The 72,089-nt window shown below is 40.2% G+C and overlaps 1 protein-coding gene across 12 annotated transcripts; it reads left to right on the plus strand.

Annotated features, from left to right (window-relative positions):
* The first annotated feature begins 3,656 nt into the window (after positions 1–3,656).
* On the plus strand, positions 3,657–38,598 carry LOC117139879 (cholesterol 7-desaturase). Of its 12 annotated transcripts, XR_004459382.1 has the most exons (9): positions 3,779–3,993; positions 17,370–17,763; positions 29,675–29,978; positions 35,302–35,413; positions 35,463–35,636; positions 35,697–35,847; positions 35,921–36,014; positions 36,185–36,606; positions 36,662–38,598. XR_004459382.1 is itself a non-coding variant. In XM_033302544.1 (8 exons), the coding sequence occupies exons 1-8, from the start codon at positions 3,672–3,674 to the stop codon at positions 36,025–36,027; spliced, it is 1,305 nt and encodes a 434-aa protein (XP_033158435.1). In that variant the 5' UTR covers positions 3,657–3,671; the 3' UTR covers positions 36,028–36,148. The 12 variants fall into 12 exon arrangements, 11 of the variants coding, with proteins under 11 accessions (XP_033158435.1, XP_033158434.1, XP_033158436.1 ...); XM_033302544.1 differs by lacking the exons at positions 36,185–36,606; positions 36,662–38,598 and adding an exon at positions 3,657–3,678 and having other exon boundaries at positions 3,938–3,993; positions 35,921–36,148; XM_033302543.1 differs by lacking the exons at positions 36,185–36,606; positions 36,662–38,598 and adding an exon at positions 3,679–3,732 and having other exon boundaries at positions 3,938–3,993; positions 35,921–36,148.
* Positions 38,599–72,089: the final 33,491 nt, after the last annotated feature.

Below are 72,089 nucleotides of genomic sequence, written 5' to 3' on the forward strand. Positions count from 1 at the left end.
TGGGATATTCCTTTGCTGATGCAACCAAGGGATGAGATGCCAGCTGAGCACAGGTTCGCTCAGAACTTCAGCACTCATCTGATTAATAAAAACAGTTGGACAACCCTGGGGAAAGTACACCCTATGAAACCACAAACAATAAAGTGGTATATAGACGGATCCCTCACCGACGAGGGAAGTGGGCTGGAGCAAAGACACTAGAATAACAAGATGCGTAACGGCCATACATTGGTTTTTCACTATGCAGCCACTTTTTTGGTGAAGGCCAAATTTGCTCTCTTTCCGCTCGCTTACGCTGAGAGCGTAAGAAATCTAAAAATAGAATTTGCTTGCTTGTGTGAGTAAAAACAAGAGACGAGAACGCGAATATGTGTGCGTGTTGTGCTAGAAGGTAGTTCATTTACATACATCATATTAAATCAAATGAGTATACTAAATAATTAAAGCAAATACAAAGGAAATTATTATAACTATTGTAATTTGAAACATAAATTTTCCAAAAAGAAGACATTACATTGAGAAATAAATATTTTATAAAAATAATAAGTAGTAGAAAATAAAAATTAATAAAATAAATAAAAATATGAAAACTGTTTATTGCAAAAGTCATATCTGGAGGCACGAAGTGCTGACACAAGCACTCAACAATCACTGCCTTATTATTTTTTCTCACGTCGCAAGCTGAATACCCTAATGACAAGTATTCTAATATAAAGTAATTTTCGAAATTTATTTTGTGATGTACATACCCTCGGCTATTACTATTTCTAAGCTTTATTTAAATAATAATAACATTAAGGCAATGCAAAACAAGAATTTTTCGTATGGTGCCAATTGATAAAAAATAATATAGATTTTAAGTCAACGAACTCCTAAGGTGAAGGGCATTTTTAAATTTACAATGCATGAGCATACGTGTGCACACATACAGTTGTCTGCTATCACTGTATGCGTAGAAAAGAGCTGTTTGGTTTAGCGCTCTCCGCTCTTTCTTTACCATGAATCAATGGGCAGATACACCAGCCTTTTTTAAGGTGAAGTCTATGCTATTGGACGCTGTGCGGAGTTTAATCTGCAAGGGAACTATCGTGGCAAGGACATTGCTATACTGTCTGATAGTCAAGCAGCCATAAAGGCGCTCAGCATAGCTAAGATGACATCTAAGCTAGTAAATGAAGTGAGGACCGCCCTAGACAAACTAGGAGCTGTCAACAAACTCACAATAAGGTGGGTCCCGGGACACAACCACAAAGGGGCAGAGAACCCACTAATAGGGCCCGAATCCTTCTGTGGTGTTGTTGGTGTTACTGAAGTCACTAGAGGAAGAAAAAAAGTCTGTCCTTCTGGGAACACCTACCAGGACTTAGGCAGTCTAAGATTCTCCTCTGTGAATATAGCCATAAGAAGTTCAAGACCTTAATGACACACGGGAAAAACACCGTGCGCATTTTGAGTGGCCTTCTTACGGGGCATTGCCGGCTTCACAGCCATTTGCACAAAATTGGTATTGCAGACAGTGAACTCTGTCGATTCTGCTGCATGGGAAGGAGAACTCTGCACATATTATATGTGATTGCATGGCGCTTGCCATCAAGAGGAACAGAGTCCTGGGCAAATATGTAGTCACACGAGAAACAATATCAGCCCTGAACCCCAATAAAATTATGGCATTTATACAGTGCATTGGACTTCAGGGGGATCTTTGAGTAATGAAGGGGTAGTATAATAGATCAGACTGGGTCGCAGTACACCTACAAACCCACTTAATAATAATAGTGGCTTTTATTATTGCGCCAGGATGTGAGATTTCATACGCTGGCTTCCACCCAAAACAGCGAACACTCTTCTTCGTCACTGGCGGCAGAGTGGCTAGCAGAGGGTAAAAGTTGTTGGTTGGTGTTTTAGGCTCGTCGTCGTTTTAGGCTGATCAGATTTTCTTGATAGCAGAGGGACGTGGAGTGCGAAAGGTGGACAGAGCTTTATGAACAAGGCCACTCGAAAGAAATCGGTCCTTTAAAGCACCATTAAAGAGAATTTGGCGTAGGAAACCGTTCCGGCATCCAATCTTGTTATTGAAACACGCGGCAGGTCACTTTTGGGCGTTTAAATCTTTCTTTTAACAGCCGCAGCACGTTGGAAGCGTTTACATCGATGGATGCCGCAGCTTCAAAGTGAGTAAAAAAACTGCTAAAACAAAAAAAAAAAACATCTAAACATTCGGTGCAGAAAGGCAACGAACCGCCTTGCATAGGAAATTTAGAACCGACCGAACCGAATGTTTCGCGCAAACTAGAGGAAAGAGAGATCCGCAGCTAATCAGTATATGTCTTTTCTCCCTGCTTTCGTTTCGACCGAAGCAGATGAGCAGCCCTCAGCTGCAGCTTTAATCGCGCCTGATAGCGCATCCGAATTCGATCAGCAGTGGCGATTGTTTACAATTCGTAGGCGCATTCATATTGTTTTCAAGCAGAAATGCAGTTATATTTTGATTTGCAAAAGCAATAGGGAACACCGCCGATTACTAAGTGCACAAAGCAAGTGTTTGATTTTATTTTCCAAAATTAATATTTATTTTATGTCAGTTTTAAGAGAATAAATTATAATGCATTCTGAATAGATTTCTTTTAGTTGAACTCCGGCTGAAGCAGTTTCGGTGAAATGGATAAAGGGGTCGTTGGAAAGCAGGGAAGGAACGACCGTGGTCACATTTATTTGTGTGTGTGTCCAATATGGGAGTTTTGTGTTTGATTCGTTTTTTGTCCGTTTGTCACTAAGTCGCAATTCATGTCCTTGTGTATCCGTGATGTTTGTTTGTCGCAGCACGCTAAATTAAAATAGGGTAATAATGTTTAGGACAATCTAGTCGCAACTATAACCCACACCTAGCGACGAGCGCAACCGAGAAGTTAAAGCGTGCGATGCACCAAGATACACTAACGTTGTTCGTTACAAGTTCCTAAATTACCACCAGTTCCTAAGCTAGTGCGATTGTCAGAATATATTATACATGTATTTACATATAAAAAATAAGTAATTCAGATCACTTATAGGTTACACTCTACCATAGGAACAATCGAAACTACTAAGATTAACATAAGATAAATCGTATATGATAAGTATAATATGTCGCTCTAGCCTTATCGCCGAGATTTCGAAAACTATAAATCAGGAAAGCTGAAATTAAGCATGCAGATTTCAGAGACATAAGCGCAGCGCAAAAAAAATTATAATATATTTTATTTTTTTTATTAGACTTGTAAATGTCAATGGAAAGACTTTTTGCAACCCATAACGTCAAAACTGTCTATTATTTATACAAAAGGTGCTATATTATGGATTATAAAGAAATATGAATATATGCAAGTAATATACACATTTTATATTTTATCGTCAAATACATATTTTTCTCCTTGTTTTTAGTTTAATATATACACAAATAATACACACCTCGCTAGACAATGCTTTTAATACACTGTAGATAAAGATTAACATAGTACATCTTTAAGAAGTAACCCTAATGACCAATTAAAACACTCCCTTCGCTTATGCCGGTAAAATATTAAATAGCTTTATTGCTCAGCTAAGGTCCACCCTAACGAAATCGATGAATTTTAATTGTTGTTTTACTGAAATTGTAATTCCTACAACAATTTTAACACAGTCCTCAGTCAATGAAATGTACGTTGTAGATGAATTCTCAGACAATGAGGAATTCAACAACTTTTTTATTGGGTACATACATATGTACATATGTATCGGCTGGACTCCGAATATTGTTCTTCTTCTTCTGCTTGTACTTCTGCTGAAAAGTTACTTTTATTGTTGATACTTATACTTATTAATAATATGGCGAGCTACAGTTTATTTTGGATGTTATTGCTAAAGAATAATTGGAAATTGATCAGTAATGATTTTGTTATTTATCTGTGGACTTTAGCTGTGACTCTCATACGTATTTACTGGATATTTTTTGTTCCACTCGTATGGAAAAAGGTGCGTATTACAGTTTGTAAAATAGAGAAGTAGAGAAGTATATCAGAAGTATATAATAATGATTTTCAGGATCTCTGTCAGAAGAATTTAGCGAAACTCTCTAGATATTGAAATGCAGATCAATATCCCGAATGTTTTTAATAAACATTTGACAAGCTTAAAAGCTATTTGTTTATCAGGTATAAACCTAGTTCATTATTGTTTTCCATGTACATATATGGTAAGTTTTTGTCACTCGGGTGGACACATCAAAAAGATGCTATTATCGTCTGAGAAGGCAAATAAGAAAACCGACTGCCCCCCTGTCCGTCTGTCCGTATGAACGTCGAGATCTCAGGAACTATAAAAGCTAGGTTAAGATTAAGCATGCAGATTCTAGGCACAAAAACGCAGCGCAAGTTGGTTGGCACAAAGCTGCCACGCTCGCACATTTGGAATATATTGTGATATTTTTTTACTATCGATCTGCCAAAAAACTTTTTGCCACGCCCACTCTAACGCCTACAAACCGACCAAAATTGGTGTGCATACAGGAGTACATTGAACTTAGAAATTGAATAATATTGAGGCGAGATTCCAGGTGTTTCTTAAGATTATTGCAATGGTATTTAAATTTTACCTTTATAACCAGAATTTTTAAGTGGTCTACGCTTTTAATACAATTATTCTTATATAGCAATTATACAAAATGTGAGTAAATGTACATTGTTGCTTACGGCAACATTTATCTGAAGAAAGGGAAGCAACTGAAAAGGCTCCCCACGAATCCAAGTCTTCCAAAATGTTTGCAAATTTTCCTCTAACAGTTACGCCTTCTTTATTCCCGTTCGTCGTGAAGTAAAAGGGTATACTAGATTCGGTGAAAAGTATGTAACCGGCAGAAAGAAGCGTTTCCGACTATACTACTAAAAAGTATATACATTCTTGATCAGGATCAATAGCCGAGTCGATCTAGCCGTGTAAGTCTGTCCGTATGAACGTCGCAATCGCAGGAACTATAAAAGCTAGAAGGTGGGGATTCATTCCACAAACCGCACAAAATGGCCACGACCACATTTGTGAAAAATTTGTTGATGTTTTTTAACATTTTTATTAGTCTTGTAATTTTATATCGATTTGCCAAAAAACTTTTAGCCATGCCCACTTGAACGTCCTTAAAACGCCAAAAACTGCCACGTCCACACTTTTGATCAATTCTTAAATTTTGCATAATTTTATTCCCCAGTATCTATCGATATCCCAGAAAAATTATGAAATTTCGCGCTTGCATTCAGACTAGGGAACTCGACTATACCATTCTTTCTTGCTTTTTTTAGGTTTCAAATCGGACGGAGACTATTTATTTCATCAAGCTCTTAATTTGGCTTGGTTATGGGAATAACAATGGAGGAGACAGAGTTGAGCATTTTTTATAAATGATTAGAAGTTTTTGTTTGAAGGACCTTGGCATTTGTCTAAACATTGGGTAGGATATTCTATTCCCTCCTGAGCTTTTTTCTTAAGCATTAGCCAATGCAGATTTAGGTTGTTTTTGTGAAGTTCTGGTTCCACAGTTTTGCTGAAGCAGATAGAGAAACCGTTTGATAGTTTCTAGCCTGATAAAGGAGTTTTTGCTGTATATACTCGGCTGGCAAATTGCAGTCCTTGGAATAGTTTGACCATGCATGGCCAACCTCTCTGACAATACCGTGGCAACGGCAACAGGAGGCCTGAGTCCGAGTTAAGAAATTTTATAGGCGTGGTGGGCACGCCTGCTAAACGTTTGATATCCGTCCCATATGCCAGGCAAATGCGTGATCTTTAGAAATTTCTCACCGATTTTCATGATTTAAGCCAACAATAATAACTGGCGTTCGCGAAGAGTCGAAATAGAGATTATCATATTAGTAACGATCTTCAGAACACGGTGCAGTGCGAAGCATGAAAAATCAGTGATAGATTTTACTGAGTTTTTGGAGGAAATAATTAAGAATTTCGGGTGTTGTTGGGAGGTTTCGGGGAGTTCAGAACACTGCAGCGGGAACTTGACGTATGGACGTTTTTTCTTGGTTTTGGGGCTGACGCTAAGGCTTGAATAGCGGTTGTCCTCAAACATGGGAGGCCAGGGGCCATAGTAACGACTTCGTTTAGATTCACTGAGGAGTATGACACTGGAGTGCGATCTCAAGAACTGTAAAAGCTAGAATGTCGAGACTAAGTATGCAGCTTCCAGAGACATCGACGCAGTGCAATTTTTTTCAAATGTCGCCACTCTAACGACAACAACCCGCCCAAAACTGCCACGCCCCCTCTTCTTAAGAATGTTTTCATATTTTTTGATTTTTGTATTAGTGTGGTTGTGATTACCCTTTAAATAAGTTCACACAACCACTGAGTTATTATTATTATATTTATTTATGTTATATGTTTAATTAGCTATTGTCTAAGAGTTTTTGCCGCGAGCGTCGTTTGACGGCACGTCTATACTTTCTCGTCGTATGAACTTCTTCCTCGCACGCCTACTTCCACTCCCGAAATCATTCTCCCTCGACTTCTCCAGGCTTGCCACGTCGTTAGCATCTCTTCGTCGTCGTTAGAATAGATGGGTTATCCAGTCATTCTGGGTTGCCAGATCTTTCCCACAAATGGGACGTCCCACACAGCATTCGCGTCGAATGCGTCGATTTTATGAGGCATCCATGATTTTAAAAATTCAGCGGAAGTGCTCGTCTGCCTCACTAAATACGGAATCTTTTGAAACGTCATAACTTAAATCTTTTGATTTAACCTTTTCAATGTGGTATGGTCCACAATACTTCGGCTTAATTTTAAAGCCTGAACCAAGCTGAGTTCTTTTAATAGCAACTATGTCGTCGACTTGGTTTGAGGCTGGTCTTCGTAGTAGATTGTATCACTTTTTGTTATCGTTTTAAATCTCGAGAACATGCTTCTTTGCTTGGATTCTAAGTTGTTCGCGCTCGTCGTTGAAATCTTGAATTATTTTATCCTCTAGCATATCCTCAATCATTTCATCGGATTTAAGGCGCATCTTCGTGACCGTTAATAGCTCGAATGGTGTCGTCTTAGTGCTTCTAACGAACGTTGAGTTGATGCCTTGCTGTACGTTACTGACGAACTTATACCATTGTCGTAGGGCGTCAATTGAACGTTTTGAAGGACTGAAGTTCATCCTCTCAACCTGGCCATTAGTTCGCGGAGCCCGTCGTAATGAGGTGATGTTTGATTCCTTCGTCACTACAATGTAGCATATATATATTATATATTATTAGGTGCTGCCGCACCCTGTATTATGTTACTCGGATTGCTTTGCTCTTGAAGTCTTGCCACTGCATCTTTTGCTGATGTTTATTTGGCCGGATAGAGCCAGCAGAATTTGGTGAAACTGTCGATTACTGCTAATATGTGCGTATACTGCTTGTGCGTTAGCTTTAAAGGTAAAAAAATCTATATGGTACGTTTTTCCTGCTTACGGTTGCTTACATTAAATGGTATACAGCAGTTTATACATTTATATATCTTCTCTTTCAAGTTCAAGTTATTGTTCTTGACTGAAAAGTGGTCGTAGGTACAACTATATATTCGCTGTCTTTGAGAAGTTTGCGCAAAGACCTTGCTGATGAAAAAAATCGTTGTGTTGTCTTTTCCAATAGAATATCGATTATTTCTTTCAGCTGGTCGCCTTGAGCCTGGGTATACTACATTTTACTGTGAAGGGTGTTCTCCGTGATCATCATTAGCTCATTATCAGCGTGACGACACAAGTCCTTCTTCTGGATAGTTTTAGCTAAAGCATTACAGTCTTTAATGAGTTTAAAGCGTAAGCTTTTTAATGCTTCTTTAATGCTTCCACCACAGCAAATAACTTATAAACTTTCCTTCGGCTTCGGAAGTCTTTTTGTTGTTGTTTGTTTTAAGAGAGGTTTTCGTGGATTCACCATTTTAAGATGGTTGAAAGCAGTCGTCTCCGAATCACCTATATTCGGTGATTCGCATCTTTTTTGTTATGTCTATTTTTGAAATTTTTGGAATACATTTTCGGAAACATCCTACTAAGGCAAGGAAATGGAGTCCCAGCTTGCGTTTTCGCTGGAGCCGGTCTTATTCGTTGATTCTCTTATGTAGCCTAAATACTCGATTTTAGTATTCAAGAAATGACACTGCTTTATGTTACTTATGAGCCCATTCTCATACTCGCAGAAACTGAAATTGTCCGTTGTTACTGAAGAACGATGTATTTTTACGGCTTTCTTCCTCAATTTTTACGTTGATGAATCCGTTCTTTAAGTCTATGGAACCGAAAATCTTTGCATTATGTAGTCTTTTGAGTTGGTCCTCGATTAAAGGTAGAGAAAAGTTATCTGTGATTATGACTTTATTTATTCGCCTTTAGTCGATACACAAGCGATGAGATCCGTCACGTTGTGTGACCAAAACAATTGGACTGCTGTATTCTAATCGAATGTTTCGATGATGCCATCTATAAGCCATTGAACGGATTGATTGTCTATAGTTCAACGTTTGGTAGAAGAACATCTGCGGGTCGTGAGTGTATCGGTATGTCGTCGTTAATGTTGGTTGACTTAGTGCTTGCCGGATTGTAGGATCTGACAATATTGTGGACTGTTTCTTTAGCTTTGTTGCTCGCTGTTGGTTTAATTTATCCAGTATCCTGATCTTCAATAAAAATTTTGACAATAATTGCTTGCTTGCTAGTGCCATGTGTAAAAAAATTAAAGGCTAGTATATATAAGCTCTAAGAAGTTCACAGCAATGGTTTTAGCGGAGAGTATCGAATTCACCACCGGGTATCGGTGCACTTGTCAACAAAAGTTGATGGCTATTCACGACTACAAACGTCGCTCTGAGATCACTTGTCCTTGTGCATCAAAAACAAGGCTGCTACTCGCCGCTGAAAAGTTATCTTTTTTATATAAAAATGTATTTATCAATGACATTTAATTGCTATCAATAAAATGCACAGCCTGGAAGAGGCTAACACTAAGAAGTGAGAATTCTATAGTCGACTTCCCCAACTAGCAGATGCCCGGTACTCAGCTATTGGAAATGCGAACGCGAAATTTCATCATTATTCCTGGGATTTGAGAATAAAATGAAAAAATTTTAAGAATTGTTCACAAGTGTGAGCGTGGCCGGCTTGGCGACTATTAGGCGCTAGAGTGGACTTTTTTTTATGAAAAAGTATCCAACAATTTTTTAAAAATGTGGGTGTGGTAGTTTTTGGCGGTTTTAGTGCGTTCGCGTGGGCATGGCATTAAGTTTTTTCACAAACCGATAGAAATTTACAAGACTAAAAAAATTATGAAAAAATATCCAACAATTTTTCGAAAATGTGGGCGTGGTAAATGTGGTGGTTTGGCTATGAAGCCCGCAGCCAGCAGCATAAATTTGAGTTATTTTATTTTATCACTCTTAAACATTACTCTGTGCAGCAATAGATTTTGCATTTCCCTTTGTGCTATGTTCCTCTCTCTCAATGAGAATGAGCACAACTGTTTCAATCTTTATTTTGTGAAACTTGCTCATTTGCCTTCTGCATAGCAAAGTCAGTTACAAATTAAGTGTTGATCACACCGGTACTGCTGTGATGCTCTTTAACTCTTAATCGGTTCGGTACGGGCGCTGTCGTCGTTCTTTTTATACATTTCGGCCCTGTGTGGCAAAATATATTGAAATAAAACTGAAATATTAATTGAAACATTAACTTCCCCTTGTTTATAAATTGTCACACCACTTCTCTAAGTCAATGAAAAGGCTCATTGGTTCAACAGTAGCTTTGGGAGTTTTTAGAGTGTTGAGAACTATGTAACAGGCAGAGGGAAACGTTTTATTCTATATAAAGTATATGTATTCTCTAGCGAGATCAATAGCCAGGTCGAACAGGCCCTGACCGTCCGTATGGACGCCTTGAGCTCAGAGGCTATAAAAGCTAGAATGTCGAGACTAAGCATGCAGCTTCCAGAGGCATCGACGCAGTGCCAGTATGTACCATAAAAGGTAGACAGAAGCGTTTCCTACTATATAAAGTATATATTCTTATATCTTGTAATTATTGCGGATATGGTACTCATTTCGAGAAGAACTAGTCCAAGGAACACGAAAATCATAACCAACCACCATTAAGAAGAAGGTGTTCCAGGTAACTGGCTGGGCCACGCTGTTGTCGCTGTAGAAGAACCCAGAAAGTTTAATGACCAGGTGCAATGCTACCGATGACATACCAAGAGGTATTACAAACTGCAGTACACTTTTGTCAAGTGCTGTCAAAAGCATGCCTCCACTAAGGTTAAAAAATCCAAAGACGCTCCTGCTACCTGTGGAAACTGTGGAGAGACGCACACAGCGTCATATCAAGTGTGTCGAGTTTACATTAAAGTCAAAAAGGGGAAGGGTTTCAAAATGACATGATTCATTTGTTAACGGAGTCAGGCAAAATTTTTATTGCTGCAGCATACTTGCCGCCACGGTAAGTATATAGGCGGGGTCAGTACCACTTCAACCTCCGAAGAGATAAGTCGTGCCACTCAGTTTAAAGCCTCGCTTTGCGTAAGCCCAAAACCCTTATCAGCAAAATCTTGATAAACAAATATCAACCACAAAGAGAAAATAAAAAACTCAACAACAAATAAAACAATACCGCTAACCCGAGCTCAAGCCCTTAACCAACAATCATGACAGACCCACCAAACATTTACAAAATTACTTCAAAAACATACCAATCCCAATTAGGCGAATCTAAATCTGACACCAACAAAATCACCTTAGTTGAAACTGGACTAATAATTATAATATTATAACGAAGCCTCCGCTTCCGTCATCCAACACCCATATGCAAAAGTGTAGAAACTTGCATCAATTGCTCAGAAACAAAACACACAAACGACGGAGAAAAATGCACAAAAAAACCAGGAATTTACAGCCATTAAAACCACACAAAAAGTTTTTTTGGTCAACTGCCCAACACATATATTTCGAACGTCACGGCTTCCAAACGAAAAACACCTATGCCAAAACACTTACAAACGGCACAACCCAGAGGACAACAAACACTCTGTCACCTAATATTCACACAAATACAACCCAATCACAACACCAAAATCCACTTTATCTAAGACACCAACAACTGAAACAGCCAAAACAACCTTACTATCCAACCAACCACACCAACACCATCACCACCACAGCTACGACAAACTAAAAGACATGGATACCGACTAGACACCTACCAGAAAACCATCTACGCCATACTCATCACAACTCACAGAAGACCTAAAAATAAAAATCTTCCCGAAAGATAAGTCCAATAACCTATCCATAAACCTTAAAGCATCGAAACTAAAGACCAAAGCTCTAAACAAAAACAAGCACACTAACAACAGCGACAGCAAATCCATATATAACCTTAAACTCTACACAAAACCTAAACCGTTAACACTACCTTTAAGTTAAGTTATAAGCTTTAATTTTCTCACAAATTTCACTAACTATAGTACAATGGAATTTAAAAGGATATGTAAACAACTACAGCCAACACCTTATTCTAATCAAAAAATACACACATAATTGCATAATAATAGCGAAAAGAGTCTGGTAGCTAGTGACATATAACAATCTAATTAACGACAACCAATTCGGATTTAAAAAGGAAAATCGACTTCGGATATGTAGACTATCTCATAACGGATTCAAAAATGCACACCACCCTCGTCACTCTTGATTTTTTAAGAGCCTTCGATACAGTAGGTGTGCACTCCATAATCCCCCAAAACAATAAAGTACATTAAAAACTTCATGAGTAACAGGAAAATAACTGTTCGCGTCGGTCCGCATACATCAAACCCATTACCCCTGTTCAACGGAATCCCCCAAGGTTCACCCATATCCGTAATACTATTCCTCATAGCATTCAATAAATTATCCACCATCATATCCCTACACAAAGAAATTAAATTTAATGCATACGCCGACGACTTCTTTCTTATAATAAATTTCAACAAAAACACAAATACAACTTCAGCTTAGACAACAAATTTAACGATATAGAAAATTGGTGCTCCTACTCAGGGGCATCGCTATCCCTATCCAAATACCAACACCTCCACATATGCAGAAAACACATGCAAGATAAGCTGCAATAACATACAAATTCCTACCGTTACTTCCTTAAAAATTCTGGGTATGACCTTAAACAAACAAACAAACAAAACAACAAAACTTACTTCTACCCAAACTACACAATAAGCTCAATATAATAAAAGGCCTATCGAGCCAATCCGTCTAGCTCTCGGCGCCTATCGCTCTACCCCAATAAATAACTTACTTTACGAATCAAATACTCCCTCTTTAGAAATGAAACGAGACCTTAAAATAACCAAACTATATCAAAACCTAATCTTCTCCAAAAACACACCAACACATAAGTTCGTTAAGCATAAAAAAACTAAAAGGAAATAACGCCAATAATAGACCTAACAATCAAGCTTAGCCTAGAACTTAATCTACCCTACAAACCAGTAAAACTCCATAAACACAGGCCATCATGGACCCTCCTCAATCTAATAGACACGTCACTTAGAATCCATAAGAAAGAACAAACATCTCCAGACCAATACAGAAAATTATACGAACACACAAAGAATAACCTCAAAACACATAATTTCATATTCACTGACGGTTCAAAAATTAATTACACAATAACATTCGCCATTACAACGGAAACATAAATCTTGAAATACGGCATCACCTCCGAAACAATCGCCATCCTAAAAGCAATAGAACTTATTAAAAACCAAAGAGGCAAATTTATTATCTGCTCCGACTCCCTATCAGCAATAGATTCAATCCAAAATACAAATAATAACCACTTTTACCCCAGCAGAATACGATCGCTAATAACGCAACATGCAACCAAAATTAAAATAATATGGATTCCTGGCCATGCAGGAATAAAAGGAAATGAACTAGCCGATCAAGCTGCAAAATCAGCAAGCAATATGCCTCTTATCCCCACCCCAAACATAAATACCACAGATATAAAAAAACAGCTTAAAGCCGACAAAAAAGAAAGAAAACATAATAAACTGCAGTCAATGGTACCAATCTATTAACACGAACACCTCACACACATGCGATTACCTCAAAAAATCTCACCCAAATTGGACCAGACTCGACCAAATAAAAATAATACGACTTCGACTAGGACACACAAACATATTCCACCAACACTACCTAAATCCCAATTCAATACCAACTTGTCCGTTTTGCCAAGGTGATATTTCAATAAGCCACATATTAAACTCATGCCCATCCCTCCTCCTACAAGCCAAACAAGATATATTTAACAACACCAACCCTCTAGACCTTCTTAGCAAGCCCAATCCAGATAACATATAAAAACTCATACTTTTCCTCAAAAAAACCAAATTATACCACAAAATCTAAAAACAAAATAGGCAATTGTACATAACAAGACAGCAATCATATAGCCTGCAAAGATAACTACTTCTGGTCGATAGATTAAGCACCGTTTTGTTGTGGAGAACGTGGAGCACCAACTTTATAGAAAGTGGGTTCCCTCGTAGGCCACAATGTTCTCCTAGGCGTTGACTGATGGAGGTTATTCCACCCCTTCTCGACCACCAGAGGCTCTGCTTAGGATGGTTAGAGGATGATTTTTGGTCTGTGATAGGGAGTCCGCTAATCGATCCACTCGATTATAAATTACATTCGCCTCAAAAATGCCACCCGTTTCCAGAATTTTCAGAAGACATTGCTGTCACTATGTATATGGAATCTGGCGTAACCAACGGAGTTACTTTCAATGTTCACTGCCTTTAATTTGTATGAATATTGCAGACACAAATTGTTGTCCAACAACGCACTTAGCAACAACAGTGAATAAATTAAAGTTAAAGCTTAAACAGCTTTGTATACTTTGCACTGTATATTGTTCATGTCACCAAATGTTAAACTAATAAGCTCGGAAAGCTAAGCCAAAGGTGTAGGTGCAAGAGTACTAGAAAGAGAAACAGCACGTGAGGGTAGAGCACTGATGCTCACGCAGTTGATCTGCATTGATAACGATGAAAGCAATAAAAGATTTAAAGCATTGTCCTCGAAGTGACATAAAACGTCGAAGACATCCTAAGACATCTGTGCTGGGATCGGTGGCCAATTCCAGATGTATGGCTAATGTGACAAGGCAAACAAACAGCCATATTCCTTTGATTTACAGGGGTTGCGTCCTACCTGCATTTTGGTTTCTGTATACTTTGCTGTCACATACAGCGTCAAAACAAGGGAGAATACTATAGCCGACTTCCCCGACTATCAGATACCCGTTACCAATCTAGTGGAAATGCGAACGCGAAATTTCATAATTTTTTTGGGGTATCGATAGATATTGGTAAATAAAATAGGACAACATTTTAAAATTGTTCAAAAGTGTGGGCATGACAGTTTTGGGCGGTTTCTAGGCGTTAGAGTTAGTGTGGCAACGTGGATCAACTTCCGCTGCGTCTATGTCTCTGGAATCTGTATACTTAATCTGAACTCGCTAGCTTTTATAGGTCCTGAGATCTCGACGTTCATACGGACAAACGGACGTGGCCAGATCGACTCAGATATTGATCCTGACCAAGAATATATATACTTTATATGGTCGGAAACACTTCACCTTCTGCCTGTTACATACTTTTCAAAGAGTCTAGTTACCCTCACGAGTAACGGGTAGATGGAACGCACTTGGGAGCTTCGTTCGTGGTAATAGAAGCATAGAACTATATGCGATAGAAAAACAGTTAGTGTTAAGAATCTGAGATTTATGCTGTGTTTAAACTGAAACTGGGGTTATCCACTAGTCTGGATTCCAGTACACGTTCCGTCCCCGATTACGTGGATACCTGAATCATGCAGCAGGCTTAAGGAATCCTCGGTGTCTTTATTCGATAATAACATCATCCAAATATACAAGGAAATCTTTGTTTATAAGGTCCTTTCGCACGAAGTTCATGCAACGTTGGAGAGTGGCCGGGACATTTTTTAAACCAAATGGCAGCGTTCTCGTAGTGACCGCGTTTAGTCGAAAATTCAGTTTTTGGTATGGACTTAGGATCCATTTCGATTTGATGCACGCCTTACGCTAATCCAATTGTTGTAAAGTATTGGCCATCCCTAACTTGCCTAAAATTTCATTCATGTTCGGTATCGGGAATTTAACGCTTAAAGTTATTTCATTTAGGTTTCAATAGTCTACGTCCAACCTGCATTTTCGTTTGCCAAAAACAATACATAGTGGGAGTCTCTTTAGCATATAATGCCATGTTGTAGCATTTACTAAATGTTCTTATTAATTTCTGTTTAATAGGCAAAAGGATAAACAGTTTTTATTTCGTGACGTTTGATGCTTGTAAAAGTTCGGTCTTCTTCATCAGAATAATGGATATCTTTAAAAAATTTTGTAATAATTTTATGTTTTTATGTTTAAATGGTCTAATCGAAATGTGGGGTCTGAGTTAATGTTATTCTTGAATGCGTAGTTTATTTCAGCTGTAGTATCTTGTATAATTGCTCCAAAATTTTATCATGAATCTTACATCACGTGCTTCAAGTTCTTTGTGAAGAAATATTCTTCCACTGATAACTATTAATTTTCTAAAATAATTAATACAACAGCTATTTTCAATGAATACTGTTTTCCTAATAGAATATCGTTAAATGCTGAAACGAATGAAATTTATGTGTTTGCTCAAATATCCTTTTGCCTGGAAAATATATTTAATTTTGAGCCGCCTGTCATACTTCGGACCATTATTTGTTTATCGTGAACTTGAAGATTGAAAAACATTGAGTTCATCATGTTTATTGACGATCCAGTGTCGACTATACATCACTATCTGTGATTGTAATTGAATAGTACTTTGAATTGTGGTTGTGCATCAGTTTTGACAACTTAAGGGCTTTTAAGTCTAAAACGAGCTTCCACTACTCTGACTCATCTGTCTAGCTTTTAGATTTTATCTAAGAACTATATTTTAAATATTTTATAATAATATAACAACTTTTGATCATAATTTATTTCGGCTTCAATTTGATCGAAATCAGATAAATAATATATAGCTCCTAGTTCGCAAACTGACTAGCTTACTAAAAAATTAATTGTACATCGGATTTTTGACATCATACAATTTTATTTTGAATTTTAAAAAAAATCGGGCTATAGGAAAGGTCAGAAAATTATTTGAATATAGTATAAAAGAAATTATAGTTTTCATTTTTTTATCTTAAATTATTCGCTATAAGCCAGCTTACTTTTTATACCCGTTACTCGTTGAGAAAAAGGGCTTACTAGATTTGTTGACAAGTATTTAACAGGCTCAAGGAAGCGTTTCCGACTATATAAAGTATATGTATTCTTGATCAGGATCACTAGCCGAGGCGATCTAGCCATGTGTGTCTGTCCGTATGAACGTCGAGAGCTGGGGAACTATAAAGGCTTAGATTCAGCATACAGATTCTAGAGATAAAGACGCAGCGCATGTTTGTTGACCCATGTTGCCGCACCCCCGCTCACGCCCTAAAACCGCCCAAAACTACCACGCCCACGATTTTGAAAAATGGTTGGATATTTTTTCATAATTTTATTAGTCTTGTAAATTTCTATCGATTTGCCAAAAAACGTTTTGCCACGCCCGCTCTAACGCCTTAAAGCCGTCGAACCGTCCACACCCACACTTTGGAACAATTTCCAATATCTATCGATATCTCAGAAAAATGATGAAATTTCTCGTTCGCATTCACACTAGCTGCGTGACGGATATCTGATAGTCGCGAAACTCGACTATAGCATTCATTCTTGTTTAAGATTTACTTGCTGTAAAGATATTTATGCTGTTGCTTGCCGATACTTCCTTTTTTTTTTTGAATTTTGTTGAACATATTAGCTTCTTTTATGTTAAGAATAAAAAGTTTATACCATTCTTCGTTCAGTTAGAGGGCAAATTAAACTAATAACAAATTTTAAGAGGTAGATGAAAGTCCTCGCGACCCTCAAAAGTATAATATTGGTCAGGATCACTCGCTTATCTATCCGCCTGTTTAGCGATAATATATATTTATAGTTGTCTGATCCGATCCGTTCTCGTTTACAAGAATAGCCTTTTCCGTTCAGCTTACAATACCTTTTCCAAGCCTCAATGGCTGTAAGCTGATGAAATTGACGTAGACGCGGAGAGGATTGGATATTTTATATGGATCCAAACTTTTAAAAAGTCACTTTTCGTAATAATTATTGTATATCAGTGTATTGGCCAAACAAATATTTAGAATTGATAAATGACTAGTCTTTTCAAAACTTTTAGGATCTGGACAACGAAAAATGTTCATTTTTAAGGAAAACAGAAAATGCCGTTGGCTACAATCCTAAACGAGATACAATAAATCGACTAAGAAAATTCAAAATTCAAAAAATCATCGAACTACCTCCCCCTTATCCGAATGGTTGGTATGGTATCCTCAAATCGTCTCAGCTTAAAGCTGGAGAAGCAACTTGTGTATCATGCTTGGGGGAAGATCTAGTCATCTTTCGTACAAAGAAAAATATCGTTTTTATTCTGGATGCTTATTGCCCTCACTTAGGAGCTAACTTGGGTATTGGTGGAAGCGTTGCTGACGACTGTGTAATATGCCCTTTTCATCAATGGAAATTTCGGGGTACAGACGGACTATGCATAAATATTCCATATAGCACATCAGGTATGTAATCAATGTTCTGAATTGTAACATAAGTATTTTTTATTATTATTAGGCCACAGCTTGTTCTTGCGCGGTTTTGCGCGTATTGTGGGCATTAGAGGTGAAGCGGATTTATGAATCGGGTGAAGCTGGGGTCCAGAGTCGAGAATACCGCGGCTGGAAACAAAAGTTCCTGAACCGTTCTTCCCTAATTGGGTGGCAGTGGCTAGACGCACAATATCTTTACTTGTGGTAAAGGTGAGACTAAGTCTCGCATGTGACGCATGTTACGCTTCGATCCGCATGCAGGGCAATTGCCAGTCTTGAAGCAATGTGATCAAAGTGCAAACCTTTTTGCTTCTTTAAATTAGCTGCGGTCAGGTTTAAAAAGCTCAATAAAATATTGAGTGCCCAAAATCATGTAGAAGGCAGAAGGTCGAAAGTCTGAGACTTGTAGCAAGAAGCGCTGACCTTCGCAAATTAGATGTTCTGTTACTCCATGTTCTCCAGCGTCCTGCATAGCTGTTCCAGAAACAAGTATTTGGGCGATAATACATCGATTTGTTCCGTTGAGCCCATTCCATTCAGCGCACGTTGAATTTATCAGACAGTTCACGAAGCATTGAAACGGAACCACTCTGCACTGCCCTTAGCCCCAGAATCTCAGTGATGTGTGCCTGGAATACGAAACGACAAATAGCAAATCTGTTCTGTAACAAATCAACTGCTGTAGCATAGTTGCCATCTTATATTTCCAGCGAGAGAATATAATTATAAATATAATTATATTCTTAATATAATTAATATTCTTATTCTTATTCTTAATTTTATAATATAATTATAAATTTATAATAAATATAAATCTAGCGAGTTTTGGAAGCTCAAAGTGGCGCAGTGACTGTGCCCTATGCCGGAGTAGACGTTGCTAACGGCATTTGCAGGGCACTCTTTGAAATCTCCCCCTGAACCGAAGATTTAAATTTAATAATTTATTTATTTAATTTTATTAGATTTCTTATTAAAATTAAAGTAAAAAATTCGAAAAAAGAAGCACATAAGTAACGTAAATACACAAGTCATAAAGAAATATAATACAACAGAGTCATCAGAAGAGTAGAATAGAATAGAATAGAAATGGATCCTAAGTCCATACCAAAAACTGAATTTTCGACTAAACGCGGTCACTACGAGAACGCTGCCATTTGGTTTAAAAAATGTCCCAGCCACTCTCCAACGTTGCATGAACTTCGTGCGAAAGGACCTTATAAACAAAGATTTCCTTGTATATTTGGATGATGTTATTATCGAATAAAGACACCGAGGATTCCTTAAGCCTGCTGCATGATTCAGGTATCCACGTAATCGGGGACGGAACGTGTACTGGAATCCAGACTAGTGGATAACCCCAGTTTCAGTTTAAACACAGCATAAATCTCAGATTCTTAACACTAACTGTTTTTCTATCGCATATAGTTCTATGCTTCTATTACCACGAACGAAGCTCCCAAGTGCGTTCCATCTACCCGTTACTCGTGGAGTAAAAGGGTAACTAGACTCTTTGAAAAGTATGTAACAGGCAGAAGGTGAAGTGTTTCCGACCATATAAAGTATATATATTCTTGGTCAGGATCAATATCTGAGTTGATCTGGCCACGTCCGTTTGTCCGTATGAACGTCGAGATCTCAGGACCTATAAAAGCTAGCGAGTTGAGATTAAGTATACAGATTCCAGAGACATAGACGCAGCGGAAGTTGGTTGATCCACGTTATGAAATTTCGCGTTCGCATTTCCACTAGATTAGTAACGGGTAGATACCCGTCTCTTTTCTGTAACAGCTTCAGTATAGTTGGGATGGGTAAGCGACAATTAATTGAATATTATTGACTTTACCAGTCTGAATGGTCGCTACCCGAGCAATGCCATCTAAACCCGGGAGCAACTCAGTGATGCGCCCTAGTCTCTACTCTGTAGGAATCTTCTCGTCATTTCTGACAATCACAATGTCACCGACCATAAAATTTGTTTCTTCCGGTCTCCGTTTGAGACGTGATTTTAAGCTGGAGCGCCAGTCTGACCTTCATACTATCCAGACCTGACGTAAGATACGTTATCCTGAGTGCCGGCTGCTGAGTGTGTGCAAGTGTTATCGCCTGCAGATCATCCTTGTCTGCATTTAAACGTCAGAATGGTCTGTAATTGAGGCATGCTTCTATCTGGACGAGGACAGTAGATAAATGCTCGTATGTCATTAGGTTTCCTTCAAAGGAACGATGAAGATAAAACCCTTTAACAAATTGCCTCCAAAGTCATACAAAATTCGGATGGCCTGGAGGGTTTATGTTCTACTGAATCTGCCCCTTTGTGAGTTCTGGAATCACCACGTCATTGTCTTCCTGACGGAATACCTTGGTCCATAGTTGTAGAGTTTTATTCGCAGCGGCGAAATTAGTACCGCGGTAGTACATGTGTTAAACCGCTCCTATTCGGTTGATAAAACAGCTCTAAATGGATAGCTTTACTCGCTAGACAAATGAATGCCTCTAAGTATGTATGTTGAAAAAAGCTGCTTCACGCACAAAAAAGTTTGTGTGCAACGATAAGTTTTTTCCTCCGCGTGTTACAAAATCCGCAGGATTCTCCTGGGTAGGAACAAGACGTCACCTGCAAAGATCTCCATGTATTCTGTATAACAACATCACGGTGTTCGACCAGTAGTATACAGAGACGGGTATCATTTGGAACGTGCAGCTGCTTCTGGATCCATGTAGCGAGTTTGGTCGGCTGCCGATAATTGTCCAGAACTCGTACGTACAGAACCAAGCCAGCGTGCGACATGGATTTGTTGGATATCAGGGAGCTGTTCGATGTGCTTGGTAACCGTCTTCGTTCTGCTGATCGCGGAAGGTCCATAAGTCTTTTAGGGGGATCTTTGACATGACGATCACGGGCGTTAAGAACCCCAATGGGTCAAAAGTACGCACCACTTTGGATAAGAGTGATCGTTTAGAATGGGTAGGATTGATCTTGAAATTGATTTGTAAACCATAGACGTCGTTACTGGGCTGTAGTACAAGCCAAGTGAGTGTCTGTTGTGCCTTTCGAAGATCGACGTTTTGCAATAAAATCAGCTGCAGGAATGTGACTTATCATAAGTATGGTATAAGCGTTGGGTGGCTTGTTGCCCATTTCCGGAGCTACGTGTCAGCTGTTCAGATAATATTCTGATATTGTTCAGATAATATTCTTGGTTTATTGAACTTTATTTGACAGCGAAAACGTTTGTATGCAGGCGGAGTATGTAGAAGACTGAGCTCAAAGCTAAGAGAGTTTGTCTCTCCAAACGCTCAGTACAAAGATGTTTGCTTATATAAATAAGCAAATAAATGAGCAAGTAGGAAACTATGATAGATTTACTTTAATCTTAACTATTACACTTGGTCTCGTTTAATGCTGCCGGCTGCGTGGCCCGACATGCTTCGCCCAGGTCAGGTCAGAGGTCAGGCTTTCAGCAGAGTCCTTAAGGTGCAGCAGACGCAACTTGTTCACCGACAGTCCAGGCCTTCGAGTTCACCGCATGAAAGGCTTCTGAAGTAACGTTAGATACTCTTTCTTCCACTTAGACCAGATGATTTGCTAAAATTAGGATACGCGTTGGCATGCATCCACGCGGTTGTAGTTGTTACTTGTCACGTCAGGCTCATGGAAGGTATCAGGAAGACCGCCGTTCAAGAAATGTGCTGGGGTAAGAACATCCAGATCAGCGGGGCTCTCTGAAAGTAATACTAAGAGTCTAGTATTAAAAACGGATGTGGAGAGGTCCTTGAATAACTATAGATGCCCAGTCTAGGTTGCAAAGCTGATAAATTCGCGGACGCAGCACTTTATCGGGGCCTTGTTTCGAGCCTCCGGCTCACAGAAATCGACTCCAGTGAACTGAAAGGTATGCGATCCGTCAAGACGGTCCCTCTGAAGATCCGCCATAATGGGTTCCGAGGTGTGACGAGGTTTATTCCGAAAACATCATATGCGTCTATTCGGGGAACAGTCACAGTCTTTTTTCACCAATAGGCCAATATTTGGAAAGAATTATACCAAGAAGAGCCCTAGGGCCGGTATGACGCTTTAACGAAGCTCAAGCGGCCTCTCAGTGAGACTAGCAGATACCCAATCTCTCTCCGACCCGATTAGAAAGGACGGTAACAGACCGGCAACTCGTAGAGCTCAGATGGAAGAACACCTCTGCAGAGAATGTCGGCTGGAAGCTGTCAACTCCTGAAAAGACACAATCCTATTAGCCACAAACGTTAAACGTTGAATATCGAAGGTTCAAACTCGAATAGCGATCATTGAATATTTTCGGGTTAGTTACCTCATGCATAACTCTAGCTAAGAGATCTGTACCACAATGCTCCAGCTTAGGAACAGTAATTGTCTTTAATGGAGCAACACGAGACTTCATGCAAAGTACACGCACCGTAGGCCTCGAGGATCGCAAAACCCATGATTTGCAAGATCTGCATCTGAGTCCAGCACAAAACGTGGGAATTCGACGGGACATATGCTTCCAAAGCAGCTGAAAATATCGAGCCACTTCTTGTTTTGTGCCTCAGGGAGGCTGGAATGAAGGACATCTTTTTCTTACAGTGCTGTGGCAGAAAGATTTTAAACTGTGCGAATAAGGGACCAAACAGGTCTAACGGATCGTAAAACCTCGCAATTGTGGATAATACAGATCGTCTACATGAGGACGATGATGACAGTAGAACAGCAAATTAAAACAACAGATGATTATGGATAGGATCATCATCAAATTTCAAGTGTCCTCCTTGGATACATCCTCTAGAACTATCGGAGTATTGGAGGAAGATTTCCTCAGCTTGAAGTGGCCTCTACCACGAATTGTATTGGTCTGGTGCATAATGTTTTTTTTTTTTTTGCATGGGTCCTACGGCCACACCTCCCGCCCAACCGACCGAGGGACGCTGCCGTGTAGCGTACAGCTCGATTCGCGAGAAGATAGACACGATATTGAAAAGAGAACAAAAACGAGGAAATTAATCTAATGTAAAAAAACTCTAATAAATATTAGTGTTATTAGGATCTAATTATTATTACAAAAGGTAATTTTTAGAGCGGGAGAGAGTGAAGATTACAAATAATAGGATAAAGTCTAATTTGATAAACCTAACTAACCAAGTCGGGACTCTCAACTTCACCTCGGATAAGCTTATATATAAGAACTTATCCAAGCATCGTTCTACGGTTAGCTAGGGAAGGTGAATTACTTAAAAGTAGTCTACTGGAATAAGGAGGTAATATACGGTTTGCATCCCAATTTACTCGCCGCAAGGCAAAAACTAAGAAGTTTTTTTATAGAAGATCAACAGGGAAACCTAATAGATTAAGTTTCCTTACTAGAAGGTAATGATTAACGGAGTCAAATGCTTTACTAAAGTCAGTGTAGTGATGTCATCTGTTTGAAGATTATTTTTGAAACCCTGTATTACGAAATAAGTTAGCTCCAAGAGGTTAGTGGTTGTTGATCTGCGTTTCATAAAACCGTGCTGACACGGTGATATGATTGATCTAAAAAGGTGCTGCAAATGAGGAGTGATAACATTTTGAAAAAGGTTTGGGGATAGCCGACAATTTAGAGATTCCTTTGTAATTGCTTGCATCCAGTTTGCTATCTTTTTTATGAAGACGAATCACAAAGAACAAAGGACACAGATAAGGTAAACAGTTTCAGTAAAGGCTTGCACAAGACTTCCGCACAGAATCTGAGCACACAGCCAGGGATTCCGTCGGGACCTGCCGAATAGACCGGTTTAACACGCTGAAGATCGTTAGGCAGTGAGCTTTCGTTTATAGTGGGGCAAAATATTAGATTCGACTTAGATACCGCATAAGAGTATGGCTGTTCGGAAAAATAGCGAGGAAGGGTAAGAACTTGTTTTTCGCTTAGTGTTAACGAAATTATAAAACTGGTTCGGATCCTGTGGGAAATGGAACTTACAAAGGTTTAAATAATTCCTGTAGCACTTAGCATTAGGCACGGTAAAGTTTAAACGAGTGCTTAAATATTTAGAGAGGATGGGCTGAGAACCGGTATTTTTAAATGTTGTATAGAGTCTGGACTTTACATTTCTTAGGTGTGTCAACTCTTTATTAAACCAAGGAGGTACACAAGATTCAAAAATTGATTTAATTGCGGTATAAAACATATTAATGGCATCAGTCATTATGCTGCAGGCTTTACTCCCGACAAATTAAAGCCAGCTATAAAATTGTTTATCCGCCGAAAATTTGCCTTGCGAAAACAGTGAATTCGCTTGGTTGACTTCTCTGATTTTACTTTTTATACAGTACCTACTACCAATGTCGATTGTCACCTCGAAATTAGGATGATATGGATCTTTAGGATAAGTAAAAGGTGCTACCCTGGACAGAAACACACTTTCAGGACTTGTTACAAGACATAGATCCAACAATCGACCAAGAGAGTTTCGAATTTTTCGAATTGATAATCACCTTATTGTGAGTTTGTTGACAGCTCCTAATTTGTCTCGGGCTGTCCTCACATCATTTACTAGCTTAGATGTTATCTTGGCTTTGCTGACTATTAGAATGGCAAAATCTTCGCAAATGCAATAAAAATCCACGGAACGCAAAGGGCTTAAAAATTAATTCCCGAGCTAGAAAATTGTGGTCGGTGAGAAAGAGTGATCACCACCAGCACCGGCTGAAGAAGAGCGGAGAAGTGGCCCTGAAATCATGACGATCCCTATCGACCCGTCTGCGGAAAACTCACCCACTTACGAGTCGCGGCAACAAATCGATGGCACTTTATATATGGGTTTATGCATTTACAATGCCAGCGATTATTGTTTGCTTTAGTTTACGGTCGGACTTTAAAACCAATCGATCACAATTGGCCAGTGACCAAGCTAGTTATGTGTGTCATGTGAACGGAAGCTTGGCTCACAGCTCTATCCCAACTAACTAACTTTCCGGGGAATCTTCCGCCCAGCATATGCTATCCGCTATCCAAGTCCCGGGGTAATTATGCGAACTCTCCGCGTTCCCCGACTCATTTCCGGATGTCACTTAACCGGATTGCGCCTGCGTCATCAAAACAAATTGCACTCCCTCGTGGATAGCACACAAATCTGATTAGAAAAACATTTACAAACGTAAATCGCATGTTAGCAACGACGTTATCCTGTCCGCAGGAAGGGGCCGTTCACATCCGAACCCACCCTGACATAATTTGATGTGTGAACTTTGGCCGACCCACGATGCTCCGCCTCCGGGGTGGGACTAATTTGATTGACGTCAACGCGGCCGGAAACTGTGGGAAAGGGAGGCGGACGCACTGAAAAAAAATATATAGAACATGAAGTGTTCCACTTAAGTGAATCGGCTGCTTGACTATCAGACAGTATAGCAATGTCCTTGCCACGATAGTTCCTTTGCAGATTAAACTCCGCACAGCGTCCAATAGCACAGACTTCAGCTTGAAAAATACTGGTGTATCTGCCCATTGATTCGTGGTATTTTAGCCTGGGGCCTACAATCCGTCTGTATACCACTTTATTGTTTGTTCTTAGACTTTAAATCTATATTATTTTTGATCAATTGGCACCATGCGAAAAATTCTTGTTTTGCATTGCCTTAACGTTATTATTATTTAAATATAGCTTAGAAATAGTAATATCCGAATCATAATATCACAAAATAAATTTCAAAAATTATTTTATAGTAGAATATTTGTTATTATCAGCTTGCGACGTGTGAAAAATTAATAAGGCAATGATTGTTGAGTGCTTGTGTCCGCACTTCGTGCCTCCCTCCAGATATATCTTTTGCAATTAACAGTTTTCGTATTTTTATTTATTTTATAAATTTTTATTTTCTACTACGTACTATTTTTATGAAATATTTATTTCTCAATGTAATGTCTTCTTTTTGCAAAATTTATTTTAATTTTTTAAATTACAGTAATTATAATAATTTCCTTTGTATTTGCTTTAATTATTTAGTATATTTATTAAGTCATTTGACTTAATATGATGTATGTAAATGAACAATTTTTATTATTTAAAATGCACATTAGATTCAGTTGTTTTTCAGTTTCAGTTTTTTTATATTCCAATTTGATATTTTTAAAAAGCGCGCAATTTTATCATATTGCTACGAAATTGGCCAGAACTCTAAATATGTTATGTGTGTAAATTCATTTATTCGATCAGGATTGATTTCGTCCCGAAAATTGCCTTCTAGCACAAGTAGTACAATTTTGGCCGTCACCAAAAAAGTGGCTGCATAGTGCCAAACCAATTTATGGCCGTTACGCATCTTGTTATTCTAGTGCCTTTGGTCATACCTATATATGGTGTACATACCTGGAAAGACTTTGGAGGTAAGTATCTCCGGCTTTAACCAAGTCTCTGTAAGCACTATTATATGGAATGCAAAGAGAAGGCTATCACAATACAATTTGGTTAGTTTGCTACGCAACCCTCTAGCATTTTGATAGGAAATAGTAATATTGGATGTTAGTTTTTTGAAGAAGATGAAGAGGAGGATAGTGCAGTGGACTGGCCACGTGAGGGAAGTTTAATTCCCACGGGCCCCTTTTTCCTATTTTTAATCTTAGCTTCGAACTCTTTTACCACCATACTATCCGGCCAAAAATCACCAGAACATATGGTCGAAAAAAGCTCATTAGGGACAGTTATCTTGAAAGATGATATGTCCCTAGCGTAAGAGAAGTTAAATTTTCCAATTTTATATTATCCGCTTTTGTTTTGTCTTGTATATATACAATACATCAGATGATCTTTGATCAGGGGAAAGCCGAGAAACGAGAATTTGTTTCTTTAGTGGATCCACCGCGAGGGTTTTCGGCCCTGCAGATTGTATTTCTGAAGTTCCAACTTGTGCCGGTAGTCCGGACTCAATGTTCCCTTGTGGTGGTAAACTAATCCGGACAGGTGGAATCACTGGTTGATTAGCCAGTGCAGTCAATTCGGAATCTTTAGCAATCCTATGGTGGGCTCCCTCAACAGCGGATTGATCCGATTGCTCGGATTGCTTTAAATCTTTTTTAGCTGCCGACCTAAGCAACATTTTCGTTTTTGCTGCGATTGACAGCTGATCAGTTGTGGAGTCCTGTTGATCATTTGCCCGTGGTTGCGGGGCGTTCGCCTTAGGCAGCCTACCACCAAGAGGCCTTTTTGCGTTTTGGAGATTCTTCATATAGATTAAGGCCATTAAACTGTGAATTTAGCGCGGAAAGCGGATCATCGGCTCGACGAAAGCTATCTCTAGCTACGCCAAAACTGTTGATCAGTTCTTTCAAGCCACCTTTAATTTGGCTCATTAACGATTTCATTTCGTTCGCAACCACAAGGCAAGCATCACAACAGTAATTCAGGTCCTTACCCTTTGCTAGGTCATCGCTTGTTCGGCCATTAAAGTCAGCGCACTTAGTATGCACCATTCTATCACATAGCCAACAAATCATTTTTGGCTGCTCAGGTATTATAACCTGGCAACAATTTTTATAAAAGCAGATAACATTTCTTATTTCCATGTTTGTTTAACATCAGACAACTGTGTAAACAACACAAGATCAAAACTTTCAAGAGAGCGCTGTTAAAAGAACCGCAAGAGAGCAGTCTGCACGCTCGGACATTTTAGATTTTGTGTGGGAGAGCGAAAGGGTGAGAACGAGAGAATGAATAGGTGCACAGTGCAGTTTATGTGCATACAAAAACAACACCAAACAGCACTGCGAACAACGCACGAAAGGGAGAGTTAACAAAACACAAAGACAACAAATGCAAAAGAGTTAGTTTATTTGTTTAAACTACTGCACAAATCACAAAGAATCACCCGCGAAGCGAACTAATCTTTAAAATTTAGGTTTAAAATATATAATAATAGAAGAAAATTTTTTAAAAACCTCGGCTGTTTTTACAAACAAAAAATAAAATTCGGAGCGCAAAAAAAAACACTATCGAATCGAGCCGTACGATACACGGCAGCGCCCCTCGGTCGGTTGGGAGGTGTGGCAGAGGGACTCGTGCGTAAAAAAAAAAAAAAAAAAAAATATGAGATCATTCACGTAGGGAATGATGTCTGCCCATCCATCGCCATATGCATATCCCTCACAGACAAGTAGGAATTATCAAATCGGCGATTATCAAATCGTTGTGGAATAAAGGTTTCCAAGGATCGGATAGTATCCAACGTAGAAGTTTTCAAACAAAACTTTGGGTGCTGCAACTTTCCAATGTTGGTAAGGTCCGGATGGCGGTCTATAATACTCATAGACATCGAGTTAAAGTCTGTTCAGTTCGCATAGCCTCCGCTGAAAGTTGGAAGCGGCAAGGCAGGAATGCAGGCGATCTATTTCGCGGCTGATGTGGATAACCGCAATTATTGGCGTGACACCATCGGAAAACGTGAAATTCGGAGAAAAATTGGCATTACGCTTGGCAATTTCCGCTCGTAGTTCTCACTTAAAATGCTGATAATTTCGTCAAGCTCCAGTTCCTCAAGCTCGGTGTAAAGCGTCTTGAAAGTTTTCCGAAGCTCGTCGATTTGTTCCAGCCTCAGAAGCAGCGTTGGATCATCGCAGCCGCTCAGCGTATCATTTGACAACGTTGTTTGCAACCTTTAAACCCTTTAAAAATAAGCAATCGTGAAAGCTTATAATCGTGATGGCTTACTTTATAAGTACAAGTTCCTAATCCCGACTGGCCAATTTCGTATACTAAAATCTTATAGTCTTGATCGAAGCATTATGGGTGAGGTTAGCATTCTGAGAAGAAGAAGCTTTCAGGATGATATTTTCAATTACCATTTTTGTTTTGGGTTAAATGTTTTTAAAAATAGTCAATACAGCTCTCCTATTTTTCTTGACGTTAAGAAAGCTTATTACCGTGTATGGCATGATGGCTTACTTCATTAGGGGAAATCTCTACTGCCGACTGTCCCATTTCATTTACCAAAATCTTGTCTTCTTGATAGAAGCATTATGGACGAGGTGAGCATTCTGGGACTAGGAAGCATACACAGGACGCCGTTCCCAACCACACGTATATGCTTTTGAGAATATGCAATACAGCAATACAGCTCCCCACAAATCCCTGTGCGGGAGAGCTGCATAGCAATAGCGAAGAAGGCTGGAGTGCGGGAGGAGTCAACAAAGTCTGTGAAGTCTTTGGTTGGTGTCCTGCGACAGGACCGTTCCTAACAGAGGTGCACTTCCTGGTATATTCAAAGGTGGTTCTGGGAAGATCTTTGGTTCGACCTAACGGACGATACACCAGCGATCACCTGTTTCTATGTGTAGCAATTAGACCGTGAGCGTCGACAGCTGTTGCCCACACCGGGGTGGCGTACAGCATTGTCGCCCGGTGATTATAGCGGATAGCGACCGGCATACTCCCGCTGCTTTCGCATAGGATAGGTGATCTCGGAACGATAGCGTTGTGTCAATCATAAGAACCAGGTACTTTATTGCCCGAGAGGAGATCACAGAGGTACTGCCGATTTCGATTGCCGTCTCCACAGTCATTGAGCTGAGCCACTGTTCGATAGCCCTGATGTTGCCTTTACACGTTTCATATGCCTGGCCGACTTGCTTGTCGACAACCAGTAACGCCACGTCGTCTCGCTCCTAGCACTCCTCTATTAGGCATTGAGCAATAACAATACATGTACGATATATAAGAAATAAATAGCACACAATGCCGGTAAACATTTTAAGTAAATGGATGTAATGCGGCACATTCGCGTTACTCATAAAACTCATAAAAAGTGTTTTTATATAAGCTAGGTATTTAACGCGCGCAAATAACAGGTATACAGGTATACATATTGTAATTTCATGGTACTTTTAATATTTTATAATTATAGTTCCTAAAGGATCGAAAGTAAAAAAGTGGATTTCGCAAGAAGTGGACGGCTTTATATTTATTTGGTATCATGCTGAACAAACAGAATTACCTTGGGATCTTCGTGTACCTATGGGAGAGATTGACGATGCATTTGTCTATCATGGACACAATGAGTTTTACATTAATTGCCATATACAAGAAATTCCGGAAAATGGCGCTGATATTGCGCACTTTAATGCTATTCACAAGAAAAATTTTATTAATGGCAGTTGGGTTCAAAAGAAAAGATTATTTGGACTTGGATCTCATCATTGGAAAGCGAGGTAATAAAAGAATTAATTCTTTAATCTCTACACTTCATTTATTTTGTGCATATGGTACTAATTTGTTTACTTAGTATAACATAAAATTTTGTAGGTAACAAAATTATTTTACTGCCTTACAATATAAGAATATTATTTAATAACTTGACGGGGACCAACTAAACAGATAGTTTTTAACTTGATATAAATAACTTGAAGAAGCGTCGACGAAGAAGCGGCGGTTTTGCGAACGTAGCAATTTTATTTCATTTATTGTTTATGGCTGGCACAGTTTTTCTAATGCAATAGTTATGCGTTGTTTTGTTTCAATTCATTGTTATAATGTTAACTTTTTTTGTTTTTTGTTTTTTTAATTTATTTATTAAGGCATACGGGAAGTCTTGGAGCCCCTTTGTGTCTAATAATTATCTAATAATTCAGCCCATTTGGTCTCGCTGGCTAACTATAGTTAGCTTTTTCAAATTTACAGTAATTTTATACAATTTTACAAACAATCACATATAACAAGTATGATTTAAGATAAGCGTCAGCTTCTGCTGACCCTTGTCAAAGGAGATCGGGAAATGAGATCCCTCGGTTGCCTTCTGTTGAGCCTCCTTGGTGGGCGAGGTCTGATTAGAGCGCTAGCCAGCCGATTTCTGTGGCGCTTCAACCTGACATGGTATCTACTCGAGTGCTGGTTTGTATCGTCAAATATCGTTGCGAGTTTCAGGTCTCTGTGCAGGGTGGTGTTTTGCACAAACCACTCGCAGCCGGTGATGAGTCTAGCTACCTTATTTTAAATAGCCTTGATCCTTTTGATTGGGCTGTCGCATGCCAAGCCCCAGATTTGGCACCCATACTTCCAGTTTGGTGCTAAGATCTGTTTTTAAATTGTCAGCTTGTTGGATAGCGACAATTTACTGCGCGAACAAAGTAGCCAGTAGTGCTTCGCCACCTTAGCACGTAGGCGCGTTCTGATGTCAGTCACATGCTTGGCAAATGTGAGTCTGCGATCCAGAAGCACTCCAAGATACTTTGCTGCGTTCGGTTGTGGTACGGGGGTTTCCACGATGTAGACGGGCGGTGGCAGTATAGCAGACGTTGTTGGATTTACTGCTATTGATGCCAATGTTCCAACGTCTTGCCCATTCCGAGAACCGGTCTGCAAAGTCCTGGATACCATCGGCTGCGTCGTGCTCGCATCGGGACCTGTAGGTGACGCACACGTCATCGGCAAATGTGGCCAACATTGATTTCCCGTAAAGGCTTACATCCGGCTGCGGCATGTCGTGGCTATACAGGCAGTAGAGCAGGGGGCCGAGGACACTACCTTGTGGAACACCAGCTGCCACGTTGTGTTCGGTGGAAATTGCTGAATGAAAGCGCACAGCGAACCTCCTTCCTTCCAGGTACGATTTTAGCAACCCAAAATATGGAGCAAGCAACGTCTGCTTGATTTTTAGTTGAAGTCCAATGTTCCACACTCGATCAAACGCTTCTCGAATGTCCAAGAAGAGGCTGTTACAATATTCTTTACTGTCGTAGGCAGTCAGAACGACAAGATAGAGCTGCTCGACAGTACAGTGGCCAGTACGAAAACCGAACTGGTGCTCAGGGGTAATGCCCTGGGCTTCCATAATCCTTACAGTCCGGACAGCAATCAGTCTCTCAAACACCTTCGAAATTGAAGGGAGGAGATTGATCGGCCGGTAGGAGGCGGGCTCCCTTTCCGGCTTGCCAGGTTTGTGGATCATGGAGATTATCCCGAGCTTCCACTGATAAGGGAAGTATTGCAACCTCACAATAGCGTTGAAAACCAACGTTATGTAGAGGATCGCTTGCCTGGGCAGGGTCTTCAATGTGGCGTTGCAGATGACGTCATGTCCTGGTGCTTTGTTGCTACTCTGGCGCACAATGACTTCGGCTACCTCGCAGGGTTCAAACGGCGTGATTGGCAGATCCATTTGAAGCGCTTGGTTCATCTGGTCCTGAGTTTCTTCAACCTGTTGCAGGCTGGCAAGCTTGAATGGTTGAAATCGCTCGGCGAGGTGCGCAGCGAATACGTCCGCTTGTCCCAAGTCAATCCGACACCATGCCCCGTTGCTATCGACTAGAGGCGCCTTCCTTGTGCAACGCCTTTAGTTTTGTGCATTTGTGAAACTGAACTGTTTAGTTTTGAATTATTATTTTCTTTGAGTGTGTTTTTTAACGTTTTTTGTTATTTTTTCCACAAAAATTATACCCGTAAGCAAAAGGTTTTACTAGATTATTTGAAAAGTAGGTAACAGGCAGAAGGGTGCGCTTCCGACAATATAAAGCATTTATATTCTTGATCATGATCAATAGCCGAGTCGATCTGGCTATGTCCGTCCATCTATCCGTTTGTCTGTCCGTCCGTAAGAACGACGAGATCTCAGGATCTATAGAAGCTAGAGAGTTCAAAATGATTATACAGTTTCCATGGACATAGGCGTAACGCAAGTTTGTTGCCAACAAATTTTAAATTTTTTCTCATTTTATTCCCCAATATCTATCGATATCCCATGAAAATTATGAAATTTCGAGTTCGCATTCAAAGTAGCTGAGTAACGGGTATCTGATAGTCGGGAAACTCGACTATAGCATTCTCTCTTCTTTATGTTTGATCGGCCATGGCAAAGCACAAAAAATACAAAAGTGGGGTTATGGCCGATATTGCTCACAGGTCAAGGGTAGTTTCTCACGACAACAAAAAAACCGAAGAATGCTAAATCTGGCCCTGAGGTGCTCCTTGATGAGACGCGCTCTATCCTCTGATGATGCGCTGCGGAATCATGAGAGTTTCCTATTGGTATGTTACTTTTCACACGCTTTTTATGCACAACTATGCCATTTTTTAACTGAGAGAAAATAAGTTGAATTTTTAAATGATGTATTTAAAGTTTTGACAATAAACTAAAAAAAAAGGAAAATGTGTACCCGAGTTGCAGAGTTAGTAATATCTCTTTTGTATTTTTAGTTGCATTTTGTATATTATGTAAGCTAACCTAAGCTAATTTTTTTTTCTAAGATGAGTTCATTTTCAGAGAGTGCGCGTGTAAATTTTCGAGTAAGAATTTATAAAAGTTTGCTTGCAGTCGTTTAATTCGAATTTCGAGTGAGAGAATCCGTGAGTGTATACCTTCCCTAAGTATTTGTGGAACATGCCACGCTTTCATTTCATCTCATCTGCGCCGGGAGATCGATCTTTCGCCGAGGAGTGAAAAGTTGAGTGAGTTTTATTTACGAAAAATTTTTATTGAAAATATTCCATAAAATACCCTGAGAAAATTTTACGGGATGGTTAATTTTTGATGGTGTACAAAATTAAAAAAAAAAAATTTCATGGAAGCCAATTAGTAAAAGTAAATAAATTTGGAATTTTTTTTAAAAGTATTTTTGAATTTTTCTCTCCATGTATTTACAAGAAAATAAAGAATTCGAATGAACACACTGCGAATAAATTATTTGTTCCTAATGGAGAGGCAGGAGTAGCCGATTGAATATAAATAGAGAATCCAACCGAATTTACTCGCGACCCTCTCTCACATTTTTTTTTATTTTTTCCTTCTCTCTTTAATAATTCATTACCATAGTAAAAATTCTCTTAAATTTCTATTTAGCAACCAGTACAATTTGACCCTTAATTATAATTTTCTTGAATAACGGCATAAATCTTTTTTTCTGAATTCGCAACAATCACAAAAAAAAACCCTTTGCCTTAGATTCCTTCGACTTACTTTAGTTCGTATTTATTTATCTACTTATTTTATTATGTACTTATTTTTAGTTATAAATATTGTTATTAATTATTAATCAACGATGAATACTGAAAATATGAATTACTAAAAACTTGAACACTGACTCTGCTGATGTTTCTCCAGACGTAGGGTACCAAAGGGGCCACTAGAGCCATGCTCTTAAGGAATAGGTAGGGTAGGGCAATCCGCGAACACGATTCCACCGGTGTTTCGCAGGCGAAAAAATTCTCAAGCTTTTCCTCCCTGTTCCAGAATTGTCCCCTTCCGAAGGTATTAATTCGCTTTTGTATACTAGCTCCTCCATTTTGTTGTTGCTGTAAGCACGCTCCATTTCTTAATCTTATTCATTAATGTATGTAACGAAAAGATATCTGCACAAGCAAGACCACCACACACAACGCCATGAGCTAGAGCCGGCCTCTAAAGCGTGCACCCGCAAGAACAGTTACTCTCGTCTGCCATCCCTTTATTTCGTTACACGTTACAGTTTGTAGGCAAAAGAGTCGGCATGCCAAAAAGTTTTTTGGCAAGTCGATAGAAATTTACAAGACTAATATTTTATAAGAAAAAACAATAGAGAATTATATAGACAAGTTCCCTGCTGTCAGATACCCGTTACTCAGCTAATGGGAATGCGATCGCGAAATTTCAACATTTTTAAATGTTTTTTTTTTTGTTTTTAAATAAAATGAGAAGAAAAAATTGGTTAAAAGTGTGGGCGTGATGAAAGAAGGGCCGTGGCCACAGAGTTTTTGGTAAACCCGATAGAAATTGGCAATTTGCGATTGGCAAAAAATCTAAGAAAAATCTAAACATATTTCAAAAGCGCGGGCATAGCAGTTTAGGGTGTTATAGTGAGCGTTCCGCGTCTGCGAATTCTTTAAGTCATTAGAAAGGAAGACCAGGCCAAAGCCCGAACCTGCAACTCGCTCGCTCTCCAGGTCTTTGCCTCAGGATGTTCCAGCACTTCCTCGTCCCATAACTGGGTTAACATTCGCATAAATGACTAGTGGACGCCTCGCTAATAAGGTCACCTGACCCAGTGATCATAATGCTGTCCGAAATCACGTCCCCCCATCTCCGACTGAACGGATTCAAAGTCTACACTGCTAATCACCGAGAAGGTCTGGCCAGAGGCGGCTCTGCGATTCTTATTAAAGAGACAACCAAACACTCTCCCTTGGAGCCCTTGTGCTGCGCCCACATTTTTGAAAAATTGTTGGATATTTTTTTATAATTTTATTAGTTTTGTAAATTTCTATCGATTTGCCAAAAAACTTTTTTCCACGCTCTGAAGCCGCCCAAAACTGCCAGGCCCAAACTTTTGAAAAATGTTTAGATTTTTCTTCGTTTTATTGTTTGTCACACACCCACACTTCTAAACAATATTTATTTATTTTTTCATTCTATTTCATTAAAAATGTTGCAATTTCGCGTTCGCATTTCCAGTAGCTGAGTAACGGGTATCTGATAGTCTGGAAACTCGACTATAGTATTCCCACTTGTTTTGAAATGCTTCCATAAAAAACATAACCATTGAACAGAATAATTTTTTTTTCAAGGTGGTCCCCATTGGTTGGAAAATTAAAATACTTAGCGGAAGTTAACCTAAATCATTATTTTAAACTATTTGGAAAGTTCGACTGTTTTCGTATGGAAGTTTCTGGCAAACAGGTAAGCCAGATGTATGTATGTTTTTTATGTTTTCAATCGATTTTTTCAGATTGGACCATCAATTGTGTGCCTCGAAGTTAATTCATATACATTTGGAAAAATTAAAGTTGTTCAATATATTACACCAATCGAACCTTTGTTGCAAAAAGTTGTTCATGAGTTTTACGGTCCTCGTTGGATTGCGCCACTTATGAAAATATTTATTTATGGAGAAAGTCTCATGGTAAGGAAACTGTATAAATAATATACTACATCAATTAAATCAATATTTGTATTCCATTAGTTCGAACGCGATATTAGCATATGGAATCATAAAGTATTTCATCGGAATCCTATCTTAGCTAAGGAAGATGCCTCGATAAAGAAGTTTAGGCTGTGGTTCTCCCAATTTTATTCATCGAACAGCAAATTATATTCTGAAGCAACCAATATTGGTTGGTAGCTAAATATGTTCTGAAATTTCAAAATCTTGTAAACGAATTTATAATATTTAAAAATTAAAAAAAGTTTTTTTCGGCATTTTATACTGGAAATTTCTCCGGACACAGATTGTCAGCAGGACAAGCGTGGCTTTGAGACTGACGGCTAAGTGGATATGGTGGTTAGACTTTTAAGCTAAAAAGTATATTACAAGTTTTGAAAAAAGTAGAGGACTGTAAAAAACACGAAAAAATTTATTAAACTAATTAATCAGTTTATTAAAACACCGATAATCTTGGTGGCAAGACCGTTTTAATATTCGTCATAACTTATATATTTATATGATCATAGTTAGAGGCTAACGAAGGCTGGTGAAGTCGTGGCGAGTTGTCCCCTCTCGCCGTTGCCTTCCTGATGGTGCCACTTGCCCCGAACTTTAAGGACCAGGACATATTTTCGGTACCATCGCTGCAAGGCTGACAAAACAAGCCGCCATCGCCGCAAGCAACTGAGACCAGCCTGGTCCGGGGTCCGGAAGGTGAGAGCAGGTGTCCGGTAGTGAGAGCCTCTCCGATACTTGGGTCCTGGCTGAGAGCTCCAAGAGGCCGTGAGTTCATCCCGGCATCGGTTTCGGTGAGGACACTCCCCAGTTCTTATGCGTTGGTGCAGATGCCGGACGTAGCTCTGTACAAATTGGGAGCATTTCATCATCAGCAAGGAATATAGGAACGAAAAGTTGTCCTCATGAATGAATTGGTTCAATCGTTGAACACGTGGGTCGAATTTAGAGATTTCACGAACTTTTTCAATTATTTTTTTCATACTCAGTCGGTGACAAAGACTCTTCGAAAATAATGGTCTGTCGAGGACAATGATTCAACCTGTCTCTTAACTTGCAATTCTGGATTTAAGTTAAGCGGTTCTTCACGGGGTCGCGGATCGAAAATTGTAATCGATAGTCAGTATTATTTATAAGTGAACTTATGTTGTGAGCCAGTTTAAATGCGATCGGATTTGTTAGCTAAATGTGTGCAGACACATTGTTTTTCGCCATCGCAATGTTGGAAATTAGCCGGAAAAACTTGGCATTTTCATTGTCGTGTGAAAGTCTGGAGGACACACTGCGGTGAGCTAGAGTTAAGTTAGTTCTAAATGTTAAAATCATGAATTCTTTCAACATAAAATAGAATCAAATCGTGAACTTGATGATCTTGATAAGGCAGCCATGAAAAATAAATTTTAAATGGTATTCAGATTGGTTAATTGATGTAATACCAAAGACTAGGGTTTAAAGTTTGAAGATCGCGACATCTGTGTTTCAGCGGGCTATAATGAAGGCCTTAGGAGCTTTAGCTTACACTTATGCAATTGTGTATATTGATGATGTTCACATAATAGCAAAAAGCAAAGAAGAAGCGCTAGGTAGATTGCAGACAGTATTGGAGACATTAAGTAAGGCTGGATTTTTATTTAATGTCACTAAGTGATCCTTTCTCCCCATAAAAATAAAGTATTACAGTAAGAGTACGTCTCCCGCCGAATCTAATTATTATTCATACGAACTGGAGACGTTAGCAATGGTAAATGCCATTAAACACTGATGTTTAATGACTTCCGTCATTATTTACAGGGACGTAAATGTATGGTTTATACTGACTGTAATTCATTAAAGGCCAGTCGCACAAAACTAGATTTAACACAGAGGGTGCATGATGGTGGGCGTTTTTACAGGCATTTGATTTCGAAATAGAGTATAGAAAAGGTGAGCGAATGGCGCATGTGGATTTTCTCTCTCGGAATCCAATGCTCGAACAACACAAAAGTTTGAATAAGGTACCATAATTACGAATCAATTTGACCGAGGTAAAATTTTAAATAATTTTAAAGTTAAAGAATAATGAGTTACCAGGAAATTTGGACAAAACATATGAATTGCGAAAGGAAATACTACATAGAAAAATACCAAGAGATTTTCAATGGACCGTCATAAATCACGACCACGAAGCTATTATGCATCTGGGATGGGAAAAGACGATGGACAAGGTCTATTGTTATTACTGGTTTGAAAATATGTCTAAATATGTGCGTAGATTCTTAAAAAATTGCATCACGTGTAAAGTATCTAAGCAACTTGTACGAAAAGTGCAGGCTGAGCTGCATGATATTCCTAAAATAGAAATACCGTGGCATACGATTCATATAGACATTTAAGAATTTAAGAAAGAAAGAAAGAATTTAAGAAAGGAGGATAAAAAGAATATGGAAACTCAAACAAAATACGACAAAAATAGGTTTGATAAAAATAAAGCTTAAATAGTAAATTTCAAAGTGGGTGATCAAGTTTTGCTCAAAAACGAAGAACGTCATCAAATTAAACTTGATCCTAAATTTAAAGGGCCATTTGATATAATTGAAGTACTGGATGGAGATAGATATACACTAAAATCTTTAACATATAATCGAAAGTATTCTCATGAATGATTAAAAGCATACCAAATAATCAGATAGTCGATGAGTTATGGAAAGATAGAGACAGCACAATAGAAGCTGTGTGTGTTGCTTAATAGAGAAACAGAAGACCGCTCCATAGCAGAAGAGACTTGTTATGTATAAAAGGAACTGCACAAAAGATAAGTTAAATTTAAATTATGTGTTAAATGAACTACACAAATAATAAGTTAAAGTATGTGTTAAAGGAACTACACAAAAGATAAGTTAATTTTGTGTTAAAGGAACAAATGGTATGATTTTGAACCTGATTTGAATCGGTAATAAATTGAATGAAAAAAATTCTTTGAAATATTCAGAGTCTTTTAATACTAAAGTATTTCCACTTATGTGGTAGAGCTAAGACAACACACGCGGACGTGTATTTTGTCAGGCCGTTTCGCATTATCAATGTATTTTGACCACTGTATGTGTCTGTCACATTATTAACGTAATATTGTGAAATCATTCTTAGAATTTAACTACAACGTAGAATATGACTGGCGCCAAAATACCGTTACGAGTGATGCGGCAGCGTTGTCGAGCTGTCGTCGAGTGTATTCCAAATAACGTGTGTGAAGCACAGATCGATGCGCAAGTAGAAACTGCCAGCAGTGGCATTCAGACGATTGAACAGGCCGGTTGGAATTCGCTTCACTCGAAAAGTTTGTGTGTCAACATGGCAGACCAGCCACGAGAAAATAACAACCCTGCGACATACGCTAGGCAGCCGTTCTGTGCGTTACAGTGCCCGCCCAATACATGTGAATATTAAAATATTATCCTTGTAATCAACTGAACTCCTCCCCACCTGTTTGTACGACGCCCCGCCTACTACATACGAACGAGCCTAAATTGTTCAATTTTTATAAAGCACCCCAGGTGCTTTTTGTTTTTAGTCCGCCCCTGTATGCAATGTTTGTTGCCATCGAGCCGTTCTGTTTGACCTTATCCCCTTTCATATGATCCTGTTGGCAACTTCCCAAAACTTTGCACCAAACTTCCAACTATAATATACCGACTCGTCCGGTCGTACCTCTTCGTCACATCGTAGTTTTGAGCGGTTTATGGGCTTTAGGGTGGGCGTGGCAAAAGCTTTTTCAAATCGATAAAATCTTAGAAGACGTCTATGAAGCTGCATGCTTACTCTACACACTTTCTCATTTATAGTTCTTGAGACCAAGGCGCTTATACGGACATGTCCAGTTCGACTCGGCTATTGATCTTAATCAAGAATATATGTGGGAAACGGAAACAAGCTAGCCGAGCAAGCAGGCAGAGGCCCGGAGTGGTCGTCGGTTTTAATAACTCCACAAGAGTTATGACGTCGGTGCCGAGATCTCAAGAGTAACAAATTTAGACACACACTTTTGTACACTCCCATTTATTAAAAATTCAAAATAGAATTTTCATTAAAATCATCAAAATTATAATAAGGCAACTTCAACGCAGGAGTTTTTGATCATTAAACGGAATCCTGGGGCAACAAATTTGGGGGCTCGTTCGGAAGATATTTGCAAAATCAGTCATCAATCTAGGTTGTGTGTAAGAAATGTATAAACCTTTGAGCAATGCGATTGTTAGAATTAATTAAAGATTTTAAACAAATCTGCTGAGCAAATCAAGAAGACAAAAGAATTTTCAAAGAAAACGATTTGTGTGAGATCGTGAAGGAAAAGTTGCGAATTGCATGATATTGTGAAATTGTCTTACTGCAACGTGAAGAAATGGAAGCAAAATCGACTCAAAGAGAAATGTGAGCATTCCAAATCGGAGAGCAGCGAGTTACCGGTTCCTCTCGGCACACAATCCCTCCAACTAAGCCACCCCGGCTTACCCTGGAAGTTGTACAAAATAACCAAAATATAAAAAACGGAGTTTATTAGGCCACACAACGACCGCTCAACGAACGGCCGTTTCCACCAGCGGAGAAATGGTTACATGACACTTGGACAGGAAACCCCTATTCCTCCCTGGACTGGGTAATAGGAGCACAACTCAGCAAAGAACTGACCCACTGAAGAGTAGGCAACACAGCACTTCGGAATTTCGACCCATAAATTCGCCCACTGAGGAGTCTGCGTCGCAGCACTTATGGATTAACACTTACACTTGTAGTATTTAAGACACTGTGTATTTCTAATTTACTTATCGCAGCATAGGTCTAATTGTGACCCGAGCTAGAATATAAATCAGATCAGTTTTTGTGACCGAACAAACCACACGTCTTCTTATTCAATCGGGATGTAAAACTTCGGGCTCTTAACAGAAAAACTAGAACTCTAACCACGGTTTAAGGAAATCAGGATTCCTTAACCATAACTGGCGCAACGACTTTGTGGTGGATGTCTAAAATCAAGAGACAGGATTGTGGATGGTGGTTATCTGGACAAAGTGCAAGGCTTGAATCAGTTTTAGTGGAAGGCGGATTGCCAATGTGTATCAGGAGAGACGAGGAATCGAGCTTCAAGTGGCTTCTCAAAGGAATCAAGGGAAGCAGAGCGACAATAAGGCGGTAGTGATCTACAATAAGGTCACAGGTGTCACCAGTCTACAAGAGGATCTAAAGATGAAGCGCTTGGATCAGGAGAAGTGGCAGTGATGGACGAGAAAGCCAAGCTGGATCAGTAGTGGTGAAGCGTCGTGTATGAATAAAGAAGGAGAAGGCCAAGCTGGAGCAATATTGGTGACGCGCCGTGGGTGGAAAGAGAAGCAGAAGAACAAGTTGTATATCTGAAGAAATATTGGTGACGCAGATTAGCTGGACAAAAAGAAAGATTTGGAGAAGAACGATTTTGCCATATTGGGAGCAATATTGGTGAGTCAGTGAGATCGAATTTGAATTTGTTAGTTGGCGAGACACTCAGACAGTTGCCACTTTGGTGAGGGCAGAACATTTTCGGATTTGGCAGGAGGCGATTGGCAGCGCAAGACTGCGCGAAAAGAAGACGTAACTGTATTACCAGAAGTTCAATTTTTCATCTGCTTCTACCCGCTTCTAGGCAAAATCTAAAAATTATCGCCTAAATTATATCCGCGCTTTGGGGGAATTGTTTTCAATGTTCTCCTTTTATAAAATTTAAATTACAGTTAAATGCTGGTGCTTGCTGCTTCTATAGCGCTTCCAATATAAATATAATTGCTAGTGGTAATTGTGTTCTTAGCCAATCGTGGCCTGTACCAACTCTGGAATGCCACCACGAGAATGTAAGCCGGACCAGTTTCCGGCGTGAAATTCTCTTTGATGGTGCTTAAAATGACCTATCTCTTTCGAGGTGCGACGAAGATAGTGGCGGCCCTCAGTGACTTTGCTAATAAAACGCTTTCCACCTATCCCACTTCAAGTCCCTCTGCTATTAAGAAAATCTGATTAACCTAACCGAGCCTAAAAGTCAACCACAAACTTACCCTCTGCTTGCCACACTGCCGCCAGTGACAAAGAAGAGTGATCGCTGTTTTCGGTAGAAGCCAGCCTTTGAAATCCCACAGCCTATCGCGGTATTCAAAACCATTAACTTGACACACAATTTTCACGACATTGCACTTTAAATTTCTTTATATTCTTGTGGATGCCTGTAGCCAGGGTACCGACCTATATACCATCGCTGGACGCCCCCAAGCCGGATATTCTACCATTCCGCCATTCTGATCAAGAGAGGCGCAAACTATTGCCACTCAATCCTATCTCTCTATCCACACCGCCACCGATTTTTCCGGAGCAGCAATCCACCGATCCAGACAGTAATTTCTTATGGCTTAGTTATTCTTCAATTACTTTGCGGCGGCAGTATTTTTCCACCTCAAGCGAACCCCGGGCAAAGATTTCGTTCGAAAAACATGCAAGCCGATAACACAACGACCCAGACGCCAGACAGTAATATGAATTGAAAAGCTATTTGCACCTATCTATCGACAAGTCTGATCGCCCGAGCATAAGTTGCGTCAATTACAATAAGCATCACAGAAGCGGTCGTCGGACAACCTGCCGTTGAACAGTACCGCCTTATAAGATATGCTATAGCAGGTTATGAAAGACTAAGCCGCTCGGCCGATTGTGCGACCAGTGCTGACATTCCCGAATACAATCAGACAATCAAGCGATTGTATTCCCTGCGCACCATGTAAACTCTTCCAGCCGTTAGAGCTCGCCAATCTACGACAAGTTGCAGAGACTTTGTATCAGCTGACCCAAGCGATTCATATGGATCTGCCAATCGTTCTGTTCGAGCCCAGATACCTGAGCACGCCAGAATAACAACAGAGCCACAACTGTTAAACAGCTGCATAGGATTGTAGAGAAAATAATGAGTGCCTACGACAATAAGAAATATTGCAACGCCCTATTTCTGGACATTCGAGAAGAGTTTTATCGAGATTCTACCTCCGCCGTTCATAATACCAGCATGAGCAAGAGTAAAGCTTTTTGGTAAATAACGCCAATTAAGAAAACATTACCAATCAAGACTTAAAATACATTTCAGGTCGTGAAAAATGGCGAAGATCAGTTAGAAATCTTGTGCAAGTAGGGAAAAACAAATATAATTGGATATCTTACCAATAGCTGAATTTTTAATGTAAAATAAATTATTTAAATGATTTCTTCATTACATTGATCAGTAATGATTCAATAAATTTATATCCTGACAATGTAAAGTGTGCATTTACAAACATTATAAATATTCCCGATGACATGTGCATGACTGGGAAGTAGAATCTCGGAAATGTATATAAATAATTACGTTAACAAAACAATTGCTAAAGAAATAAATTTATCCAAAGAAACAGAGCTCGGTAGTTTATTTTTTTTATTTGTATCTATTTGCGTCGGAATCGTTCAGTGCCTTTTGAACATAACCGGACGAAGAAGATGGAAAGTTAAAGTATGGTACAAAGAGCGTTAGAGGCTTTGGGTATCATGAGAATCCGAACACGTTTCCATTTCTTAGTAAAGAGCCATAAAGGGTCTTCAGCTGCATCCTGACAACTTGCGGCGTGGTATGTCTCATGGGTAGGAGTCGTCCATCAGTTGGAAGGGAGTGAAGAACAAATGGTAAGCAAAGTGCCTTTGGCCCTCCCGTTAACTTCCAAACTGAGCAGACAGGGCCAGCTCCTTCGAGCATAGTGTCGATGTTTTCCTGGCGATTTTTGGGAGAGAGACTGCTTAGTTGCAGGATCCACTGATGCTATGAACTGCCTCCTGAGGAGCCTTTTGGGACTAAGAAGAGATCTTGCCTTCTAAAAGTATTTGAGCCTACTCTTACAGCTTAAAAAGCAGGGGAAGATGGTCAGGCGAAAGCTGAACTCTTACTTGGATCTGTTGTTGTCGAATGCCGTTTGAGATGCCAAAGTAAATGGCCCTGAGAGAGACGCTTACACGAAAGGGGGTAGGTAGCTTCGCCAGTAGCTACAATGTCAATGCGCTCGTCCGCTGGAGTAGCAGACAAAATTCCGCCTCTGGCACATATTTTGGTGTGTCTCTGCCCACCTGGAGGGCAATATATCGAGGCATCATCGAATGATCCTCTGCGTGTTGTCAGCTTGACGCCGACTGATTGCAGGCTGATTTCGAGAGTGTAAACGAGGTTTGATGGGATATTGTAGAACTAATAAGGACTGGGTGCGTCCGAAGGATCGCTTGCATGAGGGACTCTATTATCGACATCATCCTGTCGACCCTCGTGAAGAGCGGTTCCAGCGTATCCAGAGTATCTTTTGTACTGATGAACGAGGCGAGCGGTTTACCGCTTTATTCGCCCTGGCTACGTTCGCATAAGTTTACTGGCCAAAGGTAGGGATAATATTTGGAGGATGTGTTGGAATGATCTTTTGTTGCTGCTTATTTTTTAAGTTGAGCTAAAGTTATTTTTCCAAATTTTTATTACCCGTGTAAATTACCTTGAAAATTTCTATCCATTTGCCAAAACCACTTTTTTCCACGCCTCTTCTAACGACCATAAACTGACACACCGGACAATTTTGAAAAATGTTTTAATTTTTCATCGTTTTATTTTAAGTTTGCCAATTTACCACTAATATCAATATACCAAAAACAGTTTGGCCACGCCCTTCCAATACCTACAAAACGACCAAAATTTTTGAATTTTTTCCCCATTTCGTTCCCAATGGTAGAAAACTGTTGATATGTCATGTTCGCTTTTCCACTAGTTGAGAACGGGTATTTGATAGACGGGGAACTAGACAATATCATTCCCCATTGTTTGAGGTAATTCCGAGAACTTGGCTTATTCGGAAGTAGGGAAAATTTTGCTGTTATTCAATCATATATATTCTTTGAGATTCCGCTTTTCTGTTTGAATTTAAATATGATTTTTGTTTATTTGAGGAAACTCATGACTTACTGCGTTTTTTATTTTGATTGAAATTAAATTATTAAAATCACTTATTTTGCAATTATTTAAAATTGGTAAAAATTTTGAAATTATTAATTATTATTAACGGTTTGGCGGTCCGAATCTGTTTCAGGCAAAGTTCGGCCTATTTTTATGTATATGCCCAATTGTTAGCGCTTGGCGATACGTCTCCATAAATCAACATCATAACGCAACATCTCTAAACGCAATTTAGCAAAAAAATTTAGCAAAATGCAAAACGTCAATCTTACGGTCAAACTGCCAAACCAAATCGCAAGACTTTCCGGCTAGGAGTAGGTGCAGATGATTGCATACAAGTCGAAAATCGATCCCCACAGCCTGGGCTGTCAAAAAACGACTGCGATAAACAAATTCCGAAGCGGCTAGACTGTCCTTACTAACGTCAAACTTGTCTTTCTAGTTTTGTATTATATGTCAATCTTTTTCAGTTGAAATCGATGTATGTTACGACTGATGTTTCGAAAGTCTGGCTCGTAATTTAGCTCGTATTTGCTCTGATCAGTGTGTGTAGGACAATGCCTTCCACAAGGATTGCTGTTACTAGATGTGATGCCTACAAAATTTCGCTCTATATTTCAAAGTGTATTTAAATGATCAGTCAGCTTATCGAGCAGTCTTGTGGTGGGTTCCCATCATAGATTTGACTATATTAAAAATTTCGTTTTTGTCTACCTTGTCTCATGAAATTTCTACCCCTACCTCTATCTCTATTAGGACATCAACTCGATCATTGCCCATCTAGCGCTGCAAGAATGACCTGGTTTTCTGAAGCTGTAGTTTCTGCAAGTTTAGCATTGTTCATTTCTGTTTCCAAATCGAACATCCCCCCAATATGAACCTCTGTAGTACAAAGAGTGCGACAAGCTGGATAATTCTTAAGCCAATTTTTACAGCACACGTCACGGAATTGATGTTTGCACGGAGTTTTTGCTAACAAATTGTCATTGACAATGATCGTGAAGCAACCGCATTCACCGCGTCCAGGTCAGCTAGTGACAGCTAGACGACGCATTGTCGTCTTTGCTCGATCGTTAGTCCGCACCGCTGCTCGGAGAGGTACTCCATCTCTTCAGGTGAACACCTCTTCCATGACGCCTCGTTTCCATTCTCTTCGTGGTATGGCTGGATCACCAGATATCCCTTCAGAATCGAACCCGCATCATTCTCGCTACGCGCTACTACTTCCTGGCGGCTGATCTGTTAGATTCCTGTACATCATCTTTGGGTGTAAATGGAGCCTCCTGGTCCACCGTCACTGGTAGATGAGTGAACGGAATCAGCAGGTTTTCCAGTACATGCTTCTTGGGCATCACCTTCTTCACTGCACTACTCTTTCCCAGGCGCCACCCTCAGCTGGGTTCGTTGGACGACAGCTCGCCCTGGATCTTTGCAGGCTCAAATACTTTGCAGAACATCCTGGCCTCTCTATCGGCTCCAACGATGTTCTTCCCGTTATCGCTTCTTATCCTGACCATCGGTCCACGGCGGCTCATGAAATTCCCAATGGCGATTATAAAGGAATCTGTAGGCAAATTGGGGTCATCTCCAAGTGGATAGCTCTTGTGGTTAGACATGTAAACAATGCCACCCACCTCTTTTCCGTGTGACGTCCAACAGGCACAAGTAGCGGTCCAAAATAATTCAGGCCGGTATACTTAAATGACCATCCTTTGGCCTACAGTCTGTCATCTGGTAGGGGACCCATCTCGGGCTGCGCTGGTCGCGGCTTCCATAGCTTAAATAAATTGCAATGGCTCATCACCTTCCGTAGCAGCCTCCTTAAGTTTCGCTCCAATAATTGCGTGCACGTTTTGGTGGCACATCCTCTCACATCCAATCATCTACGCTAGTGCCTCTTTATGAGACAGTATGATCAGACGTCACGCGCTGTATGGCACACACGACGCGTCATCGATCCATCCCCTGGATTGCATTACTCCGTCCTCGTCGAAGTATGGGGACAACCCATAGAGTCGGCTGCCTTTGACGACCTTTCTTAGCTGTCCTAGCAAACGCTTCTCACTGCGATTGCCTTATCAGTGTGCGCTCTGACTTAGCGCACTCCCTCGACGACAGTCCGTGGTCCAATCGATCGCCACGTAGTCCACGACATTATCATATAAATCTGAGCATACATGCGGTGCTCCTCACCAATCGGTTGTAGCTCGCAAATCTCTGTAACGATATAATTTCGCCGTGACCAGGGAAAACTTACATTTCATGTCCTCTCATCTGGCGCCGGGGGATTCAGTCTCGCGCGATCTGGGCCAGATCTCTTCTGATCCTCGTAGGAATAACTTAGCCACCGCAAGCCAATAGTCCTCGCTCTTATGCGGCCTCGTCGCGTCATCTACCATTTTTTCGACAAATGGAATCCATTGTGATGCCTTCGTGGATTTTATGATCTCCGCCACCCATTTTCAGACGAATTGGTGCTGCTCATCCAGTGCAGCATAGTCTTAGAATCCGTCCATAGTACGCAACTGTCGATTGCCATATTGTGCTTCTGCTTGACGGTGTCCATCAGTCTCGTACCCAATAATGAGAGATAGCTTCTTCTTCACTGGCGAAAGTGTCTACGTAGTCATTCACGTAGTGATACTCGTTGATCGCCAGGACTGATCGCAAATCCCTGCTGCTATACTGCATCTCGTCAGGCTCCCAACATTCGTCTCCGTTCCTCCATAAGAACCTCTGGCCACATCTAACCCTTGGCTGCATGAATACCTGATGAAACATCTCTTTGATGTCTGCAAAAACCCCAACTGCTCCTTCCCAGAAACGGAAGAGCGCCGCTGGGAGGGGCTTCTTGCGCTGTCCGCCTTTCATCAGCGCTGAATAGTCGCGTGACCAGCCGGATTTTGTCAGGCTAGTTTCATATCGGCCGGTTTCATATCGTTGGCCTTGTCGCTTAGTCGTCTCCTCCAGGGTACAGAGCGCCCGCGCGTTGCCTGATCTGAGACAGATGGCGTCAGCTCCACTTTGCCAACTGTGATTGGCTGTGCCGGCTTTACTCCGAAATTTCCCGTTCGCATTCCCACTAGCTGTGTAAAGGGATAGTCGGGGAACTCGGAGGTACTGCAAATGGACCAAGTGGACGAAAGTGTCAAAAGTTTTTTTTTTTTTTTTTTATTTATTTTTTTATTTTTGCACGGGTCCCACGGCCACACCTCCCGCCCAACCGACCGAGGGGCGCTGCCGTGTATCGTACGGCTCGATTCGCGAGAAGATATAGACGCGATATAAAAAAGAGAAAAGGAACGAGGAAATGAATATAATGTGGAATTTTGAGTCCCTGGTTTCGCAATAGTATACATGTTTAAGCCTGGCCTCTGAGAGTTTAGATTAGCGAATGATTTCAAATAATCACGCATCGCCCAATTAAAGAGACTAAAGTTAATTGTATTTCAGTCGAGATTATTGGTAAAGGCAAAATAAAGGAATTCTATATGCAGAAAGCCTTTTCCTTTCTTAAATGCGCCCGTCTGTTATACCCTTCGATCTATTTATTAATTTAGCAATTGAATACAATTGGTTTCAAAATAAACAACGAAACGAGCTAGATTGCTTGTGTTTATTGTTTCTTTTATCATATTTTAAGCTCTGCGTACACTGCGCGTCACCAGGTTAGCAAACGCTTCTCACTGCGATTGCCTTATCAGTGTGCGCTCTGACTTAGCGCACTCCCTCGACGACAGTCCGTGGTCCAATCGATCGCCACGTAGTCCACGACATTATCATATAAATCTGAGCATACATGCGGTGCGGTGCAAAAATTTTTGATGTTAGATGGAAATTTTGTTCCCTTAAAAGTTGAACAATTCTATAAATGAAAAGTTTAAATGGGATGCAGTATGTTGTTTATAGATTTTTATTTCAATATAAAAGAAAAACAATCCATAAATGGGTAAGTCAAACTTGCGTCATCAGATTAGCGCCCTCCAATGCAGTTTTGAATATCTTCCTTAATTTGAAAGGTAGGACAACTACATTTTTTATGATGTTAAATTGAAAAGTTTGCTTTAATTTTGCAAAAAAAAAAATGAGAAAAATCCGAAATCATAGCTTTCTATGAATGCGGGCTGTCTTTTCATAAAATTGACGAAAAAAATGGCAGACAGCGCAAAACTATAGCCAATTTTATTAAAAACAAGTAAACTTATGGAAAAAACTATAAAGGTGGCAATAACAGTGCCTTTAAAGCGGCAGATCGCAGTTCCTTACGTCGAATACCTTGCAATTCTAACGACTTCTCCGCCAAAAATTCGAGAAAAAAGTGGTGAAAACCCAAGCAAACCCAAACTGAAAAAAAAACCACTTCCTAATAAGTTGCGAAAAAAGCAACACTGAGTTTTGTTCGAGCTCATATGACCTGGTCTAAGGAGTAGCATTCTGTTGTATTTTCGGACGAGAAGAAATTTATGTGGAGGAACCAGACGGCTATTGTCATTACTATCATGATTTGTGTAAAGAGAAAGAGGAGCACATTTTGGTTCGCTTCCACAGTCGGGTTGGAGGTGTCATGTTTGGAACGTTTTTGGAAATCTAGAATGGCATTTTAAGCACGACAATGCCCCAATCTACACTGCACGTGCGGTAAAAACATGGATAAAAGTTCTGGAATGGCCACCATACTCCCAGGACCTTAATACAATTGAAAACGTGTGGGTATGGTTGGATGGGAAGGTACCATATAAGAGGGTGATAATCAATATGACACTCAAGAGGAATCGATCACCGGAAAAAAACTCGGTTGGCCTACGATTACTTTGGATTACCTACAAAAAATATATGATTCACTTCCCAGACGAATGTGTGAAGTCCTTGAAAACTGTTGAAAATATGTATGTAATAAAGTCAATGCACTGTGTCTCCCTCTTTTGGTCGCGGTAACCAGAAGCTTGTTTCTCTTATTGTGAGACTCTCTTTATCATGTAATTTGGCTGCCTGCGTGCAGTAATATTGTACTCTAGATCAGTCACAATAAATATTTGAAACGAATAAAAACAAAGAAGGATCAACTCATTATTAATTTCCTTTAAAAATATTCAAATTTAAATATTTAAGTGTTAATCATTTAATTTTTTTTCGAAATGAATCGAAAAAACTTAAATTATCGTAGGGCGCTAATCTGATGACGCAATTTTGACTAACCCATTTATGGATTGTTTTTCTTTTATATTGAAATAAAAATCGATAAACAACATACTGCATCGCATATAAACTTTTCATTTATAGAATTGTTCAACTTTTAAGGGAAAAAACTTTCCAAAGCTCTCGCTCAAACCGTTTTCCAAATATCTCACATCAAAAATTTTGCTCAGGGGGCGCTAACCTGGTGACGCGCAGTGTATATTGAACTCTGCTGTGGTATATTACTTCTAATGATATCTATACCAAACTCAAAATTAATTTTATCTGATATAAATCGGAAATTTAAATATAATTTTAATTTCGGATACAGGTAATAGCATGACTCCGGTATTTATTTTAGTATTATTTACCACACCTTTTAAGTTAGTTTTAATTATTATAGTTTTTCTAAAACCGTGACTTTAACACTCAGTTCAGAAACAGTACATGCGGAAGAAAGAACTGTATATTGCTTTATATATACTAGCCCCATTGAGTGTACAGCACAGCTGCTAGCGACAAATTGTGATCGTACAACAGTTTTTCTTGCAGAAAAACCATCAGGTTCCCAAAATTTCCATAAATTTTTGTATTTCCATAAATTTGTATGTCGTGCCATCGATATCTCAAAATCTTTACCTAGGTATTGATTTCTGGATCAGGTTTGATTTGCTACCTCCCTTTAAGTAGATGCTGCGACCGTTAACTACGACCGTTAACTACGACACAGCAAAATCAACTAAATTATTGCATTGCATTATTTCCGTCGTTTTCTGACAATACATTGGGTCGTACTTCAGTCGTTAGTCATTGCGGTGATGTTGCAGATTAAAACCGTCCCCTCTATCAATATACGGCAAAGCCATTTGGGCTCTGCAATGCACCCCAAATTAATGGACGAAATTGTTTCGGAAAAGAGAAGTCTTTGTTTATCTAGACGACCTATTAATAGTAACAGGTTCTTTTGAGAAACATATTCAACCACTAAAAGAACTTGCAGTGAGCATCTCAAAGGCCGGTCTCACGATCAATGTCCAGAAAAGTAAGTTTTGTCTGAAGGAAATTCATTATTTAGGTCATATTGTGGGAACCATCGAATTTTTATAAACCAATATTTCTCTGCTGTTTTGCTAAAATTAAACGAGTTTTTTAGTGAAAACCTAGAAATGAGTTTTTGTTTTTTTCTTTTTCTGTGGATTTGTGATATATTTGTAATTATTGCTAATTGAGGTTAGCGGTAATTCGAGTTCGCATTTTTGGTTGTTTCATTTGCTGTTTTCGTGCATTCAAACGGCATCGTGCTTTTTTTACAGTCATTTTCTTAAACATTTTTTTTCTTAGTAAGATATTGCCGCGATTACGACGTTCAAATCCTGCAATTCGAAGTATTTCGCCTTGAGAAGATATTTGCACACAAGGACAAGGTGATACTGAAATGGAAATCAATAATGCGCGGAGAGGACTACTTCGTTCGGCTGTACGTGATTAAGAAAATGAAAACTGACGTTCGCAGCGCAAAATCAGTGGGACCGACTTTAATTGAGCTGCTTATAGCTACAGTGCTACAATGGATGGCGCGATGCAATGTATTGATATCGGTGCAATGTATGTAGCATTGTAAAGCAAGCAAATTCCCAGCAGAATATCCAAGGTTGTGCTGTGCTGATGACAATGTGTTTCTACCACCAATATATCCTCCACCAGAGCCATTGCAATATCTTTTGTCTGGTGATGGTCCAGCTTCCAAACATTTCTTAGCCAACAATCAGAGTTATAATAATTGCTTCCAAATTACTTCTTTCGGCGCTACCAATATTCGACAATGGACGATCATTACACACAAACATCACAATCATATAACAGCGACATCACATTTTCATACGACAAAACTTATAATTTTTTTTATTATAATTTATTTTGACAACAGAGCAAACCGCTAAGCCAAAAGTGTAGGTGCGTGAGTAGCAGAGAAAGAGCGAGAGCGGGGAGCTTAGAAAACGAATTATATTGATGCTCAGCTGAGGTGCCGCAGAGTTGAACTGTCTCCAGGGTTGTTGCCGGCGGCTGAGTGATGGTTATCTTGCTCGCTAAGGTATTTTACCGTAAATTCATATTCTTCCAAGTCCAACCGGACTTGAGGTCTACAGGAACTCGAGACCCTGACAGCGGCGTTCGGGTTGAATAGCGGTGGAGCAACGTGCGGGATATACCATGGCCCAAGAACTTGAACGTGTGTACGTGACACAGCTCGTAGTAAATTTTTAAATTAATAAGGAGCCGAGGAGATTGCAACCAGCCAAGTGTACGGGAGCGAAAAGGGTTCAGCCCCCCACAGCGAAATATGCACTACGCCCCGCTCGGTGCACGGACATACCCCAACCACGAAGGGCCGACCTGAGATACAACATGGAACCATCGTGCCAGAATCAGAAACCCCGATTGTCGTACGCAACACATAAAGGAACCGTGGGGAAAACGGACATCTTCAACGGGACTGCCGACAGCCGCAACAGTTCTTCTGCTTGGACTGCGGCAGACGTGGTCTTCGCACCATAGAATGCTGTCGGCGATCGGGAAACGGCTACGGGCCTCGAGCAGGAACTCTAGAGATTCCGCAAACCACTAAGTCGAATTTTAAAAATAGAGCAGGGCCGTATTCAAGCACAGGTGCGGATCAAAGGAAAACCGTTTAAGGCCACTCTAGATAACGGAGCCACATGGAGCTTAATTAGTGCGAAACGAGCAGCTGAGATCGGGCGAACAAGCGAGGAGTGCGTGGCAGCTCCCACTGGACACAGCTCACTAGGAGATCTTTAAAAACGTCCTGTATGGAGCTTTGGGATGGAGCTTCAATACACGGCCCCCTACTCGCCACAACAGAACCCAACGGAAAGGGCAAACAGGACCATAATCACCGTACCAATTCATAGCATAACCACGGCATTTAGATATAAAATAACATTGTTAGAATAAGGCATACAATGACTTACATAGGAAAAAGATAGGTTTTAGTTTGTCGCGCTCCAACGTGCCTGTATGTGTGTGTGAGTGACGACTTGGCGCCAATTTCGAAAGGTAGTGCTCTTCGAGCCATACTGTGTCCCTCACCTTGGATTTCCACAACCGTCTCCGCAGATTATAGTAGCGTGCCTAATTTGCATCTCTCTTTCATTTGCATTTCCTTCAGTTTCTCCGCGTTCTCAGCAGGCCTGTCCCGGTCTTCTGCCCGTCAATCGCGGATGACAGCCTTGGCTCCCTTCCCTACGTGTTGAATTCCGGCGAGTATCCCGTGGTCTCCGCCACACTCGTGTTTACAGCTCCGTCCCACGCCCTCTGATCGGCTCCTGTGATCTGTGCGATCATTGTTTTGACGGTCCTGTTGGCCCTTTCCTTTGGGTTTTCTTGCGGGGTATATGGAGGCGTGAGCTGGTGGCGCACCCCCAGCTCCTCCAGAAATCTCTTGAACGCCCTGCTTGTTAACTGCACTCCGTGGTCCGTTATCGTAATCTTTGGCACCCCGTATCTGGCCACTATCCACTCTCGAACAGCCTTTCGTAGTGTCTCGGAGGTTGCCCTCCGCGTCGGGACGATCTCGGTTCATTTTGAGAACCTGTTTACCAGGACCAGCAGCATCAAATTTCCGAGTTTTGAGCGCGACAAGGGGTCAACAAAATCTGCCCACGCTTGCCCCCAGCCTAGCAATCGTCTTTCGACTTCCTAGAGGTTGTCTCGAAAGCGCATCCGAGATGACGATCAACTGGCACCTCTTATACAAAATTTCGATTCTGCCGGACCGGCTCTCGAGGTAATATTGGATCAGATGGATCTGAAATGGCTGATTACTACCATTTCAGATCCATCTGATCCGATATTACCTTGAAGTGGTAACGTTTCAGGTACGGTCTCAATTTCCTGACGGCCCACACTATTTCTGAACATTATTTTTCCGTTGCAGAATAGTTCCTCTCCGCTCCGTTTAGCGATATACTGGAGTGGAAGATTACCCGTTCGCCTTGATCGGACTGCTGTGTTAGGACAGCGCCCAGTCCGGTCCTCACAATGTAATGTTGTCCCACCAAAATTACAAGCCTAAAACTAGATTCCGCTTTTACGGTAACACAAGCTGCCGATTTTGCCTTCTTAAGTTGCAGCGGATTTGCGAACCGGGATGTCGAGCAGATCACGGCACGGAATGAAGATTCTTGAACTGTTCTTTACTAATACTTTAATACGATCCTCTGCAAGAAGAGCAGCAGACGTTCCAGCCAATGCAGAAGAAAGCGTTCCTTTAGACTAGGATCTTTCATGTAGTGAAGACAAGGCCAAGTTTCTCAGATAAGGCAGGGTGTGGTGCTTAGGTCCGCAGGCAAAACAATTGCGTCTCTTCGCTTTTTAAAATCGATTTGCAGGGTTCAGTTTCTTAAAGCCTCTGGCAACAATATTCTGAGGGCCCAGAAGCGTTTGCAGAAGGCACAGGTCGCAGGGATGACGCTTGTGGCAAGAAGGGCGCACATAAGCAAATCAGATGTTTTATTACAACCCACCTGAGAGATTGTTATCTTCAAATATACCCGTTTCACCATGTTGCATTGGTTTTCGTAATACCAGCTTCTTTAACAAATGTAAGTAAAAAATTTCATTTCAAGTAACAGAACAGGGATGTTTCAATATGCAATAACAAGGGGTAATTTAAAACTTTCAAAACCTATAAAAGATTAACCAAGAAAAATATCAGGATTTATTGTTTATGTCGACAATAATAATTTATTAACTTCGTGTATAATTCAAGGACTTTGCAGTAGTGCAATAACCATTTATTTTTACAAGTACCGGGTCACTAGCCGAGTCGATATGGCCATGTCCGTATGAATATCGAAGTCTAAGGAACTAGTAAAGCTAGAAATTTGAGGCCACGCCCACACTTTAGAAAATGTTTTGATATTCAATTCTTAATTTTCTTGTAAATTTCTATGGACTAGTACGACCACACTTTTGAAAAATATTTACATTTATTTCTGGGATATCAATAGATACTGCTGAAAGAAATGAGAAAAAAAGTAACAATTGTTCAAAAGTGTGGGATGGCAGTGTTGGTCGGTTAGTGGGATTTAGAGTGGGCTAGGCAAAAATTTGTTTGGAAATTTTTAGAAAATTACAAGACTAATAAAAATATCAAAAAATATCAAAACATTTTTTAAAGGTGTGGGCGTGACAGTTCTGTGCGGTTTGTGGACGTTGGAGTAGGCGTATGTGTCTCTGGAAACTGTCTGCATAATCTTAACTTTCTGGCTTCTATAGTTCAGGAGATCTTGCCGTTCATACGGACGGACATACTTTTCAACGAATCTAGTACACCCTTTTACTCGGTATAACAAGAAAATGCTATTGTCGTCTTCCCTGACTATCAGATAACCGTTACTCAGCTAGTAGAAGTGAGAACGCGAACTTCCAAAGTTTTGTGGCATAATCAAAAGTGTCGACGTGGTAATTTTGGGCGTTAGTGTGGACGTAGCAATATGAATCAAAAAACTTGCGATGCGCCTTTGTCTCTAGAAACTGTATGCCTAATCTTAACTCTCTAGCTCTAGTATTTGTGGCTTTACTGCAAATATTTCTGTATTAACCTCATAAGTTTTCTCAGTAACAAAAAGTCTTAATATATTCATAAATATGAGTCAAACATTGATCCGATGTCTTCTCTGTAACGATATATATAGGTTATTTTATTCACGTTGTTTCCCTTTTAAGCTCTCGATTCAAACGATCTCGATCACACTATCATTTGTTCTTAAGACTATAATTAATTCTATCGATATTAGTGTTACATGGTATTTTATATTTATACACAGTTTACATTGGGCCTACCTGGCTTATGATCGACCTCGATCAAAAATAATAATGCTATAGTATGGTTTGTCCATTGTTTCAATCTCGCTGGTTTCAATATACTCTTAAATGGAAATTGCCTTAGTTGACAATCATCAACATCAATAATTTCATAACGGTCATTTTCAAATACTCTATTCACTTTGTAAGGGCCGCGATTATTATTATTAAGTGGGTTTCTATGTGTACTGCGACCCAGTAGGATCTATTGTACTACCCCTTCATGACTCAAAGATCTCCCTGAAGTCCAATGCACTGTAAAAAAGCCAGAATTTTATTGGGGTTCAGGGCTGAAATTTTTTCCCGTGGGACTACATACATGCCCAGGAGTCTGTTCCTCCTGATGGAAAGCGCCGTGCAGTCACATATAATATGTGCAGAGCTCTCCTCCTCCATGCAACAGAAGCGAAAGAGTTCACTGTCTGCAATGCCAATCTTATGCAAATGACTGCGAAGTCGGCAGTGTGATTAAGGTCTTGAATCTTTTATGGATATGTTCACGAAGGAGAATCTTAGACGGCCTAAGTCCTGGTAGGTGTTCCCAGAAGGACAGACGTTTTTCTTCCTCTATTGACTTAAGTAAGCCCAGTACTCTGTGGTGACCAACACCACAGAATGGTTCGGGCCCAATTAGAGGGTTCTCTGCCCCTTTCATGGGTAGGTTGTCCGCTAACTCATATCCCGGGATGTTGTTGTGTCCCGGGACCCACCTTATTGTGAGTTTGTTAACAGCTCCCAGTTTGTCTAGGGCTGTCCTCACTTCATTTACTAGCTTGGATGTGATCTTAGCTTTGCTGAGCGCCTTTATGGCTGCTTGACTATCAGACAGTATAGCAATGTCCTTGCCACGATAGTTCCTTTGCAGATTAAACTCCGCACAGCGTCCAATAGCACAGACTTCAGCTTGAAAAATGCTGGTGTATCTGCACATTGATTCGTGGTATTTTAACCTGGGGCCTACAACCCCCAGCCCACTTCCCTCGTCGGTGAGGGTGTCGGTGACTTTATTGTTTGTGGTTTCATAGGTTTTACTTTCCCCAGGTTTTTCCAACTGTTTTTATTACTGAGATGAGTGCTGAAGTTCTGAGCAAACCTGTGCTCAGCTGGCATCTCATCCCTTGGTTGCATCAGCAAAGGGATATCCCTTTTTAGGCTTTCAGCATCCTTTCTTGTGAGGTTGCAGTCATTTCCTGCTCCCTCAATTCTTATTAGGGAGGCTTTTCAGGTGATATATGGCAGTATCAGTTGATCTGCCCGCCCTGTAGGCATGCTGCGTCCGTTGGAGCGGATGCTCTAAAAGCAGAGTGCTTCTAATGCTGACATCCACTAGCTTTTCCAACGTTTTTAGCAAAAACGATGTCAAGCTGATGGGTCTGAACGACTTCGGATCAGTGATGTCTTTCTTTCCAGCTTTCGGAATGAAGACCACTTTTGCTATACTCCAGGCAGTAGGTATGTGTCCTAAAGCTAGACTGCTGATTCAATATTTTCCTGATCGGCACTGTGAGCTGATTTACCGCTCGTTGTAGCAGGATTGGCTAAATGCCATCTGGACCAGGAGATTTGTACGGCTGGAATGTACCAATTGCCCATCTTAATCTCTCCGTTGTTACTATTGATTTTACTTTGGCCCAATCGGTAGCACGCAGTCTACTTTGTGCCGTTACTGGGGTATTCCCATCCGTTTGAAGCGTGCTTCCCGGAAAGCTCAAGTTTATCCTCGCCTGACAGAAGGTTCTATAATTCCGTCTTTGGGTTTCCTGATCTCATGGTTATACAAATTAACAGACAACAATTTTAGTTATTGCAATTTATTATGCGCGTTCTGATGAGTTTTTAAACTAAAGACAGAAAACTTAAGCTTAATATGAAGTAGCCCGTCTTCTGAAGCAGCGCTCACGGCAGAATGCTGACATTGCGCTTCACATGCTCCGGGCAGTAGAATGTTGGAATGCAGGAGTCATATTTCGCGACTTAGTTGCAGTCGCGCTGACGTTACTGCGGCCGCGTCCGGTCTTATCGTGGAGTTAGCGATTTTGGCCCTGCGCGTGTTATCTTACATGGTCAGTTTATTCCGGTAGGCATCCCAGTTCCCTTTTCTTTTTGCTTTGTTCAAGAGACGCCTGGTCGCTTTCCGTAACTTCTCCAATTGGTCGTTCCACCATGGAGCATCTTTTTCCCTCTTGGCTCGGCCAAGGGAGCAGTTTTCTCTAAACGCGTTTGGTAAGACACGAGTTAATATCTTCTACGGCGGCCTCTAGAGTTCTAGAGTGGTACGGAGTTTCCCGGTTACCCCAGAAGCTGCATTCCGCAGTAAGGAGGCGTTGAACCCTTCCCAGTTCGTATTCCTGGTATTGCGCCCACGCTCGCTGCATTCTAGATTTAGCCCAATGTTAAAACGAATAATTCTGTGATCTGACACTGACTCCTCAGGAGATACGTGCCAGTCGCTTATATGCGAAGCCACTGATCTGCTGGAAAGTGTAATGTCCAGAACCTCAGATCTTACCCTGGTAAGAAATGTCGGAACATTGCCGACATTTAGGATTTCTTGATTGTTATTCAAGATAAATTCTAAGAGTGGCTCACCTCTTTAATTCACGTCGCTGCTGCCCCATATCACGTTATGTGTATATGCATCACATCCGATGATGATAGGTTAGTGTGTCCTCTTGCAGTATTCTGCCAGTGCAGTGATTTCGGGCGGTAGGCACGCCTCGTCACCGGCAAAGTATACCGATGCCACCACAGTCTTCTTGGCTGCTCCCACATCTTCTACCACGATCGGTACACAGTCCCGCGTGAGAAATTCTGTAAGTATATAATAATTAATACTTCTACATGCCAGGATACAGGCTCTACGACTAAAAGCCCGTTGATCCCAAATTACCTTGGCGTTCTTCACGTACAGTCCTTTTATTCCCTGGTTATACCAGGGCTCCTGTACCAGGGCTAGCCCAAGATGTTGTTTGGTGAACATCCTTACCAGCACAGCCGAGGCCGCCTTGGCGCGATGGATGTTCACCTGAGCTATCCCCGTACTCCCGACCATTAAATGACCGGCTCCATCGTCGGCGTTGCTGATCTGGAGATACCCAGATCACCATCCGCCGGCATCGCTTCTTCCTTACTCAGCAGGTCTAGTTCCATGGCTAGCTCCTGAGAGGATATCGGGGTCTGATCCCCCATCTCGATGATGGTCGCATCAAAATCCTCGTCATCCGCCAGATCCTCGCTGGATTCGGAGAGCTTATTGGGCTTCTCCTTCTCCGCCGGATTTGATCGCTTTGGCCTTCTTTAGACCACAAACTGAGACAAGGTTTGGAGGTTTAGAGACAAACCTGAAGCTCAGCTTGTGGTCACTAGAGATAATCTTGGCGCATGAGTTGTCATCAATGCCAAGGCTGAGGAGCGAGCCACCACCCTCATTCTTCCTTAATATGAGACGCCAGTTCTCAGTGTCCAAGTCATTCTGTTTCTTGATCCATTCCATGATCCACTTTGTTGTTTTGTCCCCTGTCCTGGGGCAGAAGATGGTGATGTTGTGTGACGATGGCAAGTCGTCGCCCATCCTTACCTCCAGGGAGACACCGCTCCACTTACTGAGACTGGGGACTGCTGATTGCAGCCACTCAGCAGTGGTTGCGTTGCGGCTGTCCACTATCAGGTGACCCACCCTGAAGTGAATTCCTCCAAACTTTATTGGAGAATCCCAACCGGAGAGGACTATTTCCTCCAGTAGTGCGTCCTCGAGCTGTGAGAGGTTCTCATTGCTGAGGATGACTTTGGGGTACCCCTCTGGTACGACCGCAACCTTAATGACCCCAGTTACCGTCGCATATGATGGCTTGCGTACCTCAGTTGCCGTTGCAGCCCTTGAGGTGCTTGGGCCATCGAAGGAAGCAGTCAGTGGCCTGCTCTTCTCCACCTTCTGCCTCTTAGGCGTTTCCGTCGGAGGCGTCAGGGTGGTGTTTGCCCGCTTCGAAGCAGAGTTCCTCCTTACGGTCCTCGTAATGTCTTGCGACATTTCCCGCAGTCAAGGCCTGCAGTATTTTAACCGCGATATTTAGGTGCGAATTTTTTATTAACTTTAGGTGTTGTATCAATATGACGCACAGCTACAAAATCTCCAGCTTTATATTCCAAAGGGGCTTTATGTTTCTTCGCATAATATTGCTCATTCTTATGTTGTGATTGCTGGATATTTCTATTATCATTTAAACGAAGGTCTAGGTTTTTTTGCTCTAAATTTAACTTAAATACTACTATGAATAGAATTATTAATGGAAAACTCTACTTTATTTAATAACATATACCAATCTGCCAGCACTATTGGCTCTGATAATTTACCTAACATAGCTGTAACGATTCTGTTCACTCTCTCTACGTTCCCATTGGCTTGAGGTGCACCTGTTGCCACCTTGATATGCTCTATGTCCCGTTCTTGAAGGAATGTCGAAAACTTACGAGAGATAAAACCAGATCCTCGGTCAGAAATTATTTTTGTGCGGCTATAAAAGTCAACATACTTACTAAGTGAGCCTTTTGCTTCACGAGTACTAGTGCTGTTTACTGGGAATAGTTTAACATATTTCATAAATTAATCGATGACTACAAGGACGTGTTTTCTTTTGAATTGTATACTTGGTAATGGTCCTAAATGATCTATGCGAATAGTATGGAAAGGTATACACCGCTTTGGAATACTATGGAGTGTGCGATTATGAATGGTTTTCGGTACTGAGTGTAATATAAACAATTTCTTATAAAATTTCCTACTTTACTTTTCATATCTGGGAACCAATAGTTTCTTTACCTTTATACATTTTCAGCGGTGACCTAATTTTCCATGTTTTAACCTAATTATTTGTTCTTCCATGCAACTCGTAGCATTATGCAATGGGATTGGATTGGGATTCGTCAGTATTCTTTTTATAAGTAACGCCATCTAATAATTCAAATGAAGTGCAACAACCTCTTCTACCTCTGTTATTATCTTGATTATTTCAGGGTTACACATTTGTTCAGTTTGCAATATAAGGTCAATATCCTTAGGTATTCCTCCTACTACTCCCACTGCTTTAGTCGACTCTACTATGGATTTTTATCTAATCTTCAATTCAACTGGGTGTACACCCCCGCTGTCTTTACTATCTTCTATGCAAAAATTATTGTCTTCTATTGTCTTCACATTTGACTGAATATCCTCGCTAATTTTACTACCTACTACTATATGCGGTTTTCTTACCTACTGTATTCTCTTTTTTTTACTATTCCTCTACGGTGTTCTCAATATATTCACTATTTTCTATGGATTTCGCTACAGCTCTTTGGCGTTATCACTATTTTCTCTAAGTGCATGTAATAATTCAACTTGTCTACTCAATGCTACAAAATGCGGCATATTAACACCAGGTCTGAGAACTATAGAATAATCATAGTTTTCCAATTCCAATGACCATATACATAAAATATGTGTTCATTGAAATAGCAGTGCGAGGGAAACTAAGAAATACAAAGGTATTTTTCCATGTCTCTTTTCGGAATCCACTTATTATTCCATTTATTTTTGTAAGAAAATTCCTTTAATTTTTTATGTTATCCTCTTTTTATTTACATTCTTGAGCAAATTCACAACTTTTGGGCTGTTCATAAGAATAATAAAGTCTGGTTTTGTCCAACGTAAAGTCCTGATCAATATTTTCTAAAAGTTGTGTTTGGTTAAGTTAATTCGTATATTTAAAGAGGCAATAAATTAAAAAAAATAAAATAATTTTGTTTTAGTGCGTAGAAGACAGCACTGCTCCCAGGAGAAAAGAATGGTATTTCTTAAGCTAGGAAAGGAAGGAAAAACATATAAGGACATTCAAAAAACCCTTGAGTGTTCTGCCAAAATAGTATCAAATGCCATTTAATATGAATGGAAGCCCGAAAACCGTGGTACCATACGTAAAACCACGGATATAGAGGATCGACGATTAGTTACAGCAAAGTCTATCCATTTGCATCCTTTAGTGACATAAAGTCTGAGCTGAACTTGGGAAGCCGTGACGTTACAATTCGGAGACGACTACTGAATGAAAACTTTAGTGCGAAAAGTCCACGAAAGGTTTCCCTACTTAGCCCAAGGCATATTAAGGCAAGGTTAAGCTTCGCTAAAACTTACCTAAACTGGCCAGTCTCCAAATGGCGTAATATCCTTTGGACTGATGGTTTAAATATATTGCTATTAGGTGGAACTGGTTCACTATAGTATATCTGACGACCTCCAAACACGGAGTACCATCCAAAACACCCAGTGAAAACTATCAATCATGGTGGATCTAAAATCCTGGTATAGGCTTATTTTTTTGTACAATGGTTTGAGTCCATAACATATGATTTATGTTATTATAGACCAAAACGCATATGTAAATATATGGTACTTAATGATGTCTTACTGTCATATGAAAAATAGGCCCTTAAAATGGACACAAGGAAATCGGCTAAGAATTGGTTCACCCAAAATAGAATAGATGTAATGCCATGGCTAGCACCATCTTCCGATTTAAACCCGATTGAAAACCTGGTGGACTCCTTGCCGCGTGGGTGTAAGGCTGTGCTGGCTAACAAAGGCTATCCAACCAAGTATTAGGCCCTAATCAACACATTAAAAAGAACAACTAAGTTCTTTCTAAGTCAAGTTGAATTTTGTTACTATTTTTTCATAGCACTGCTTTTTCTGTGAGCACCAGAATTTCTGCCAATTATGTTGTTTTAATCTATTTTTTCGAAACTATTGAAGAAATAAAAATTATGAATTATATTATAAAAAAATCGACCATTAAAACTGTAAATCATAGGAATTTTTTATCTTAAACACGAAGGTCACAAGCACTGCAATTTTTATGAACACAGCTGTAGCTATCTTAGGGTTTATGGCTTTCCTATTAAATGTCTGCACTAAAGAATTAGAATCTATCACTATTTAAAAATGCCTATGCTATAAATAGACTCTAAATGGACGTAATGCATTAATAATCGTTAGGGTTTCTTACTCGAAACTATACCACCTAGACTCATCTGTATTGGGTTTACCTAAATAAAACGATACTGAATGCATGTTGTTATCGTCTCGTCTCTGCATAAGGACGGCACAAAAGCCATGGGAGCCAGTGCATGTGTGAAGTTCAGTCTCATAATTAGGGTTAAAGACTGCTAATATTGGAGGATTCGATAAAACAGTTTTCAACGATTTAAAAGCTTATAATTGTACTTCATTAAGGGAAATGGGCCTCCTTGTTTTAATAAATCCGTTAAAGGTTTCGCAATTATTGCAAAGGTACTATCCTTACGCCTTAAATATGAGAAAAATCATAAACACTAGTGAAGGGTGTTTAAATTTAGATTTACAGGGAATTTTATTTAACGCATAGACTAGGTGTTATTCCACTACGGTAGATTTTATGACCAATAAATTTACATTCAGGTTTTAAAAATTTTACAGTTTATTCAAATATACAGTGACAGCCGACATCTGTATGTATGTAAGTTATTCAACCCGTAAATATAGCACTATACACCAGTTGATGAACAAATTTAAAATTTCAATTTCGGCAGCATTTCCTTTGTCCCTGTAATTGTCGCCAGCACTTAGCTACCTGATAAATAACCAAACTTAAAGTAAACTCCAGTCAGCCAATTTCAATTTCACAATGCAGAGAAATACTTTCAACATAAAGCTTTTATTCTAAACATATTTGAAAGATCAGTCTGATTCGGGACAAGATAGAAAACTGTTTCAAACTAAGAATAAGCGATAAAAAGAGTGTCTTGTAATAGTATAAGTGAAAAGGTCTGTCACCAAAAAAATATTTAATTATAATAAAATAAAAATTATTTTTTTAAATAATTAAACAGTAACAATTTTATTTTGCACACGTATGCTCATGCATTGTAAATTTGACAAAATATGCCCCTCACCTTAGAAGTTCTTGGACTTTAAATGTATATTATTTTTTATCAATTGGCACCATGTAAAAAATTCTTGTTTTGCATTTCTTTAACTTTATTATTATTTAAATATAGCTTAAAAATAGTAATAGCCCACTCTGTGTACATATCACAAAACAAATTTCAAAAATGGCGACTACAACGCCAAACATACACACTGGGGATCTCGTTTAGTAAATCCCAAAGGTAAACAGCTAAATACTGCAATTATCAATCCGATAAATAGGTTGAACTTTCTATCACCGGGGAATCCCAGGCCTACTGGCCCACAGACCCCCGAAAACTACCAGATCTAATGGATTTTGCGATCGTAAGGAAAATTCATTTAGTGAAGATTCCACTTGAAGATCTCTCATCTGACCACTCACCCGTACTCTTCAAAATTTTTCGGCAGCCAGAAATTAAAGAAAGGCAGCGTCATCTTACAACATCAGCCACAAACTGGTTAAAGTATTAAAAATATGTCAGCACACACTTAGAACTTAATCCTATGCTAGACACAAATTCATATATTGAAAGTTCTGTGAAAACATTTGAGCAAAAGCTGCTAGTGCTGCAACACCTCAAATGACTTGTAAGCAACACTTGGAACTACGAACAGGCAAATCGAGGACTTAGTGCTAGAAAAACGATGTCTTCGACGAGAGTGGCAAACCCACAGATCACCAGCCACAAAGCCACGACTGAAGACGGCAACACGTGCCCTAACGAAAGAATGAGAAGGATAAAGAACATCGCCGCTATATGAGAAACTATCGCCGACAAACACAGAGCAGTCATTGTGGAAGGCAAATCTTTGCCTAAGTATGCCTATGGAAGCAGAGATGCCTATTCGGGATAACACTGGGAAATGGGCCCGTAGTGATGCAAAAAGGGCAAATGTATTTTCTGCTCATCTACAAAAGGTGTTTCAGCCGAACCCGTCAACAAATGGCTTTAAGCTCCCGCACGTCTCCGATGGACAATCTACTGATCCACCAAATCTTCCTCCGAACGGAATTTAAAAAGTTATCAAAGAACAATTGAATCCAAAATAAGCACCTTGCCATGACTTAATACATATCTCCAAAAATGATTATTGAGCTACCAAACTGCCGCTGTTCGACATATCAGCACATTGTTCAATGCCATAACTAAAAACAATTATTATCCCAACCAATGGAAAAAATCCACCATAATTATGGTTCCAAAGCCAAAGATTCTCTTCTATTGTTTTTACTCACACAAGCAAGCAAATTCTATTTTTTTTTTTTTTTTTTATTGAACGATGATGTTTTTATTATTTGATCAACGCACTGTTACCCATGCGGCAACTTAATTTGATCTGCTTAAATTATTTTATTTTACAATATGTCTTGGTTACTTAAGACTAACAGATTTTTAATCCTAAAAATGATAGGGAGAATTATAATAGTTGATATAACATAATAATTATTATTTATTTGATTATTCTAATGAATTTTAAAACTAAGACTTTCTAGGTCAAAACCAGGTCAGGGAGGTCATGAGGGTGGTGTCGCTTGAGTCTTCTTTTGACTCTAGTCCGAGGGTCAGCATTGACCATAGCTGCAGTTCCTAGCTTCCTTGCTAGGCTGTTGGGGTGTACATTAAGCCTTTCCATATATTTTTGGGCGATGTTCTGGAGCTTGTCTCCTAATTTGGGCACCTTGAGGTCGCGTTCGATGTCTCTTGTTCTCATATACCAAGGAGCCCCCGAAATTCTTCTTAAGGTCTTCGCCTGTAAGATCCGGATCTTATTAAGGTGACTCTTCGCAGCAATGCCGTATACCTGCAGGCCGTAGAACAGGCAGGGGGCCAATATGGACTTGTATATATTGACCTTGCAGCCAAGCGACAGTTTGTTGCGTGGTGCAATGAGCCAAGACATCCGAGCAACCTTGGTCCTGAACGCTTGCTGAATATTTGTGATGTGCCTGCTGAAGGTGAGCTTCCTATCGAGGGTAATACCAAGGTATTTATAAGCCTGATGGTGTCTGATCAGTCTCCCATTCAGACTGACACCCGGACAGCTACCTGTTCGGTTGGAGAACGTCACATTGGCACACTTCTCAGCGTTGATGCGCACATTCCAGTTCTCAGCCCATTGCTGGAATGCATCCAGGTATTCCTGTAGACCAGAAGTGGCAGCCAGGATACTTTTACTTTTCGTGAGCACAGCAGTATCGTCAGCGTAGGTGGCTATGAGCACATCTTCTTCATCTACCTCTGTGACTGGTGTGTGAGTAGGCATGTCCGAAGCAAAAACTGAGTATAGGGTTGGGCCAAGAAAGCTTCCTTGAGGAACTCCAGCTGCAATTGGCTTGATTGACGATTTGTACCCATCAACAGAGACGTGGAATGTGCGTTCTTCCAGGAAACTTTTAACAACCAAATATAGCTGCGGCGGGAACAGCCTCTTCGCTTTGTACAGAAGCCCAGGGTGCCAGACTCTGTCAAATGCCTGTTGAATATCAAGAAAGGCACCTACTGCATACTCCTTGTTTTCCATAGCTTCCAGAGCAAAGTTCACTACTCTATGTAGTTGCTCAGGAGTACCGTGCTGCAACCGGAAGCCAAACTGAAATTTGGGAATCGCTTTGGTAACATCCTTGCAAGTGAGCAGCCTGTTTAGGATCAGCCTCTCCATAATTTTACACAGAGATGGGAGTAAGCTGATGGGCCTGTACGAGTCAACGTCTGTCGGTGTTTTTCCAGTCTTATGGATCATAATTATGCTCGCCGATTTCCAAGCTTTCGGAAAGTAGCCAACATCAAGAACGCTGTTGAATATTAAAGCAAGGAACTGTAATGCTTGATCTGGGAGAAGTCTAATGGTTCTATTATCAAGAAGATCTTCTCCAGGAGCTTTCTTAAGTGGCAGCTTGGCTATTAAATTCTTCACTTCTTCCAGTGTGACAGCACTCGGAGGCAGGCTCATTTGAAAGGGCGATTCCAAATATTCTTCAACCTGACGACAGAGACTTTCCGGTGCATAGTTATAGGGTGTAAAACGTTGCTCAAGGTTGTTAGCGAACACTTCAGTTTTTTCCAAGCTAGTGCGACACCAGCCACCAGACGGATTTTTGATTGCTGATTTTGGGGTGGGCTGAGCTTTGAACCGTTTCGTGATACGCCACAGTGAGTAATTTGTGCTCGCGTCAGTACCCAAGTTATCCAAGAAGGTATCTATTTGGGCCTGCTTTCTTCGAGCAAGGGCCTTATGCAGGCAGTTGGCCAGTCTACTGTGGATCTGTTGCATGCGGGGATCACCTGTTCTAGCATATTCTTTTCGAACTCTTCGTTTTAGCCTGAGCAGTGCCAATATTCTGGGAGGAAGTTGAAGTGGTCTGGAGGCCTCTACTTCATGCCGATTTCTCGGTGCAGCAAGCTGAGCAGCCTCACTTAGTTTGCTCATGAAAAGGCTTGTGGCATTATCAATGTCCACCGCCTCCAGAATTTGCATATTTACCTCACTCAGCTGTTCAAGATGGGTTTTGAATATGTTTATGTCAGCATTATGGGCAAGTAGTCGTACGCGTTGTGGTTTCTTTAACGGCGTAGCGTGCAATACAGCCAGAATAGGAAGATGGTCCGACGAGAGTTCCTGGAGAGTTTGTACATCTAGCCTGCCCATACCGTACCCACAGGTTATAAAAAAATCAAGGGCTGATGGTGTTAACAAAGGGTTGTAAGAGTAGAAAGTGGGTTCGCCCGTAGCCAGAACTTGGTATTGCCCATGTGCAATGACTTCTTGCAACATTTTACCTCTAGGACAGGATCTTGGGTTCCCCCACCATGCATGTTTGGCATTGTAATCACCACCAGCAATAAATTTGTTGCCTAACGCAGAAAACATGGATTTGAAGTCATCTACTATCCATCTTTCTGCTGGAGGTAGATATACAGCAGCTACAGTGACGGTCCCAACCGATGTTTGCAGGTGCACGCTCGCTATCTGCCTGTCATTAGTAGAGATAGGTGTCAGAGGGCTGAGACAAAGTCTAGATTTTATGATGACTGCAGAGCCACCTCTACTGTTACCACTGGGGTGGTGGGCGTGATACATAAGATACCCTGGGAGATAGATGCGCTGACCAACTCGCATGTGTGTTTCCGTGGTAAGCATTACGTCTATATCGTGATCGCTGAGGAATATCCGAAGCTCCTCAGAGCCCCTTGTTAATCCGCGAGCGTTCCACAATCCGATTTTTAAGGTTGGTTGGGTCATTTAGGAATACGTGTAATTAGAACCTGAACCAGTTCTCTGAAAGCTTTATTAGCCTCTACAGTTTCTTGTATAAGCTTAAATAGTTGGTCCATTCTCGTATTGATGGCCCGAATGGAGTTGTCTAACGCCATAAATTTATTGTTAAGGCTATTGTCCGACGTTGGTATAACTTCAGCCTGCACAGTAGCACGAGCCCTAGATTGAGTCGTGTTGCGTCGAGCAATATCAGCATAAGAGATGTTGGTTCTTAATGCCTCAGCTGGTATGTAACCGCTTGAAGAACGTTGTGGAGGTTTGAGTGTGGCAATATTATTAGTCATCGGTAGCCTGGACCTTGGTTTTAGCTTCTTGGCTTTCTCTGCTCTGACAGGGCAGCTTTTGTCTGTCGAGACATGATCACCACCACAATTTACACACAGACATACGTCACTTATGCACAAAGCGGACCCGGTCATATGGGGACCACTACATTTACCACAAATAGGATCCTGGGCGCAATAGTTCTTAGAGTGTCCAAAAATTTGGCATCTTTGACATTGTAGCAGTTCTTTTCTACGTGTAGCGCGCTCAACAGTGACTCTGTATCTGCCAAGTCGAGTTATCTTAAGAGACTCTTTAACATTCGGGCCTTGTTTAAGATTAATATAAAACAAATTTTGTCTAGTTTTGAAGTTTTTTGTAGCTTCATTATCATCTTCGTTTACCTGAATGTTCTTCCAGTCAGACTTTCTGGGGCAATAGATATTAAGGACCTCATAGCCGTGATCACTAAATGCTTGTTCTATCTGCGAACTAGGAACATTAGCATGGATTCCTTTAAGCACTACTCTGTAGGGTTTTTCTTCTTTAAGTTGGTGATGCCAGAATTGACAATTTAACTTATTTAGTTCTTTTACAGCGGTGCGGAAAGCATCAGAGTTGGCTGTATAGATTCTGGATACACCAAATCTAGAGGTGCGGATGTAGTAGTTTGAGGAGCCAATACTCAGATTAAGAGCCCGTTCCAAGGTGACCGGATCACTTACACTTGGTACGCATATGGCTGGGGGTTTGCTATATTTAGCGGATTGTCCACCACCATCTCGGGCAGCAGAGTCTTCAATGTCAGAATCAGCATCCGACACGTCTTGCTCCATATTCTCCGCTTCAGCAGACAAAAGCGCGAAGCGATTGTTATTTAATGCTGCTGCAGTGGAGGTAGAGGCCTCCTCATTGAGTGGCATAGTGGCCTGCCTTTTAGTTTTACGGCTTGGAGAAGGGGTGAGGATAGGTAATGGGGGCTGAGACACGCCTTTTCGTTTCCTGTTGACAGTACGATCATGTGCTTGAAAGGGGCATTTCGCTTTAGATGGCTTATTGGGCAGTGATGACAGAGGTGTCGGCAGTCCATTGTCATAAGGCGTAGTTGGGCAAATGCTAGTGGTCACGGTTGTGCAATCGGTGTATGTAGGAGTACAGATCATGTTGGCCTGTACGTTAGAAATAGTGCAGGTAACACTTGCATTGGTGTTGCTGCTGATTGTCACCATTAAGCTGGAGACCGTAGATTGAGTTGGCATACCTTCCAGGTTAGGGGAAACATCTGCACAGCTGGCGCGGAGTTGGGAGCGTATTTCTCCTGGCTCAACACCTGCTACTTTCCTCATTTTCTCAAATTTATCGCACCCATTGCTAGGTCGCGATTGAGCAAATGAATTCTCCATTATATCAATTGTCTTTATACTTATGCCGTATAATGCAATTGATATTTACTAAACACGATAAGATTTACCGGTTTACTTGTAAGGTAAATTGTAACAACCTCCCGCTTGCGCAGCGCGCAGGGCGAGGGGCAAAAACAACACAGCTTAGAACTTGCTAGTTGCTGATAAGTTTCGTTATGCAGTGACTAAAAATAGATTTTGTTTGTGAGATAAGCACACGATCTGCGCAAATGTTTGTGATGGATTACAATTACATTTTTGTTTTATCCGCGACTTCTGTGAACACGTCCACTCGATTAAACAACACAATCTGAACTGAATTCTATTTTTAGATTTATTACTCTCTCAGCGTTAGCTAGCGGACAGAGGGCAATTTTGGGCGTCACATAAAACAGTGAAGCAATCCAATGCGTGGCTGTCAAAAAATGCCTTGTCGTCGTCTTACTCTCTTTTGTTATTAGTTTTCTTTTCAAGCAACAGTAATTTTTGTTGCTCAATAGCTACTGCTTCCGATCCAGTCACCTTCTTCTTTCGGTTGATAAATTGATTCATTTTCATATAGCTCGCAAATTAATTCAGAGATGGTCTAATCTACAGACTTTTAATGAAAATGAAGTGTTAAAACTTCCAACCAATTTAGGAGGTTTTATTTGATCTTTTAAAAAAATTAAACTATAAAAATGAGGTCAAGAATAATGACTGTAAGCCTCCTCTAAAACTCCAGGGTCACGGATATTCTTCCATTTTTTTTTAACAGCCTTCAAATTTTATTAATTATTTACACAGAATACAACGCTCTGAGCGAGTTGAAACGATAAAGCAGGTTGCAAACTGCTCTCTCGCTTTGCTCTCGCTAGCCTGAGGTTGACGGCAGAGTGCGCTCAGGAAGCGAAGCGATAATATTGGAAGAGATCGAGCGATAAGTCACTGCATGCATTTGTATGTGCAATCGCTCGAAAGATGTCACAGTGAGAACAACGCGAGTTACGGGCTCAAGCGATAAAGCGAGAGCAGAGTGCAACCTGCTTAATCGCTTCAACTCCCACTCCCAATTGTATTGTTGCATTCTGTGCTTTAATTACCGTTTATTTTCAAAACGCTCGTTTTTGTGTTTTGTTTTGTTCCTTTATGTGCTTTATTTACCGTTTATTTTTAAAGCTCGCGGTTTTAATTTTCTCATTTGTAATTAATGAGGCGCATAGTTAAAGAACCTTTATGCGTGGTTTCGTAAGTCATTAAAAAAAATATTGACTTCCCCTTTTTCAATTCTATTAGAGTAATGGGGGTGGACGCCAGTTTTTTTTAACAGAAAGTTAATCGTTGCGCTTGATCCTCGTCCGAAATCCACCTTCTCGCTTTGCTCATAGCTTCTCGCGGGCACTCTAACATCAGCCTAAGACTATACAATTAATTTTATCGATATTAGTGTTACCTAGTATTTTATATTTATACACAGCTTACACATAGTATTGTATATTTATGCAATGCTTATATCACCATCAAGCTTATCGCAGAAACATTTTTAATAATAATAAAGGCTTATTATCCTCCAATGATCCCATTTTACCAAATTACATTTGTTTGCGTAATAACAGCTTCTTTAACATATGCCAGTAAAATGTTTAAATTTAACATTTCATTTATGTTATGTTATGTTAATTTAACATAAATTTATGTAAAAGAACTGGGATTGTAGTATTATATGCAAATAAAATTGAACAAGTGAAACTTTTGGCTGACTGACTTAAAAAAGAGTGGGTCACAATTTATTTCTACAAGGGGATATTTAAAACTTTTAAATATAACAGATTAAGCAAGCAAAATATCAGGATCTCCATTACTTGTTTATGTTGACAATTATTTACATCATGTATTTTTACAAATATTATTTTCTCCTCATATTTCAGGGACTTTGCAAGAGTGCAATGAATCATTATTTCTAGTAGTCGAGTCGAATCGATATGGCCATGTCCGTCAGTATGAATGTCTAAATCTAAGGAACAAGTGAAGCTAGAAATTTGAGGTCCATTGACATATGTAAACGCAGCACAAGCTTGTTGACTGTTGGAGCCACGCCCACACATTGGGAAAATGTTTTGATGTTTCCATTTTCTTTATCAGTCTTGTAAATTTCTATCGATATGACAAATAACTTTTGCCACGTCCATAAGCCGCCCAAAACTAACGCGAAAAAGTGTGGACATATGAAAAATATTTAGATTATATCATTATGTTTCAGTCTTGTAAATATCTATCGTTTTTCTAATAAATGTTTGGAACTCTAAAAGACTACAAAACATTTTTTAACTCTCTTGTCAATTTCTATCAGTATAAAAATCTTTTGCTAACGCCCCTTTTAACGCCCACTTACCGCTCAAAACTTTCACATCCGCACATTTGAAAACTTTAAATTTGTTTTAATTATATTTGTTATT

Source organism: Drosophila mauritiana, chromosome 3L (genome assembly GCF_004382145.1).
Source record: "Drosophila mauritiana strain mau12 chromosome 3L, ASM438214v1, whole genome shotgun sequence".
In the NCBI taxonomy this organism is placed as follows: Eukaryota; Metazoa; Arthropoda; class Insecta; order Diptera; family Drosophilidae; genus Drosophila; species Drosophila mauritiana.

Excerpts from the sequence above, each read along its gene's own strand:
- LOC117139879 (XM_033302537.1), top strand. The coding sequence starts at position 3,847 with ATGGCGAGCTACAGTTTATTTTGGATGTTATTGCTAAAGAATAATTGG. Across the intron at positions 3,994-17,369 it reads TTCCACTCGTATGGAAAAAG|GATCTGGACAACGAAAAATG; the intron begins GTGCGTATTACA and ends CAAAACTTTTAG. Across the intron at positions 17,764-29,674 it reads TATTCCATATAGCACATCAG|TTCCTAAAGGATCGAAAGTA; the intron begins GTATGTAATCAA and ends TTATAATTATAG.